This window comes from Musca vetustissima, unplaced genomic scaffold, assembly GCF_032173495.1.
Source record: "Musca vetustissima isolate MV318-11 ecotype Yass unplaced genomic scaffold, APGP_CSIRO_Mvet_v1 utg11608, whole genome shotgun sequence".
In the NCBI taxonomy this organism is placed as follows: Eukaryota; Metazoa; Arthropoda; class Insecta; order Diptera; family Muscidae; genus Musca; species Musca vetustissima.
This window is the reverse complement of record NW_026876103.1, coordinates 111586-183674: the sequence shown is the minus strand read 5'-3', so window position 1 is coordinate 183674 and position 72089 is coordinate 111586. Positions and strand designations below refer to the sequence as shown.

The following is a 72089-nucleotide window of genomic DNA, read 5'->3' as shown; positions in this document are numbered from 1 at the left end:
AAAAATTTAAATATATTTTTTCAAAGTCGAAATCGACGAGGATTTTTAAAAATATTTTTGAGTTCCTTATATAGGTGTGGATTTTTCAAAAATATCTCTTAAAATTGTTAAAATACACTTTTATATATTTCTCTGTTCTTTTACATATCCGCATCTCATTAAAATTGTTTAATTAATAAAATTTTAATTACTTCTACGAAACCCATATACTTTCTCTAAATTCTAAAAAGTGTTCAAAAGAAATTTCTCAGCATATTTGTTTTCCGATTAAATTAGTTATTTCCCCGGTTTATCCAAATGTTTAAACAGTTGTTGTTCTTTTTTATATAAACACATTCTATTTCGCACTTTTTATTATAACAACACAAAAACAATGACTCATAACATTTTTATAAATTATTCAAAAGTAAATGTGCAAAATAAAATTAAAACAGAAACACAACAACCGATTACGATGCAGAGATGAATTTTGAGGAAGACAACAATTTGTTGTGGGGGCTGGAAACACATGACTCATCCCAGAAATAATTTGTATTGAAATCAATAATTTATGAAATGGCATGCTTTGAGGGAGATGAGAGCAGGGTCAGGAAATAGTGCAAACTTTAAAAAAATATTGACTTTTTAAAATTATTTTTAAAAAATCCAAGCCTCTATTATTACAAGAATTTAGAAATTTCTAGAAAAATTCCCTAACTAAAAATGGCGAAAAACTCTGGCATTAGAAGCAGCTTATAGAAATTAAAACAAAAATATTACAAAAAACCCACGCCTATACATGGAAGTCGAAAAATATTTTTAAAATATCCACGCCTATATATGGAAGTCAAACAATATTTTTAAAAATCCACGCCTATATATGGAAATCGAAAAATATTTTTAAAAAATTCACGCCTATATATGGAAGTCGAAAAAATATTTTTAAAAAAATTCACGCCAATATATGGAAGTCGAAAAAATATTTAAAAAATCAAAGCCTATATATGAACTTTAAGAAAATATTCTTAAAAAAATCAACGCCTCTATATGAACCTTAAGAAAATATTCTTAAAAAATCCACACCTGTTTATGAGCCGTAAGAAAATATTTTTTGAAAATAAAAAAAATCCATTTTTATTTTTTTCTTAATTGTCGGTTACTTATGGATTTTATAAATACATTTCTATAGATGGACCTGGAATAATTATATTTTAAAAACTTATGTGTAAACACTAGGACAACTATTTTTTTAATCGGAACTTATATCTGGACCTTACGAAAATTTTAAAAATCGCAATATGTGGACCTTAACAAAATATTTTTTTAATTCAATCATATATATATATATATATATATTTTTTTTTTTTTAAATTCTGTCTTTAAATATTTTATCTAATACATTGCGTTCCCTCATAATTTCTATTTTATTCCAACATTCTAATCTAATCAGATTCACATTAAACTTCTTTCTCTAGAAATAACAACAACACCAAATGATAATGATGATTACAATGAGTTGCAATGATGATGACATCTAATTTGTCATCTTTTTAATAGACATTGAATTGGATTTGGTTTGGACAAAGTCTCCTGTAAGTGTCAATTATCATCACAATGTAAAACTCGAAAAGAGAATTTAACAACATGAACACAGCAACACCATGTACGTATGATGGCTTGTTTGATGTATGGTTGGAGCTTGTGTAAATCTTCCACAACAAAAACAACAACATCACAGTCCATGCAACATAGCAAATTATGCGTAATCTATCATATTTAGTGTAGAACTCCGTAGAAAGACGATGAACCGAAAAAATTGTTGTTGATGACATTTGACAAGTCATGTGTGAAACGCCCCATCCAACTTCATCAAGACATCAACAGGAGGATGATACAACACATATGCCATTAAAGCAAACTCCAGGTTCCAATATTCCACGCCATTGTGTGATAAATTGCTGATAAAACATTCCTTAAGGGCTCCATTTTGGGCAGTCATTCCCCCCACATCAGAAAACATCAATGTGACACATTGTGGATTGAAGGGGAATGGAGGAGGGTGGGAGGTTGGTTTGGATTAACCTCAATGCAGCACCTGCTTTTCAGGAACAAGTGATGTCGGCGATGATGATGAAGAAAATTTCCTTTCTTTTCCTCATCACTTTTGATTCTAGTTAGTTAAGAGTAATGCTGGTTTGCTGACTGCTTGGTAACATGATAAAGATGTGGTTATTGTGGTTTTGTTCATCTCAACCTTATCGGCTTATGACACACACACACCAATCATAAAATGGATCTTTATCTCTCCAAACTACTTGCTTTAATACAGCCATTGAACTTTTGCAACAGCTTTATATTTGGAAATGTGTATGATGGACCTGTGAGATGTTCATGTTGTGGCCTAAGCTGACTCAAAAAACTTTGTGGTATAAAAAGGGGTGACGATTTAAATTGACTTTTGATGTTCGTCATGTGGTTACGGATGGGAGACAAGGGCCACATAACTGTTAAGGATACCTGATTGAAATTGTGTTCTAGTATATATTTATAAAGAAAATCCACCAAAAAATATTGTTTAATGAAACCATGAACCATGTAATTTGAATAAAAGAAAATCCACTTAAAAATAATTTTAAAAATCCACTCAAAACAATCCTTAAAAAAAATCACGCCTTATGTGTGGCTTGAAAAAATATTTTTTAAAAATCACGCCTTATGTGTGGCTTGAAAAAATATTTTTTAAAAATCACGCCCTATGTGTGGCTTGAAATTTTTTTTTTTTTAAATCCACGCCTTATAAGTGGCATAAAAATCCATTTTGTGTGGTTTAACAATTTTGTTTAAACGCAAGGCTTATGTGTGGAATGAAATAGAAATCTACGCTTTATATGTGGCTTAAAAATATAATTTTTAGAAATAATTGCTTGAATAAATACTTTTTTAAAAATCCACGCCTTATGTGTGGCTTAAAATATACTTTTTTAAAAATCCACGCCTTATGTGTGGCTTAAAATATACTTTTTTAAAAATCCACGCCTTATGTGTGGCTTAAAATATACTTTTTTAAAAATCCACGCCTTATGTGTGGCTTAAAATATACTTTTTTAAAAATCCACGCCTTATGTGTGGCTTAAAATATACTTTTTTAAAAATCCACGCCTTATGTGTGGCTTAAAATATACTTTTTTAAAAATCCACGCCTTATGTGTGGCTTAAAATATACTTTTTTAAAAATCCACGCCTTATGTGTGGCTTAAAATATACTTTTTTAAAAATCCACGCCTTATGTGTGGCTTAAAATATACTTTTTTAAAAATCCACGCCTTATGTGTGGCTTAAAATATACTTTTTTAAAAATCCACGCCTTATGTGTGGCTTAAAATATACTTTTTTAAAAATCCACGCCTTATGTGTGGCTTAAAATATACTTTTTTAAAAATCCACGCCTTATGTGTGGCTTAAAATATACTTTTTTAAAAATCCACGCCTTATGTGTGGCTTAAAATATACTTTTTTAAAAATCCACGCCTTATGTGTGGCTTAAAATATACTTTTTTAAAAATCCACGCCTTATGTGTGGCTTAAAATATACTTTTTTAAAAATCCACGCCTTATGTGTGGCTTAAAATATACTTTTTTAAAAATCCACGCCTTATGTGTGGCTTAAAATATACTTTTTTAAAAATCCACGCCTTATGTGTGGCTTAAAATATACTTTTTTAAAAATCCACGCCTTATGTGTGGCTTAAAATATACTTTTTTTAAAAATCCACGCCTTATGTGTGGCTTAAAAAATTCTTTTTTAAAAATCCACGCCTTATGTGTGGCTAAAAAAATACTTTTTTAAAAATCCACGCCTTATGTGTGGCTAAAAAAATACTTTTTTAAAAATCCACGCCTTATGTGTGGCTTAAAAAATACCTTTTTAAAAATCCACGCCTTATGTGTGGCTTAAAATATACTTTTTTAAAAATCCACGCCTTATGTGTGGCTTAAAATATACTTTTTTAAAAATCCACGCCTTATGTGTGGCTTAAAATATACTTTTTTTAAAAATCCACGCCTTATGTGTGGCTTAAAAAATACTTTTTTAAAAATCCACGCCTTATGTGTGGCTAAAAAAATACTTTTTTAAAAATCCACGCCTTATGTGTGGCTAAAAAAATACTTTTTTAAAAATCCACGCCTTATGTGTGGCTTAAAAAATACCTTTTTAAAAATCCACGCCTTATGTGTGGCTTAAAAAATCCACGCCTTTTGTGTGGCTTAAAAAATCCACGCCTTTTGTGTGGCTTAAAAAATACTTTTTTAAAAATCCACGCCTTATGTGTGGCTTAAAATATACTTTTTTAAAAATCCACGCCATATGTGTGGCTTAAAAAATATTTTTTTAAAAATCCACGCCTTATGTGTGGCTTAAAAAATACTTTTTTAAAAATCCACGCCTTATGTGTGGCTTAAAATATACTTTTTTAAAAATCCACGCCATATGTGTGGCTTAAAAAATATTTTTTTAAAAATCCACGCCTTATGTGTGGCTTAAAAAATACTTTTTTAAAAATCCACGCCATATGTGTGGCTTAAAAAATACTTTTTTTAAAAATCCACGCTTTATGTGTGGCTTAAAAAATACTTTTTTAAAAATCCACGCCTTATGTGTGGCTTAAAAAATCTACGCCTTTTGTGTGGCTTAAAAAATCCACGCCTTATGTGTGGCTTAAAAAATCCACGCCTTTTGTGTGGCTCAAAAAAAATACGCCTTTTGTGTGGCTTAAAAAATACTTTTTTAAAAATCCACGCCTTATGTGTGGCTTAAAAATCCACGCCTTTTGTGTGGCTTAAAAAATACTTTTTTAAAAATCCACGCCTTTTGTGTGGCTTAAAAAATACTTTTTTAAAAATCCACGCCTTTTGTGTGGCTTAAAAAATACTTTTTTAAAAATCCACGCCTTTTGTGTGGCTTAAAAAATACTTTTTTAAAAATCCACGCCTTTTGTGTGGCTTAAAAAATACTTTTTTAAAAATCCACGCCTTATGTGTGGCTTAAAAAATGCTTTTTTAAAAACCCACGCCTTATGTGTGGCTTAAAAAATACTTTTTTTAAAAATCCACGCCTTATGTGTGGCTTTAAAAAAATACTTTTTTAAAAATCCACGCCTTTTGTGTGGCTTAAAAAATACTTTTTTAAAAATCCACGCCTTATGTGTGGCTTAAAAAATGCTTTTTTAAAAACCCACGCCTTATGTGTGGCTTAAAAAATACTTTTTTTAAAAATCCACGCCTTATGTGTGGCTTTAAAAAAATACTTTTTTAAAAATCCACGCCTTATGTGTGGCTTTAAAAAAATACTTTTTTAAAAAGCCACGCCTTATGTGTGGCTTTAAAAAAATACTTTTTTAAAAATCCACGCCTTATGTGTGGCTTAAAAAATACTTTTTTAAAAATCCACGCCTTATGTGTGGCTTAAAAAATACTTTTTTAAAAATCCACGCCTTATGTGTGGCTTTAAAAAAATACTTTTTTAAAAATCCACGCCTTATGTGTGGCTTTAAAAAAATACTTTTTTAAAAATCCACGCCTTATGTGTGGCTTTAAAAAATACTTTTTTAAAAATCCACGCCTTATGTGTGGCTTTAAAAAATACTTTTTTAAAAATCCACGCCTTATGTGTGGCTTGAAAAAATAATTTTTAAAAGGCCACGCCTTCTGTGTGGCTTCAATAATGTTGCTTAAAAAATATTTAAAAATAAATTAAGAAACAAATTTTCTTCAAGAAGCCCATAATCTTAATCCGAAAAGGTTTAATTAATCTAAAATATTATGCCCCCATTTTAATTATTCCATTATTACAATTGCAACAACTTCATATTTCTGTTAAATGAACAAAAGTTCATTGTTTTCAATTACCTAATCAAGTTGTGTCAATACAATGTGGTCATATGAAATCTTTGTTGAAATTCTAATGAGAACTACCCGCATATGTTGGATTATGAATTTCAAATTAACTTCAATTTGGATTAAGTGAAGAACACAATTATTGTGGGTGGATGGGTGGTTGGTTGGGCGTAGGGGTAATAAACCCTATCGAGGCATAAAAGGCAAATAACATTTGCCAGTTAATTTGGTCAACAGAATAATGAATTCCATGTTGAGTTAGCTTTGTAGAAGACTCAACTCGTTGTTGATGTTTAGTTGTTTACCCAACTACTTTACACATCCACATCACGAACATCATCATTACCTCAACCACCAGCACTTCCATCATCGTTAACATCAATGTTTGATTGTTGGTTTTGCTGTTCGCTCGTACAATACACCAGCTTCCAGCTTTTAACCACACATAATAGTAAAACTTGCCGCTACCATTAACTATTGCCAATAAGAGTGGTAATATTTGCACTCAATATTTGTGATTTGCCAGCAAATATACTTCAAGTAACCCCAGGTTTTCAAATATCATCGTCGCACTCATTGAGCCATTGTAGGCAAACACAATTGATGGCAAAAAAAATTACGCAAAGTACATCATGAAGTTACAGAATGGCACAATACAATGCTCATTATTATTGGTTGATTGCAGAGATGGGAAATTGGATTTGATGATTGTGCTTAAAATGTCTTCAAAAATTCAAAAAATAACTTTTATAAAAGTGTAGTCCTTAAAAAAGATTTACACAAAATTTGTCCTTCAAAAAAATCCACGCGATGAATAGTTCTTCAAAAAAATATTCTTAAAAAGTCAACGCTTTGTATTAACTTAAAAAAAAATTAAAAAGTCCACGCTTTGAATTAACATTAAGTAAATATTTTATAAGAAAACCCCCTTTGTATTCCCATTTAAAATTTTTACAAAATCCAAGATCTTCTGTGGCCTCTAAAAATATTTTTTTTTAATCTAAACTTTGTACTGGCCACAAAAAATAATTTTTAAAAAATCCGAGCTCTTTTGTGGCCTCAAAAAATTTTTTTAAACTGTGAGCTCTGTTGTAATCTCAAAAAATATATTTAAAAATCCACGCTATGTGTTGGCTATTAAAAAATCCACGCTTTGAAAAGTGTTGCAGCCCCTCAAAATCATATAACGCTTTCAAAAAATTCTCACTTGGGATAATTCTGCACGCATATAAGCCCCTTTGATTTTTTAATCCACAGTTTTAGATGTCTTTAAAATATATTTTTAAAAAAATTATCGCTTCGGAATTTTTCCAGCACAATATGGGTTCATTATCCGTCCTTTCGAAGAATTACCGAGTAGCTTGAAAATAATTTCATTATGAAGTTTTATTTTGCATTGCTAACCATCATCACGCGTTACTTTCCTATCAATATTATTTTCGTTTCTAGTGGGTAATTCCACAATCCGCAGATGTTTTTTTTTATTTTAATTTATTTATACAAATGACAGAAAAGTTCAACGTCTTGTTGTTCGATACTTGGCTGTCATAAATTAAATACATTTGTCATGTTGTAGTCGTCGGGTTTGTTGCTGCTGTTTTATTTTTACATTACACCTTTCTGAATTTCTTTCTTTTTTGTAATTTTTCTTGTTGTTGTTTTCGCATTGTTTAACAAGTCAAGACCTCAATTGAATGACAAACCGACACAATCACAAAGCCGGCATTTTTTTCGCAAAAAAAAGTTTACTAACCATTACTGACACCGCTACTTAGGTTTTACCGGTTCTCTTCTCTTTTTCTTTATTCGTCATACAATTTCCACGTTACATTATTGGTGATGATGATGACGTTGATGACATACATACATACATATGGTCATATGGGAATACGCCCTTTTTCGTTATGTGACAATACCTGACGACTTCGCTGGAAGTCGAAAAGGCGCTTCTTATACTTCAGCGTTTGTCTTTAGAATGTCATAGTTTCAAATTACACAAAGTTTTGCATTTTAAATGCAAATCACACATCAAGAAGAAGAAGGTAACAAATACATACATACACAGATATTTAGTAATTTTGAATTTATATTGCATATGAATGATTCGAATTGAATTTTGTCATACAATGGGCATAGTTACGAATGCAACTTTGATTTGTCGGCTACCGGCCAGGGATGGAAAGTAAGAATACAAGGCACGGATTAAAAAAAAAACAGTAAGGAAAGTAGTAAAGTCGGACGGGGCCGACTATATGATACCCTTCACCACTATGGGTATATTAAACAAGACTATTAACATGAAATTGGATGAAATGAAATATGTGATATTTATCTAAATGTGAATCTACCTAGATCTATCCATAAAGTATGTAAATCGACTTCAAACAAATATAAATAGGTCATCCGTTGGGCTATGCCTGTACTTCTGGAAAACACAACTACGTAATTCTATGCTCAATTTTGTTGTGCAAAATTTGATGTCAATCTGACTAACATGAGGAGTATGATGCCCAATTTACTTGAAATCGGGCGAAAATATTAAGCGATTTCAAACAAACTTGTCACTGGTTAGGTTATAATAATTTCAGAACGTTTTGTTGCTATTGGTTCCTTGCTGCGTCAATTACTTAAAATCAATCTATAATAAAAGGGAGCTATATCTAAATCTGGACCGATTTTCACGAAACAAGGCAGACATCACTCTTGGCTCAATTCAATACGTTATGCCAAATTTCATGCAAAGCGAAAGATACATAGCGACTTTGGTGCACCATTTACATGAAATCGGGCGAAATTATATGTGGAAGCTATATAGAAATCTGGACCGATTTTCTCGAAACTTGGCAGATATCACTCTAGGCTCAATTCAGTACGTTATGCCAAATTTCGTGCAAATCGAAGGATATATAGGGACTTGGGGCACCATTTACATGAAATCAGACGAAACTATATATGGGGGCTATATCTAAATCTGGACTGATTTTCACGAAACTTGGCAGACATCGTTCTAGACCTAAATGATTAGGCTGCACCAAATTTAGTGCTAATCGAAAGATATATAGGGACTTTGGGGCACCATTTACATGAAATCGGACGAAACTATATATGAGAGCTATATCTAAATCAGGACCGATTTTCATGAAACTTGGCTGACATCATTCTAGACTCAATTCAGTACGTTATGCCAAATTTCGTGCAAATCGAAGGATATATAGGGACTTGGGGCACCATTTACATGAAATCAGACGAAACTATATATGGGAGCTATATCTAAATCTGGACTGATTTTCACGAAACTTGGCAGACATCGTTCTAGACCTAAATGACTAGGCTGCACAAAATTTCGTGCTAATCGAAAGATATATATGGACTTTGGGGCACCATTTACATGAAATCGGACGAAACTATATATGAGAGCTATATCTAAATCAGGACCGATTTTCATGAAACTTGGCTGACATCATTCTAGGCCCAATTAAGTACGTTATGCCAAATTTCGTGCAAATCGAAGGATATATACGGACTTTGGTGCACCATTTACATGAAATCGGACGAAACTATATATGGGAGCTATATCTAAATCTGGACCGATTTTCTCGAAACTGGGCAGACATCATTCTAGGCTCAATTCAGTACGTTATGCCAAATTTCGTGCAAATCGAAGGATATATAGGGACTTTGGGGCACCATTTACATGAAATCGGACGAAACTATATATGGGGGCTATATCTAAATCTAGACCGATTTTCACGAAACTTGGCAGACATCGTTCTAGACCTAAATGACTAGGCTGCACAAAATTTCGTGCTAATCGAAAGATATATATGGACTTTGGGGCACCATTTACATGAAATCGGACGAAACTATATATGAGAGCTATATCTAAATCAGGACCGATTTTCATGAAACTTGGCTGACATCATTCTAGACTCAATTCAGTACGTTATGCCAAATTTCGTGCAAATCGAAGGATATATAGGGACTTGGGGCACCATTTACATGAAATCAGACGAAACTATATATGGGAGCTATATCTAAATCTGGACTGATTTTCACGAAACTTGGCAGACATCGTTCTAGACCTAAATGACTAGGCTGCACAAAATTTCGTGCTAATCGAAAGATATATATGGACTTTGGGGCACCATTTACATGAAATCGGAAGAAACTATATATGAGAGCTATATCTAAATCAGGACCGATTTTCATGAAACTTGGCTGACATCATTCTAGGCCCAATTAAGTACGTTATGCCAAATTTCGTGCAAATCGAAGGATATATACGGACTTTGGTGCACCATTTACATGAAATCGGACGAAACTATATATGGGAGCTATATCTAAATCTGGACCGATTTTCTCGAAACTGGGCAGACATCATTCTAGGCTCAATTCAGTACGTTATGCCAAATTTCGTGCAAATCGAAGGATATATAGGGACTTTGGGGCACCATTTACATGAAATCGGACGAAACTATATATGGGGGCTATATCTAAATCTGGACCGATTTTCACGAAACTTGGCAGACATCATTCTAGACCTAAATGATTAGGCTGTACCAAATTTCGTGCAAATCGAAAGTTATATAGGGACCGTTTACATTAAATCGGTTAAATATATATATGGGAGCTATATCTAAATCTGAACCGATTTTTCCCAATTTCAATAGGGTTCGTCCTTGGGCCGAATAAGTGACCTATGCCTAATTTCATCCAATTCGGATCATAAATGCGACCTGTACATTGTTAACAAAAATACATGGACGGACGGACAGACGGACGGACAGACGGACATGCGTAAATCGACTCAGAAAGTGATTCTATGCATATTCTCAAAAGGAACCATGGGTCTATCTCGATGCCTTTTGCCTGTTACAAACATATGCACAAAGACATAATACCCTGTACCACAGTGTGGTGAAGGGTATAAATAGAAAAATATTTTGTCAAACCACACATAAGGCGTGGATTTTTTAAAAATTATTATTTCAAACCACAAATAAAAAATATTTTTTTCAAACCTCACATAAGGCTTGGATTTAAAAAAAAATACTTTTTCAAACTACACATAAGTTTCTAAATTTTCTTAAGAAATTTACTCACCCACCTATTCTACTTCTTTGGAAATTATGATTAATTATTTTATGTTTTTGTTTCATTGTCAAAAAACTCACCTGCAATGATAAAAAAGTAAGAAAACATAATTCAAAATTTAATTTCATATTATGGTTGCACAAAAAAAATATATAAAATTACTTCATATTTTGGTATTTCTTTGATAAGATTATGGCTAATATGTTAGTGATAAAAATTACGAACAAAATTCTACACAAGTAAACATATGTACATATATAGGTATGTGTGAATGTTTTTTTCCAAAATGTTGTAATGTGTGCTAATAAAAGGAAATGACATAGAGGTTTGGTCTTCATTACTTCAGTTTTTTTATGTAGGTTGGATAATTTGCCTTGGGTATGTTTGATATCTTAATACCCTCTCACCAAAAAAGCTGATGACACCCATGAACATAAGTCGCCGCAATGCTGTTTTTTTTTTTTTTTCAAAAAAAAAAAAAAAAACTTTACATTTCAATGTCAAGCCCCACAAAACAACAACATTAAACAAAATGACAAGAAGACCATCAACAACAGCAACAACTAAAAAGTATTAAATTAATTAAATGAAATCCATCATTCATTTTCCATGGTACCATGATGACACCATCACTATTCATGGTACTGCGAATGATGATCATCATCGTAGACATGGTGTCATGGCGTTGGTGTTTTGGCCAGACCCAGCAAAAATGTTTTGTAAACACTAAAAGCAATTTTTTTTCATTTCATATTTTACGATTTATTATTTTTTTCGGACGAGCTTGGCCCAAAACCGTCCAGCACACTTGGTGTGCTGTTTATTACCGGCGTTATTTATGTTTACGCTATTTAATTTGTTTACAAAAATGATAAACACACCTAAATTTACAAAAAACAATAATTTTAAAATGCTTTTACTGCCACACATGCATGCCATATTCAAACTTTTCATATAAACTAAACAATTATTTATTATTACTATTTTTTTTCAAAAATTTTATTATTATTTAGATTTACGTGATCTCATGTGAGTGTTCTTGAACCATATTTACATGGGCGTTGTTGCGGTATTTATTAATTAAATTAGAGAGGGGGTTTTAGTAGAGAGATAAAAACTACTTAATAATTCAATTTCAACAAATCAAAAAAAAAAAAAAAACAGTAAGGAAAGTAGTAAAATCGGACGGGGCCGACTATATATTAAACAGATGCATCCTAACAGAAGGGTCATTAACATGACCTTTATCTAAATGTGAATCGACATAGATCATTCCATAAACATGTCATTCGTTTGTTACAATGGGACAAAGTATGCAAATCGATTTCAAATACAATATCAATCGGGCACCCGTTGAATATTTGGATCGCAATTAACACGAACTCGGTCGGAAAAGTATATGGACTATATCTGAACTCCTACAGAACGCAATTACGTCATCCTATGCTAAATTTTATACGTTGTTAAAAATTTCATGTCAATATTACAAACATGAGGAGTTTGGTGCACCATTTACATAAAATCAGGTGAAAATAAATATGGAAGCTATATCTAAATCTGAACCGATTTTGAAGAAATTTTACACACATCATTCCAGCTTCAATTCAGTACGATATGCCAAATTTCGTGCAAATCGAAAGATATATAGGGACTCTGGTGAACCATTTAAATTAAATCGGACGAAAATATATATGGAAGCTATATCTTAATCTGCACCTATCTTTTCCAATTTCAATAGAGCCATATAAATGAGCTGTGTCAAATGTCATCTAATTCGGATAATGAATGTGACCTGTACTTTGTTTACAATTTAACATGGACAGACATGCATAAATCGACTTAGAAGCTATATCTAAATCTGAACCGATTTTCAGGAAACTTAACACACATAATTCTAGACCTAATCTATTTCGCTGTGCCAAATTTCGGGCAAATCAAAAAAATATAGGGACTTTGGTACACCATTTACCTTAAATCGGATTTCCCGATTTTCGGGAAACTTCTCACATATCATTCTAGACCTAATTCATTACGCTATGCCAAATTTCGTGCAAATCAAAAGATATATAGGGACTTTGGTTCAACATTTGTTTTAAATTGGACGTAAATATATATGGGAGCTACATATATCTAAATCTGAACCGATTTGTCCCAATTTCAATAGGGTTCGTCCTTGGTCCAATTAAGTGACCTGTGCCAAATTTCATCCAAATCGGACAACAAAAATACATGGATGGACGGACATGCATAAATCGACTCAGAAAGTGATTCTATGCATATTCTCAAAAAGAACCATGAGTCTATCTCGATTATTTTTGCCTGTTACAAACATATGCAGAAAGACATAATACCCTGTACCACAGTGTGGTTAAGGGTATAAAAAAATTAAAAAAATATAATTTTTTTAGAAACGGGACTTTGAATTTTTAAAATATCTTCTTCGAGCCACTTATACATAAAATCAACGCTTTATATGAGCTTTGTTGATTAAAATATGTATTTAAAATGTTCATAAAAGGCGTGGATTTCAAAAAATCAAGGTTCATATAAGGCGTGGGTTTAAAAAAAATATTTTTAGGACTATCATAATAAGGCTTGGGTTTTAAAAAATGTTTTTAGGACTCACATAAGGCGTGGGTTTTTAAAAAAGATATTGTTCAAGGTTCATATAAGTCGTGGATTTAAAAAAAAAAAAATATATTTGTTCAAGGTTCATATAAGGCGTGGATTTAAAAAAAAATTATGGTTCATATAAGGCGTGGATGTATAAAACAACATTTTTTTTAAAGATTCACATAAGGCGTGGATGTATAAAACAATATTTTTTCATTGGAGACATAGGGCGCAGATTCTTAAAAAAAGTTTTTAATGGAAACATAAGGCCTGGATTAAAAAATTGAGGCATAAATTTTCGGAAAATATTGGTAAAAAGTTAGCATAGAATGTTGGTAAAGATTTTAAAAGCTGATCAAAGCCATAAGCTTGTTTTTTAATAACATTTCAGAAAATTTTGGTAAAAAATTTCCAAGCCGAATTTTTCAAATAAAATATCAGAACATTTTGGTAGAAATCATCAGAGCTGTAAGGCGTGGATTTTTTAAATTAAAATTTTCGAAAATTGTCCAAGTCTATAAGAGTTCGGAGGCGTGGATTTTTTTAAAATTAAATTTCAGAAAATTGTTTGTCCAATTCTATCAGAACATTATGGCGTGGATTTTTCTTAATAAGGCATTTCACAAGATTTACGAAAAAAGACTATCGGAGCCCGTGGCATGGATTTTTTTAAATTCAAGACTATCGGAGCCCGTGGCATGGATTTTTTTAAATTCAAGTTCAGACATAAGCTCAAAGCTCCAAATCATGGATTTTCAGAAGTTTTTAAAAACATTTATTCGCGGACGATCAGACCTCTAAGGCGTGGGGTTTCAGGAAATTGTATGACTTTTTCTCCATTTTCATTAATTTTAAATTATTTCTTGTATTTTTGTTGTTTATTTTCAATATTTCGTTTTCTAGAAATTAATAAATTATTACTTTTGATTTTCTTCTTCATTTCTGCTCCATATCTAATGTGGAGATTGCATGACAAAATGTTATTATATTCCAAAAAGGAAAGAAATGCATTTGAAATAAATTAAATTAGCAACTGATAGAATTTCAAGTGGATTTTTTCGTTTTTATTTATCAAAAAATTACATTTAATTGTGATAGAAAGCCAATTATAAAAATGATTTTTGATAATTGGGGTCCGCAAGAAAAGAAAAAAAAATGGATTTTCAGATCATTCAATGATGATGGTATCGGCGTCAGTGACGATTTTCAATGACCCTCAACTTTATCAGCTACTGCATGATATGATGAAATTTTCTTCGCACAACATGCCTCCCTCCCCCTCCACGATCACATAATGTCAGCAGACATACATACAATTTTGTATGCCTTTTTGATATCATGCGTTTAATTATAAATCAAAGCCTTTGTTGTCCGGGGTGGTTAAAAATCTTTTCATTCTTTCTTTCATTGGATTTTAATTTGTATTTTGTTGTTTGTGTTTCTTTTCTTTATAAAATCATTTGTTTATAGAAAAGATTGAGAAAACAAAGCATCGTTTTTTTGAAATATTTTTTTTATTTATGATATGTGGCGGAAGAAATGGCTGATATTCTTTAGAATTACAAGATTATGAAGGCCGGTCATCGAATGGCTAGAGACTTTTCTTTCTTTTTGAATGATGGACCATCATCATCATCATTTGGTGGCGAGGGGTTTAATAAATTACTCATAGCAGTAACCAATGTTTTTTTCTGTGGGGGTTAATTAACACTTCATAAAATTACTGGGATTTCCTGTGGGGATCATTTTTATTATTTATTTGAAAAGTAATCTTATAATAGTAATCCATTGTATTGAATATGTAGAAAAATAGTATTTATAATCTATATCATGCTGTGACTTTCCTTCAATTACAGTTTGTTGTTCCCAGACTATATTGGTATTACCATTCCACCAACCAATCACTGTCAATCAATAAAAAATTATAAAAAATCGGATTTTTCCAACATGTTATGATTTTTCTCAAAATATTTCCGCTTATTTATGTTTCTCTCTTTTGTGTATTTTGAAAATTACATTAATTTCTAATTATTCCTGATAACTAATTCGAAAAAGGCCATTGAACTTTGTATGGCTCCATTATTATACAATTTCATTTAAATGAACATATGAATGATATCACATGCCACCACATACTTCAATGGCAATGGTCAAACACCATCATCATCATCGACGGCGGCACCATTACAATTGCCGTCATGGAATAATGGTTTTGAAGTTTGTTACAAATGCACAATGCGAAATATGAATGAATGGCTGGGAATAAATAATAGTTCCGTTAATTCTGCAGAGTTGCCATTTCAGGTTTGGGGTTTCTACAAATATAGGCGAGAATTAAGAAAAATATACATGTTAAATTTTGTTTCGATCCGGCAACTCCTTCATATAAAAATATGTGTTCAAAAAGACGCATCCGCAATTTCTTTTTTTGAACACCTGTTTCTATATGAAGGAGTATGGAATTTGTAAGGAGACGTGGGTTTTTAAGAAAGACTTTTCAAGGATGTATTTATTTTTTATAAGTAGGCGTAGATATGCCTTTTTATGGAGGTGTTGAAATGACTTTTTAAAATACATAAAAGGCAAAAAGGTTATGTTTTTGATTTTTTTACGCATGTTCATGTAGTATGCGTTTTTCAACCAAATTGGCCTTAATAATAAATTCGGGTGTTAAATCTACCAAAAATGTATATATAAGTATCGACAACCATATAAGGGTTCAGCCCCTTTATAGATAATTTGATGGTCCCAGGCGCATTTTTCCAACAAAGTGTATATTTTCGCATTACGAAGTGGATTTAACAATTTCTTGGTGGGTTAACAATTTTTTCGGCGAAAATTTTCAAAATAAGCTTAGGTTTCTATATAGCCTTCATATAACGGTCTTGAGGCATTTTCGGTAAGTTCTAGGTGTCACATGAATTTTCCAACCTGACCGTCTATAGTTAGATACTTCGTTTTCCTCTTGCAGCAATGTAGAATGACATAGTCTCCATATTACAGTCGCGATCGATTTTTGGTATTTAGAATATTTCTTATGGTGAGGGAAATGGGTCTGACCATGGAATAAGCATGACTGTTTTAATGAAGATCGGTCAATATTTAATGGGTTAAATGGACCCAGACTTTTATGTGAAAAATGAAAAAAAAGTATTTTATGGCGCATATATTTACTCCTGAAGGACATAGACCCGAGAATTTGGTAATATATCCAAGAGGAGTGATTGAACTTTAAATTGATACCAATTATATATTGTCTACAGGTGCCTACATATTCCGATATTGTTAAGTATTACCACTACAACATTTGGGAACATATATTTCTAACTGACCGCTTATTTTGCATAGGTTCCGGTCATGGACGACTCCTATATTTTCTAAGATAATCAGCTGATATTTTGTGGATGAAATGGACCGGAAACGTCTGGTTATCTAATTACTAGAGACGCCCACTAATTTGAATGATAATGAACGGTCCATATTTAGCGTGTAAAATGGACCAAAACTTTTTTATTTTCACTTCGGGAAAACATTATTCGGAAATGATTCCGCAGGGGAGTGGTTGCCATCTAATCGGTCAAAAGAGTGCAAATATTGCGAAATATTATCTAGGCTCGAAATATAGATACGCAGAAACTAAGAGCTTAGTGATGGTTGTGTTCGTTATCATATGGTTGGCCCCGTCCATCGCTCAAAGGTTTAATACTCTATTTAGAATTTTTCAAAATATTTTTGAACGCTGGTCTTTTAATAATATTTTTCTAAAATATTTAAAAATAATTAAATGTATTTAAGATTATTAATGAAGTGACCATATCTATTAAGTATACTTTATTTCGAACATTTTTTCTAACTCTTTAAAAATACGTGAGGTCGGCCCCGTCCGAGTTTTGAACTTTCCTTACAGAAAATAATTGATATAGTCCATAATCGAAAAAAAAACATAATTGGAAACGTCTTTAATATCTTATGCATAGAAAAAGGCAACTGATTTCGGCTAAATATTTTAAAATACCGGATTTGACATAGAACCCGTATGTATGTCAAACATTCGAAGAAAATATGTTGATACCACCTTTATGCTGTATATGTAGAAAAAATTCCTGAAAATTTTGTTTTACACTCCAATATGCCTCAATGTACCGCCATATGAGAGCTATACCCAAAACGCTAAGCGATATTGATAATTTTTGGTAGGAAGATTTGACATCCCATGAGAACCTAAAAAATCAAATTAAAGCCACTTCGTACTTAAAAAGCACCGAAAATATCAAATAATGGGGACTATCTCTCTATGGGGACTACCGGGAAACTTGAGCAAATATTGTTGCTGACAGAGATAATTTTCACTCAATTGGGAAGCGAAATATTAAATTACATATAATTTGGTTAAAACGAGTGTCCACACTCCCCATAATACCAAAATTTAGGATGTAACAATATATGGAGGCTAACCAAACAGCGGTATCAATATTGGTAATATTTATTACGAAGACTAAGCATGAGAACCAAAAACACAATATTAAAGCCCAAAATCCTCAATGTACGGAATATTGCGGGGTACCCCTCTATGGATTATACCCCGAAACAAGAGCGAATATTGATTATTTTTGGTGGTAAGAGTTTCTGCTCAATGAGAATCCCTAATGCCAAATTAGAACCAATTATATTTAACAACATGCCAAAAAGTTTGCAGATATCGGATATTAAGGGTAACCGTCAGATAAGTGCTAGCTTCAAAATATCGAATATTGGAAGTAGCGTTATATGAGGGCTACCCTAAAAAATTGGAACGATATAACAATGTGTGTGGCAAATTTCAAAGATCTATCTTTTATATTAGGAGAAGGACAAGCAGGTTTTAGTCGACATGGAATTTTATTCTGATCAAGAGAGAGTGCATATCGCGTGTCCCCTTCTCCACCCTCAAACCTTTTCCAAACTAGTTTTTATGTTTGCTTTAAATTCAAAATTTCCGCTTCATTTAATTTGAAATTTATCTAAAAACAACAACAACATGAATTGACTAAATTCTCGCTCTGCCTTTCGACTGTTCATGTCGCAGTTGTTGTTACTCGCTATCTTGCGGCTGTGTCGTGAACAAGTTGCATTGCATGTTAATTAATGACACTTTAGCATGTCAGGCCCCAAAAGCGGCAAAAGAACATATGTAAAACCAGGCTTGTTGGCAACAAGGCATTCGTACCTGGTAGATATTTGCATTTGGTGCATATGGTGTATATTATTTCAAGTGTGTGTCTGCTGCCACTTATGTTGCAAGTTGTTGGCAATTATCTCAGGTTTTTGCCTCTATGAAATGAGCAAAAATTTGTTATGTACTGCAAATTAATTACAGAATGTAATTCATTTGGTAGACAGTAAAGAAAAAAAAATTAGCATGAGCAATTGTTGTAGAATCTCTTTGGGAGGAAGGTAACAACCAAGATGCTGTTTCTTCGGAGCGAATTCCTTTGCAATGATAAGTCCATTGAGCGGGAGTTTTGTTTCTTTTTTATTATGGCTTGGAAAACTTGTTTTCATTGCCAGTTTAAATTGAAACTGAGAACAGTTTATTTTTGTTTTTTTTTTCACTTTTCCAGCTTCAAAAAAATACAACTGACTTCAAGTCAAGATAGCTACTCGGTTACTGTTGTTTTTCTTTTAAAAACCGGTTAAAAATGTTGCTGCTTATTTTTCTTGGCCATTGATATATATTTATTTTTGTAAACAACCAAGCACCCAACCACAACGTGTATCAAACTCATACACCTCAACCAAACAAACCTTTAAAGGTTGCTGGCGTGCTGGGTTGATGTTTTTTTGGTAGGCCAAAAAACAAGTTTTTTGGAAAAAAAAATGAAAAAAAAAACTCAATTCTGTGGCCTCTTAAGTCATTATCATTTGTAAATGATGGCCATTGTATTCGTTAATGCTGACATTTTATGTTGTTCTTTTGCTGTTATAACTTCCTCTGATTGTCATTCACCGAAATTCAGAGGAAGACGATTTGTTATGCAAATCAATGGCCGGCAGAATGGATTTTATAGCAAACATTTTTCATCATTAAAAGTTAATCAATGAATCTTAATAAAAAAACGAAAATTAAAATATTGTGGTGAGTAAGATATTGAAGTTCTAGCTATTGATTCGTGGTATCAAAAGGTGTTACACAGGGCATCTCTTTTAGTTTTTCAAGAATGGGAATTTGGGGTTTGTTCTTCTTTTAAATGTCAGTTGCTGACATTTATATCAATGGAACAAACGTTTTTTGGGTATTATATTAATGAAAGCAAAAAACATGGTACAAAATAATTAAAAAATAAAACGAATGCAACAAATTCCACCAAAAATTAATCTTCAGAAAAAAATTTTTGTTTCTATAAAGTATAATTTTTCTTGAGGAGGATTAATTTATTTTCTATATTTTCTATAAAATAATGAAATATATTTCAAAACATTTATTTTTAAAAATTCCCCTTAATAATTTGTTTCAAAAATTACTGAAAAAATTGGGGAGGGTAATTTAAATGGGAGCTATGTATAAAAATGCGTCTAAAATCGCATAACTACGAAAAATGGTATTATGGGGAAAATTTTATTGAAAACAAAAAAATTAAAAAACGCGCCTTCTGCAAAAAATATTTTTAAAAACTCACGCCTTAAAATTTTATAAAAAATATACTTTTAACTACGATATGGGTGAAACTTTAAAAAAATATATTTTTTTAGGAACTGTCTTGGTCGTGAATTTTTTAAAAATTATTTTTCAACCCACCATAAGTCGAGAATTTTTTCACAATATTTTTTAAGCCACCGTAAGACGTGGATTTTTAAAAAATATTTTTCTAAAAAATATTATCGAAGACTGTCAAAGTTGGGGAAAGTATTTTTTCAGAGATAATTAAAGGCGTTGATTTTTTTATTTTTTTTTCGAAAGTATTTTTATCAAAGTGCTGGATTTTTTAAAAAATATTTTTCAGAGACAATCAGAGGCTTGCTTTTTTAAGAAATAAATATATATATATATATATATATATATATAATATATAAAAAAAAAAAATTTTAAAAAATATTTATTCATAAAAAACACGACTTAGAAAATTCTAAAAAAATATTCTTTAAAACAACGACTTAGAAAATTAAAAATATATATATTAGTTAAAAAACCTTGCGGAATTCTAAAAAAAGGTTCTTTAAAAATCACGCTTTGAAAATTGTGAAAAAATATTTGTTTAAAAATGCCTTTAAATAAATAGAAGAAAAATATTTGTTACAGAACCAGGTCTTAAAACACTCCTTAAAAATATTTATTTAAAAAACACGCCTTAAAATTGTAAAAAACGTTTTTTATTATTGAAACAATACCTTAAACATTCTAAAAATATTTATTTATAAAAAAAATCGCCTTAAGAAATTCTAAAAAAATATTCTTTAAAAACATGCCTTGGATAATTATGAAATATATTTTCTTAAAAAAACACACGTCTTAGGAAACATATTTTTTTTAATATCGCCTTAAAATGTATGGAAGAAATATTCTTTAAAAATGTAAAAAAATATTCTCTAAAAATGCACGCCTTAAAATGTATGTAAAACATATTCAATAAATAACCACGCCTTAAAATTATTAAAAAACACATCTTAAAATTTTCAAACAATTTATTTTTAAAAAAAACCACGCTTTTGTAAAAAACGTTGTAGTCAACATCAACATTTTACACCAGAAGCCATTTGGATCTAAAAAAAATATTGGGAAAAATCGGTTCTTAATAAAATGGGAAATCCAATCCTTTTAACCTCTTGAAATAAATATTTTAAAAAATATACATAATATACATAATTTTATTATTTTAAAGAATCCAAGATTCCTATGAAATGTCACTAAATGAGGACAAAATTGGTTGCATGAATACGAATCAGTACTGGGACTAAGTTTTTTTCTCTAGACCTCTGAATTTTAACATCATACAACTTCCCCACCAATTATAGACTATTTATTTTCTATTTATTAATACAAAATTCTGCTGCCGTCATTCACAAATTTAATTTTAACAAAATCTTTCTCCATGTGCAACCATTTAACAATTTTTCTATTGTTTTTAATTGCCAATTTATTTTTAAATAATTTTTTGATGAATATAAAATTTTAACTAATATTGACAGATCTTTAAAAATATTTAAATTCATATTCACAAAAAAAAAACAGCTTTTAGCTGTCACATAAACATCACATCAAAAATGTATTTTAGACACCCCATTCATAGTTGACAGTTTATTAGCATTTGTCAATAATATGTCATTATTACAACATCATCATCGTCATCAGTGATGAACATAAAATTATGGTGAGACACGAGTATGCAAGTCAATAGATAAAATGACAGCCAACAAAAAAGAAATGACAAATTTTCAAAAAAGTGACATATGATAAAATTTGTTTAAAAAAACTCACACATACATATGCAAAATTTATGTTAATATAATTTTGTTTGGGTGAAGTTTAGTTGGAGTTGTAATGAGAAAAGTCAACATTTCAAGGCATCAAGGCATTGTATCGGAAATGGGGATATAGTACAAATTTGTATGTTTTACCCAAAATCGGGAATATAATTAGTGTACTATAATCTCAATATACAGTAGTTCAGAAAATAATTACTAATGTTGCTCTCCATATAGCCAAAAAATGACCACTCTCTACATATCGCTCCTTATGACCCTATTCAAATTTATCTACATAGATATAAATGTTCTAGAAAATAAAGAAACCACATACATACTTAAATATTGTCTGTCTATAACCCTGATCTACATTTTCTCTTCGCATGTTTTTTTCAGCTTAAGAAGAATTTACTGATTTTATTGTTGTTATTGTTTTTATTGTTGTTTTTTTTTCATTAAGCTAAATATTTCAAAGCCCATTAATAATTACTTATATAACATGGTTATTTTACATGCCCATACAAATAATGTATAATAACAAACAAATAAAAACCTACCTGCCTACCTACTCAGGCTCTTGAGAACATTAACATACAAAAGTTGTAGTACGCGAATAGAGTAGAATAGAATATTCACACTTACACACTCGTTGAAAACAAACACTTGACATAGCAAGAAAACAAATTCTGCTCATAAAATAGTTTGCAGAATATAAAGATAGTTGGTTTTTTGTTGTTGTTGTAGTGGTAATCTAGCTAAGATCCGTTTCTTATAGGCTACACCGAGGTATGATTGTTTCATCTTTACCTTGGAAACAGTTTAAAATATTTTTCAAAGAGCCACGGTATGGGGTGGATTTTATAAAAAAAAATATTTTTTAAAGAAGCCATAATACGTGGATTTTTTAAAAAATAATTTTTAATGTAGACAAAAGAAATATATTTTTTAAAGTAGCCATGAGGCGTGGGTTCTTTAAAAAATATTTTTTAAAGTAGCCATAAGACGTGGATTTTTCAAAGTAGCAATAAGATGTGGATTTTTTAAAGTAGCCATAAGACGTGGATTTTTTAAAAATATTTTTTAAAGTAGCCATAAGACGTGGATTTTTTAAAAATATTTTTTAAAGTAGCCATAAGACGTGGATTTTTTAAAAATATTTTTTAAAGTAGCCATAAGCGTGGATTTTTTAAAAATATTTTTTAACGTGGCTGTTTTTTAAAAATATTTTTTAAAGTAGCCATAAGACGTGGATTTTTTAAAAATATTTTTTAAAGTAGCCATAAGACGTGGATTTTTTAAAAAATATTTTTTAAAGTAGCCATAAGACGTGGATTTTTTAAAAATATTTTTTAAAGTAGCCTTAAGACGTTGATTTTTTAAAAATATTTTTTTAAAAACTATTTTTTCGGAGACTATCAAAGGCGTGGATTTTTTAAAAAAATATTTTTTATATACAATCAAAGGCGTGAATAATGAGTGGAATTTTTTAAAAAGTATTTTTTTCAGGGACTATCTTGGTCGTGATTTGTTTTTTCATTATTTATTAACAATATTTTTTCGAGCCACCGAAAGTCGTGGATTTTTAAATAAAAATATTTTTCGAAAAAATTATTGAAGACTGTCAAAGGTGGGGAAAAAGTAGCCAAGCAAAGGCCTGGATTTTTTTAAAATTATTTTTTTCAGAGACAATCAGAGTCTTGGTTCTTTAAGAGATATTTTTTCAAAGATTCTCAAAGACGTACATTTTTTAAAAATTATTTTTTAGTGTCTAATTTGGGATTTATTTATCGTAGGGGTTTTAATGTTCGGAACGATCGTATGAAGTCTTGGTTTTTGTCTCTTCTTAGTTTTTGTTTATTTTTTTGTTCCACTTATTTTCATACTTAGTTGAAGAATCGCATTTGTCTAAATAACAATACGTTTGTTTTGTTTTTGTTATTCTCTGTACTCGTTTCCCCCTGCCCATTTGCTGTTATTTCTCTTGAATATAAATGTAGGTTTTTCTTTTAGCTTATATTTTTTCACTTCTCTTCATTTTCCGTAGATTTGTTTGTTTTCCGAGAATGCATAGATTTTCACTTCAACACAATGTGGGATATATGCCAGGGGAAAATAATAACGTGGACCTTATTTTTTTCGTGTACTTTGGGGTAATACAGAGTATGTGTTCTATAAGCTTCAATATTTTCGAATATTTGAAATGTAGTGTTGGAAGGTCTATGATGTGTTGGGTCCATAACATGAAGGGTAAACTTCGAGGTATAGGTCATCATACCCTACCGAAACTTCTTTGGCGACCACCATATTGTGCGGATCCACTTGACAAATATTATGTTTCCATACCTCGTACTTACCATCCTTAGTACCAAAGCATCTGCCCCATCTGTCATCCACGTGTGGATCCCTTGCTTAAAAAAACTATTTGTTGTTCCCCCACCCTAATGTTTATTTAGAATACAACAAACATATTTTTTTTATTATTATTAAGCTATTTGATAATTACCGCTTAGGTTTCTTTTCTGTTAGTTTTTGTTCTTCCTACATTAAAGCTTAATTCGCTATCTTGACACTAACACATTAGCTAAGCTTCGTTGCCACTGCTGCCAAACAATGGCTAAATCTTTTGCCATAGTTTTCTCTTTTTTGTTGTAGTTCTTAGCTAGCATTTTTAATTGTATTTTAGAAAACAAACATTGTAATTTGTTGTTGTTGGTTTGCTTTAAATGTAAAAGAAAAACAATGGAAATGGAACATTTGTGTTAACGGTTCCAAGGGAGTCATTAAATAATTTTTTGTTCGGAACTTAACAGTAAGCATGGGAACTTTACCGTTTGCTGGAAAAGTAATAGTCGGATAGATTAGTATAACGAGAGGCAATTTTGAAGTTTTTTTATTTTTAAAAAATCCACACCTTATGGAGAGTTTTTTAAAGAATATTTTTAACAAAATCCACGCCTTAAGGAGGATCTTTGAAAAAGTATTTCCTTACAAAAAATATCCATAAATTAAAGTTCTATTGGTGCTTGAGAAAAAAATTTTAACTGTAACCAATTTGTGGGCATTCCAATAAGAAAACCATTCTAAAAACCTTGAATAAAATATAAAATAAATTAAATCAAAAACCAAAACCCCAAGAAAATAAAATTAAGCCATTACCATAACTATTCTACAAAAAAAAAAATACAAATACAAATTTCCAATTCGATAATCAAGAAAGGCAATTTAAAGCAAAGAAGAAGAAGCATTCTATTACTACAAATGATAATAACCAATAACCATTTCAATTTAAATTCTAGAGTAAAAACCCAAAATATCCAATTTTCCACAAGACCAACAAAAGAAAACAATGAAATGAAAAGCGAACAAAAACCATACAAGAAAATTAGAATAGTAGTTGTGTTTGTTGTGCCTACCATATCTGGCCTTGAAAACACCTGCTGCGCACACAACGAATCTTTGAGGGAGGCTGTTCTATCGGGAAATATTATGGATTTGCCCGTCGTCGTGAGATCGGTTTTCTGGGCACATAACGTTGTCGTCGAATTCACTTTGGAGGCGTGAGACAAACGTTTCATATGTGTCCATACCTGATGCCAGGGTACATCTTTTTGCTGGACATGATGAACGACGGAGAACGTTGTGAAGTCGAGTTGGTAGGTTGATTTTGGGGGATATATAGAAAAGGAGAGAAAAAATAAGAAAAATAATAAAAATGATTTATTTTTATTAAAAAAAATTGAAAACAATTTAATAATAAACGCCAATTTATTTAATTTTTTGGTGGTAGATATTTTTTTTAACTTAAAAATTACTCAAAATAATTTCTTAAGATAAGGGTGTGTTGTCGCCGTGTGTTGTCCATTCACTTTGTGGTTCTTATCGCTATAAAAATTTCAATTTGGAAGACAAGGTATGAAATACCCATTCCATGGTATTTTAATGATGTCATTAACCCAATTATTTGTGTTTAGAAACCAATTCATCAAGTAGTTCGTTGTACTCATACTTTCACGTGTTGTAGTTGTTGTTATTGTGGTTAAATGCTCTCAATTTATTACTTTTGGCTTGACAATTAAGTAATTAAATTATTTTTGGAACATTACGTACATGAAACATTTTAGTAAATTGTTTGGAAAACTTTCAATTTTTTTGAGATAAGAGAAGAATTTTCTAAATTACTCAAATACTGGCACTAAATATCGTACCACTGAAGTTGGAAAAAGGTAGAATAAAAGATATTTTTTTATACAAATGTAATAAAATTGTACTATTTTTGGTGTCAAAGGGAAAATATAACATACCCATAATTTTAAACCAACAACTTATAAAAAATATTTCCAAAAATTTAATATAAAAATATTAGTTGCATTTTCGATAATCTGTATCGCGGAGAGGATATTTAATATATTTTATTATTTTCCGTACTTGTTAAAGCTAGCCGAATTCTACAGTAACTTTATGTGGGAGCTATGCCAAAGCTTGGGCATATATTGAATATTTTCTGCAAAGTATATTTTCTCCCATCAAGAACTCCGAATGCAATTTACAGCCACTTCGATGGGAAAATGCAGCTGAAACCTTCAAAGTATTGAAATTGGATCGAAATCCATATGTTGGGGCTATGAAAACGCTAGGCCCTATGTTACATATTTTCTGTAAACAATTTTTTCTCCACCAACAATCTGCAATGCTCAATTTCAATCTTTCATATACCCAAAATGATCGGCACCTTTATTGTAACTACAAGTTTCTACCAGTTGCTGGGATATGCTCGCTCGCGGGGTAGGATTTATCACACAAAATTTATACTGAAGTAACCGAGAGTGAAAATATGTAGTTTTAGTTTTCAAACTAAACTGATTCACAAATGTCAGATTCTTATATTACGTTGATTGAAGTCCGCAACGTCCGGCTCTGTTCTGCTGCTGCTCCGGTATGGCTGGCAATATTACAAATTGCTGGAGACGCAAGTTAGAGGATTTGCTCGTTGTGACGATCCTGCTTCGGTCCCTGCTGCGGTTTTCGATATAGGCCTCGACGGCTTTTCCCGATTAAACACTTTGCTACATAGGTCCCCGACAGCCCACGAAGGCTCTTTAGTACGGTTTGGTTAACATCACTTTTTCTTCAATAAAGCCACATGACGGCTCCTTATTTCGATTTGGTTAAAATCACGTTGCTATCTTCACTTACTTACGCTATCTTCTGAAGGAATTGAGATAGGCTACTGAAATTTTGCAAAGCTTGTCTTTTGCCTGCAGGCATGTCAAGTTCGAAGATAGGTCCATGTTTAGGCATATCTCCCATATAACAGTATCCCCCAATTTTCGGTATATTGGGGTTCTTGGGCTCGTTTTTCAACCGAATACGCTGAAATTTAGTACATTGGGTTCTTCTTGGGTATCAAATGTCTCCAAAAAAATTATAAATATAGGTCCACTTTTTCTGGTAGCCCCTATATAACGATACCTCCTAATTTTCAGTATTCCCCATGTTCGAACTTGAACTAATTTTGGAAGAAATAATAAGATGGGATGAAATCAAAATTTTTGAAACAAATTTGGTCCAAAGAAATATGGGGTCTAGGACCAATATTTAGAACCATAATCGGTTTGTAGAAATGTCGGTATAGGTACACTTTTTGGTATGTTCCCTATATTTTTATTTCAAGTACCTGTAATTCAAACTTAACGCCCGGTCAAACTTAACGCTTTTCCACTTATTCTACTTAGCCTCGAGAACTTCCCAATAGGCTCTTAACTTCGGTTTGGTTAAACTCACTTTTGTGTAAATAAATAAAGGCCCACGACGGATCTACTAAATCACTTTCTTTACAAATTGTACACACACAGCTATGTACTACCTTTTTCTGTGCTTCTCTACTTAGCCTCGGTAAATTCCTGATAGATTGGCCGCTCTGCACTGACTTATCCCGAGCCCGGCATGCCTCTCCCTTTTATACACTCGGTCACAAATTCCAGGATGCTTCCAGTTGAATTCCTCACGTCGAAACTCTGCTGCCGCGCCGGCCACGTGTCTTCTTTGCTAACGGGAACTTGTTTTAACGGGAACTATGTTTACATCATCATTAGAATTTACATCTCATTTTGATATCAACTATTCTACTCTATTTTGTTCAATTCATCAATTAGTTACATTGGTTATCAATACTATATTTAACTATTTAGATTGTTACTATTATTGGAAATTGAAACTAAAACAACATTTAACCTTCTTTAGAGTACTATTTAACCTTCTTTAGAGTAATTTAAAAAAAAATTTAAAAATTATTAACTTAATTTTTAAAAATTACTTAATAAAAACATACTACTATGGACAAAATGAGGGACGTTATATGGCCCTCATTTGTATGTATGTATTTTTAAAAATTAAAATGTATTTTTAAAAATTATTCATTTAATTTTTAAAAATTACTTATTAAAAAATAATCTGTGTTGTGTGGCATGGACAAAATGAGAGACGATTTACGTCCTTACGTTATATGATGAGGACCAATATTGAGTATTTTCTACAAAGATTTTTTTCACCCTCCAACAACCCGGAATGCCAAATTACAATCACTGCGCGAGCATTTATATTGGGGCTATAACAAATAATGATTTTTTTTTTTGCAAATGATAAATTATAATGACTTCGTATGCGCTATCAAATGGGCACTATGTAAAAACATGGACCTATATCACTCTCTAAGAACGCACCCAAAATATCGAAAGGGGAACCTAAAATATTGATTTATATTTTAGGTTTTGTCAAACCTGTTAAAAATCTATTTTCTATTTCGACTAAATAAAATTTGATTAAAAATTTGACGTATGAGTTGTGGTCCACAGATAGAATAAAGTTTTTGGGTAATTTAGGCTTTGAGATAATAAACCAAATATTTATGAAGAAAATCGAAAGTCTACTTAGCAATTTCCACAAAGAGAAAAATCGACTTTTCAATTGGTTGGAAATCAATGTACGTATCCCTAATATCATTATACCGTTTGAAAAACGTGCCAAAAATACAAAAAACCAGTGAGCGGAGCAGTATAGTCGGACGGGGCCGACCATATGATACCCTACACAACTACCACGGAACTCAAATTTTCTGCGGATGTTTATTCCGAGCTTAGGCAATATTTCGCGATATTTGCATCCTCTTGCCCGATTAGAGGTAAACAGAATCACTTCTTTACACTAAGTATTCAGTACAGCTATTGTCCAGATTCGCTTCACCGTGGGTTGTGTTGTGATGTTCGCTTTCATTTGTGGTCTATAGATCGAATCGAAAATAAGTATTCGATCCACTTCATTCCAAAATTATTATCTGATCATCACCGAAAATTATAGGCGTTGTCCTCTTGCCCGATTAGAGGTAAACAGAATCACTTCTTTACACTGAGTATTCAGTACAGCTATTGTCCAGATTCGCTTCAAGAGGACAACGCCGAAAATTATAGGCGTTGTCCTCTTGCCCGATTAGAGGTAAACAGAATCACTTCTTTACACTGAGTATTCAGTACAGCTATTGTCCAGATTCGCTTCACCGTGGGTTGTGTTGTGATGTTCGCTTTCATTTGTGGTCTATAGATCGAATCGAAAATAAGTATTCGATCCACTTCATTCCAAAATTATTATCTGATCATCACCGAAAATTATAGGCGTTGTCCTCTTGCCCGATTAGAGGTAAACAGAATCACTTCTTTACACTGAGTATTCAGTACAGCTATTGTCCAGATTCGTTTCACGGTGGGTTGTGTTGTGATGTTCGCTTTCATTTGTGGTCTATAGATCGAATCGAAAATAAGTATTCGATCCACTTTATTCCAAAATTATTATCTGATCATCACCGAAAATTATAGGCGTTGTCCTTTACCATAACTGGAACCTCATGGAACATTTCAAAGTGATCAGCGCTATAGTTCCGCTCTCTAGAGTGATAATGGGTTACTAAATAATATACGAATATGGAGACACCGGTAAATATTTAGGTGTAACTTCCACATCCGAGCACATACGACGATATAATTGGTATTAATTTAAAGGTAAACCACTCTTCTTGGATACGTTGTCAACTTCTTGGGTCTATATCCTTCAGGAGTAAATATATACACCATAGAATACAAATTTTGTAATTTTTCACACAAAAGTCAAGGTCCATTTGACCCGCTAAATATTGACCGATCTGTATCAAAACAGACATGCTTATTCTTTGACCCGATCCCCTTCTCAATGCAAAGTTTCACGATGTTCGGGCCATTATTGCGGCCTCTGGAGCGACCAGAAAAACCGACAAAAATTAAGTATTTGGTCCATTTCATCCCTTAAATATTAAACGATCTTTCCCAAAAACAATAGGGGTCTTCATTGGCCAGAACCCATCCTACATGCAAAATTTCGTGAAGATTGGACCATAACTGTGGCCTGTAGCGTGTTTACAAATTATAATGGACAGACGGACGGACGGACACACATGTCTAGATCAACTCAGCTAGTCGAGATATGACGATCGGTATACTTAAAGGTGGGTCTAGGACCAATATTTCGCGGCGTTACAAACTTTTGGGGCTGCACAAAGCTATAATACCCTGACAACATAGTTGTGTAGGGTTTAAAAACCGAAATTTGATGGATGAGCAAAATGTATACGCTCCGACAATTTACCTTATCGATATATTGGTGTTAAAACCCATACTTCTTTAGAGCAAATCCGTTTCAGATAATTCGGAGTCGATTTACAAATGTCCATCGTTCAGTCTGGCTAGCTGGCGAGCACGATAACTATTGAAAGGAGTAGCCGATTTCATCCCACCTTTGCCCATCCTAATATTTCTTTAAAACTTAAATCAAGTTCGATGTTGGGAAATATTGGTCCACTCCTTCCCACTATTGTTCAAGATTTTACTAATTTTTTTTCAAAACATCATGTATGCGTTTTGATTCAAACTTTTTGCACAAAGTATTTCATATTTTATTTTACTTTAAACATTACACGTCATAATATTTTTACGAAATAATGTACGTGGGGATGGGTCCCAAAGTGGGACCCATCTATATATTACTTTGTAATATTTTTATCAAACCTATATGAAATCCGAAGATGTAGTCCTCCCGACAAATTGTCAATTCTTTAACAAAAATGGATACATTATGTGGGACGCGAATTACCTGAGTGGCATAGTGCGATGGAAAATGTGCAAGACTACAAGTCGCTGATTCTCGGGAAAAAGGAGAAAACATGTTAGATATTGATTCTTTATGGAAACCCTATGAAGCGTTGTTTCTAGGCAACGATAGATTGCAGACTACAACGAAACTAACGTAAGGACTTATCGAGTAAGACGGTGATGATAATCCTATGCTCCCAGTAGAAAAACAAAAAGACAGGGTCTCAGACAAATATTCCGATTTCTTATACCCTTGTAAGTAATGCCTTTGGTTTCACTGTCAAAATTAAAATGGGAATGCCAGGTGATAGCACCATGCAGAGGTAATTGACAAATATAAATAATGAAGGATCCCAACCACTGCATAAAATTCAAAGAGCAGTTGTTTCTAGGCAACACTAGGTGACACCCAAACCACTTAGGACTGGCTATAACAAAACAAGCTCTACTTAGCTATAATAAAGACAATGAAATTAATTATCTAACGCATTAAATATTGGGATGTTATCAAGAAGAGTAATAGTAGAAAAACGCAATGGCGTAACAGTAGAAAAACAAATGGCAATACTTAAAAAGCAGGGAACCCAACCACTAGGATACTTGGAAAAGGCTACAACAGACCTAGCTGAAAAAAAAACAAATTAATTTGAGCAACGAAATTAACACAAAATGGGAATGTCAGGAAATACAGCCATCCAGGGGTAAATGACAACACTAGATAATCAAGAACTTCAACCACTTTACAAAATTCAAGGGGACATTGTGCTAGTCAACTAGAGATGGCATCCCCATCACCTTTCGACTGTATCGAAAATTGTACACCTTGTGAAAACACAATGATGTCAAGAGGAGTAACAGGAGAAAAATCCATAGTCTCAAATTTCTTACACTCTTGTCGAATTTAATATTCATTTGGTTTCACTGCCTTAAAAATATGGATACCACAAAATAGGAATGTAAGGAGATAGCGCAAAATTCAAGTAGTTCTTGTTTTTGGACGCATCGATAGATGGCAGCCCCATCATCTACAACAGCCTACGGCATAGTTGAAATAAAATTAATCAATAAAAAGATTAACGAAACTAACACAAGGACTAATCGAGCAAGATGGTTATGCTTTTTTGAAGCCCTACGATCTACAGATGAGTCATGCTTAAATCCTGCGTGGTCTAGACTTAGTAAATTTATACTAACTATAGATTTAGTGCAATTATCGGCAAAACTTTTTGACTTTTTAATAAAACTGAATAATTTCGTAAATATAATTATGATCGAAGCACCAGCGGCATTCTTCGTACACGTATTCCATTATATTCATATTTTTCATTTGAAATACCATATTTTCTACAAAATAATTATTGAGGTATTTTAATAATACCAACCTGTAATAAACCTAACTACATTCGTAACACTGTATGGCGCCCAATTAAAAATAAAAAATATCGCATTGATAAGAAAAAATCCTAACATTGAAATAGTTTAAAAGTACTTAAATTTCACACGTGAATTTTGCAATAAAACATTTAAATTGTTTCCAATCGGACGAACTGATAAGACTGATATTGGTAAATGCTTATGAATCAAATTTCATGTGAAAGTTTATGACTGAAATACTTTGTCGGCTGGTAACAAACAGTGATTAACAATGAATAATATTCTTAATAAACTAATAGATGATGGTGATGTCAGAGGCAAACTTTAGATTACTCAAAGTTAAGGTTTCTCTTGATTAAAAAATAATGCTTGAAGATTTTATTTTTATTCTAACTGTGTCACTTTTCGAAAATATAAAACTATTAAATATTTTTCCGATTTTGTTTATGTAAAATTGAAATTATATATCTTGTGATATTTTTATTTTGCACCTGTCAACACATGTGTCAAACACACACATTTTCTGCAATTCAGGTCACTGCCGGCTGGCATTCCCTTTTTCCGTTTGGCAAAATCTATAGCAAAACTGCAACAGGAAATTACACAAAAAGGCATACAGACGAAGACGGCGAAGGATAGGCGACGAAAAAAGCAACTATGAAATAGCATCCGTTCGTTATTTGAAATTGGATTTTATGTACCATGCCACATTGTCGCAGCAACAGCACATTGAACACAATTGCACCCTAGCACACACGTGCACACATAGTTTGCTATGTTTTTGTGCATGCTGCATGGTTAGTGCAACAGCCACAGAAGCGTTAAAACGAGGTCATTTATGTGATATCAGTGGTGCATTGTAGTTGCCATTGGATGCTGTTGAATGTAATGTGTTTTTTTATGATAGATATTTCGATTTTTCTTTTCCTCCACTATCTCCCTCTTTCCACTCCATAACATTGGCCAACAATAAACACATTATATACGTACGGGTATATATGTGTAGAGATAAGGACAATACAAAAGAAAATCCATTATGGGATATTTTTTTATCAGACATTACTTTTTTGGGAGGCTAAATAGATGCCACATCTGCTTCGAAGGGGTAGGGGAGTGTTATATGGGGAAAAACATCCATTTTTTATGATGTGTAATATGGGCTTTGGGATTTTTTGCTCATTTGGAAAAGTAAGCAAAGTAAAGGGATGACTGTGAAATTGTTGGAAGCTGAGTTTTCCACATATTTTATGGGTGGACGAATAATAACTGTAATTTTTGATGGTAAATCCAATTATCCGCAATATCTAAGGGAACTATAGAGTATACCTATAGGCGTCGATTCTTAAAACATGTTTATTAGGGTCTTCCAATAGGAGTGGATTTTTTAAATTGTTTCTTAGGGTTTACCAATAGGCGTGGATTTTTTAGGGTCAGATTTAGCTATAGCTCCCATTCATATTTTCGTCCAATTTAATGTAAATGATGCAACAAAGTCTCTATACATCTTTCGATTTGCACGATTTTTGGCACAGCTCACTTAATTAAGTCTAGAATAATGTGTACTAAGTGTCATGAAAATCGGTTCAGATTTGGATATAGCTCCCATATACATTTGCGTCGGATATGTATATGGTGCACCGAAGTTCCTATATATCTTTCCATGTGCACGAAATTTGGCACAGCGCACTTAATTGAGTCTAGAATGATGCGCGTTAAGTTTCGTGAAAATCGGATCAGATTTAGATATAGCTCACATATAAATAAATCGTCCGATTTGATATAAATTATACACCAAATTTCTTATATATCTTTCGATTTGCAATTCCAAAAGGCGTAGATTTTTTAAAATTCTTTTTTAAGGTCTTCCAAAAGGCATATGAAAGGCCCAAAAAGTCTAATCATAGGCGTGAATTTTTTTAAAATATTTTTAGGGTCTATTTACAGACCTGGATTTTCTGAAAATATTTTTAGGGTCAATGTACAGGCCTAGATTTTTTGAAAAAAAAAATTGCGATCTATCTACAGGCCTGGATTCTATAAAATATTTTTTACGATCTATCTACAGGCATGGATTTTTTTTAAATATTTTTAGTGTCTATCTACAGGCCTGGATTTTCTGAAAACAGTTTTTAGTGTCTATCTACAGTCCGGGATTTTTAAAAATATTTTTTGGGTTCCACATATAGGCGTGGATTTTTAAGAAATATTTGTTGACCTCTGATTATAGATAATGTTACGTATATTATGTGGTTATATTTTCAAACCTCTTTTTATTTTTTGGTTAACCCCATTAAATAACAACAAAATCCGACAGAATTAGGCAAATATCCTCTCCGTCGCCTGTGTGTGTTACTTCTATTTATATTTGCCTAAATATTACTACGAATATCTGTAATATTATGCACTTCCGTTCGTTCCGACGCCATCACCACTCTAGCCACTGCTAGCTGCAGACCGTTGCTATCCACAGCACTGACGCCCGCCGTCTACTCCATTTCCCGCTGCCTCCAAAAATGCCTACATGAAAGAAAAACCTTTGAATTGCATGCACTTGGTAAGGGGACACTCACTGGCTGTGAGCCACATAATGATTGTGTTTGTATTAAAATTATGTCTGCCCCAGTGTGTGTGTGCATGTGTTTTTTATGCATTTTGGTTGTTTTGATTACTTTTTATAGTTGCTGTTTTTTATTATTTATCTGTTTTGGTTTTTTGTTTATTTGAACTCTCTGTATGGGGTGTGAGTCAAGTGTTGTTCTTGTTGTCGTTGCCGAGAGTGAGTATTCCATGTGCCGTTCTTTTGAAAATCAAAGAGAGTGAGTTAGAGGGTTTTGTTTTGTTTGGGGGAGAAAATATGCCTTTTATGTTGCCACACTCAATTTGCATTCAGAAAAAAAAAACACAAACAAATAGGCACACACATGTGTGCGTGTGTGTGTGTGCGCACAAAAACAAACCACATATTCTCTGTAGCCATTGGGAAAAAATTGAATGAGTTGCGGCACAAGTGTATAACGGATTTGCATAACTTCACGTGTTCGTATGATTGTCTGTCTGCCTAGCTGCCCGTCTGTCATATTGTTGCTTTTTTCGGTGGTTTACTTAATTAATGAATGAAAAGACCATTTAATTTGTCCATACTTCCTTCCGTTGCCCCAACCAATCACAGCGGTAGTCAATGAATGCATTCATTATTGGAGTTGATTCAGAAAAAAGGGGAAATCTACGGGGTGACCACGACCCACCACCACGAATCTGTCCTTCCATCATAAACATATATTTCAGGGTTATTGCCAATGATAATTGCGGTTAACTGGAGAATATTTTTAATGCAGTGTTATATGAAGGTATGAATGTGTGTATGTTTGTACGTACAACGGAAGAGACGAGATTATTGACCTTTATGTATATTTGCCCTTTCCCCCTAAAAAGTTCTATGCAAAACAAGTGGTTGAAATAACAAAACATCAACGAATTTTTGCCACACACAGACAGTGTAGACTGTGTGGGATTTGTGCAAGGGTAAGAAATAATAAGGAAATAAGAAAGGGGTTTCGTATAGAATTTTGATTTTGTAAATAGGAAATATTTTCTTTAACAATTTTTCCACATTTTCTATGATGGAAATATTGGAAAAATAAAAATAAATTAAAAAAGAAACCAAAAATCTTCTTAATTTTCTATGAGAATAAATAATAAACGAAAATTGTCAATATATTTTTTTTGATACAGGATCATGGCAAAGCTCCCTGAGAACGGTACAACCCCATTTGTATACCCTTTACCACACTGTGGTACAGGATATTGTGGCTTTGAACATATGTTTGTAACAGGCAAAAGTAAACGAGATATAGTACGATTTGAGAATATGCATAGAATCTTATTCTGAGTCCAATTATGCATGTCAGTCCATGTATCCTTGTGAACAATGTACAGGTCGCATTTTGATCTAAATTGGATGAAATTTGGCACAGTCCACCTATTTGGCCCAAGAACGAAGCCAATTGAAATTGAAGAAAATCGGTTTATATTTAGATATAGCTCCCATTTATACTTTAGTCCGATTTGATTTATATGGTGCTCCAAACTACCAAGGTTTGTCCGAGAGGTTTGAGACAAGATTTTGCACAGCGTACTGAATTGGGTAATGTTTGATATCTGTGAAGTTTTGTTGAAATTGGCTCAGACCTAGTTACTAGACTTATATAGTTATATAAATTTTTGTTCGATTTCATGCTATTGATGCACCGAGGAGCCTAAGTTTAATCGCTTTACATGAAATATGGCAGAGGATATTGGATTGAAATCGAAATTTTTTGAAATCGGTTCAAGATTAGAAATTGTTTCCATATATATGATACGATTTCACCTAAATGGTATACCAAATAAAAATTTTTTTCCGATTGAAAAGAATTTGTGTACTACATACCAAATTGGACCTATAATAACGTGTTTTGGATTTTCTAAAATATATTCCGATGTAGATATAACTCCGATGCAATTTGTGCACCAAATAGTAATGGTTTCTCATAGCGAGATAAAATTGTGGACAGCGCATTGTGATGCAGAATACCAAATGGCGTATGCCACGGTTGGTCAAATACTTCCAGATTCCATACATAATTTTTCTCGATTTATACAAATGGCACACTAAAGAACTCTTCTGGACATATAATATTTATACGATATTATTTTACGTATGTCCCATTAAAAATGTATCCCCCCTTGGAGAACATAACATATTCGGCAATCTGGTCCTCTCACCACATACTCTCCTCCAATTTAGATCTGCTGTTTCTGTATCTTTATTCTAGTAGTGTAGCTTATCATAATGACCATAAAGCCTTGAGCTGCTTGCAACAGTTCCACAGCTTGAATTAAAATACAAAACGACATTTATTTTGCAGTGTTCATCTGAAAGAGCATGGGCGTAGCCTCTTTAGGTCTACTACAATAGATAGTTGATAACATATGATACCACACATACTCTTAGAGATGCTAAAAGCTTATTTTGAAGTACATTATGCGAAGAGTTTGCACGGAAATATTGGTCCTAGACTCTTTTTGGTTGATATAGATGTCACAAACATGATTCGAGCATTACGAAATTTGACACCGGGAAGGGAACCGATCAGCGAATTTTTGCCCAGGCTCTAAATTTAGTGTATTTGACGGCCCTTCCGACAATACCCTCACCAAATTTCCTACAAATGATAGACTAAAGAACACTAGGCTGTCCGATTGACATGCAAATTTGTCATAGATTTCAGAATGGAATATGTATGGGTTGTTTTTAATTAATTAAAATATATACATAGTTTACCCATTCTACCTAGTTTACACATTTCGTCCGATTCCATGTCAATAGCTCTCCAAAGACGCTATATCTGTTTTATTGAGAGGATATTGTAGGAAGGAGCATCTCTGTTTGCACCGAAATTGGTGATGGGTATCATATAGTCGGCACCGTTCGACTTTTGAACTTTTCTTACTGGTTTAATTTTAATTTTCTGGGGGGGAATTACCATCAGATTTTTTTATAAATAAAGTACCAAAAGTTGATTCTCAAACTTTTATAATGGGAAAAATAATGTGCGCAATTTTAAACTAAATACAAAATAACAAATATTTACCACGATTTGTATTTTAATATGCACTTATTTTCCTACTGAAAATATATAAAAGTCGATTTTTTCACTTCAAAAAAAGTGTAATATATATAAAAGTATACTTGATTTTCCAATTTTTAGTAATTTGCCTTTTCTGTCACCTTCTCTATTAATAAACAACAAAAATATTTGTTGTTGCTATTGCTAAAAACTGTAACGGCGACAAACGAAAAAGGTTTAAGTTGTGTGTTTGGTTACTGTTGTTTTGTTTTTGCGCCACTGTTATAGTTGTAATATTTTCTTAGCTGGTGCTCTTGTGGTTTGCTGTTGTCGTTGTTATGACAATTGTCTGCACCCGAACAAACCCACAATGTATAACAACAAAAAGAAAATAACAACAACAACAAAACTCTATTCAAACTAAAATGATGGATTTGTTGTAAGTAAAAACCAAATATCGTCACATTTACCCCTCTGCGAATGTACGATTGAGCGAACGAACGACCGACCGACCAACAAACACTTGCTGCACACATGAAAAGAGCAGCAGCAGACGAATAACACTACCGCTAGCAACCAATAACAACAACAACAACTGCAGTTACCCACCATCATTCTGCAGCCATTGAAATGAGCACACAAAAGAATTGTAAAAAAATGAAAAAATTCACATAAAAACAACAACAATGCAAGAAAAAAATCATAAAAAATATTGTTGAAGTTTTTATTTTGTTGTTGTTTTTTATTTTTTTATTCAACAATAATCCAACTGTAAATACAACTCATTAAACGGAAATAACAATTAAACACTGTTGAATTTGTATATCGAAAGTGTGTGTTGAGTGAGAGAGAGGTGGAGAGTGTGAGAGGGAGTACCGTAGCAATTGTAGAAAATAATCCATCACATTACAAACAATGGTGAATGGTGGCGTATGCTACACCCGTAAAATGTAAATAAATAGTTGTTGTTTTTGAAAAACCGGTTAATGATTCATGGAATTAAATGTTGGATGCCAATGGAATGGGAAGGCGATAGGAGTTTGAAATGGAAATAAAGGAATTCGGGGATCAAATGGGTCAAAGTGTTTCGAATAACGCACAGAAAAATGAGACTCTTTAGCAGTGTTGCCAATTTGGTCATGACTGGCCAAATTTGAACCGAAAAAAATAAACAAGGTTATAATTTGGTCCCATCGTTGCCTATTTCGATCCATTTACTACTAATAACAATATTACTTATATAAATATGAGGACTATTTTTGTCTAATATGTTAATCCACAGTAGACTCTCTGAAAGGGTCTTTTCGGTCCCCCTTTACAGAAATGATTGAAAATTCATTTAAAACGGGGTAATAGCAGTTCAGAATATTCCAGAAAAATGTTCACCATAAAATTTACTATTAGTCTCCGAAAATCAGGGTTAAAACCGATCTTATTCCGAGTTTGTACCAATTTTTCCCACTAGATGCCGTTTTAGACGGATGGCGTGAAGGACAAAAATATTCCCCATCAAATTTTAGTATAAGTCACTGAACAGCATAGATATATATCGAATATATATAGATGTCACTTTAGGACAAAAAATTCAAAAAGTATTAGCATTTTTTAACAGAACTGCATGAATTATTTAGTTCCTGTTGTGGAGTGAAACGAAATATATAGAATCTCCAAAGGTGGACTAAATGTTTAAGTAGTTTGGTGTTTGAGCAATTTGATGGAAAGCAATTCTCCTTTAAAAATTATTGATATTTTATTGAAATATTTACTTACTTAGAAACATTGCAGAATCTCCATTGATTAAATTTTATATCACACATACCTAAAAGAGAAGTAGAAGATACATTTATTAGTAAAGAATAGATATAAAATAAATAGTAATATTAAGGTTTTTTAATAATTTTTAAAAGATCTAACATTTTTTTATTTTGAAATTTTCAAGGACCTCAAAAAGTCCTTTTTTGTAGGGTCAATAAGGCCCAAAGCGTGGATTTTTTTATATATAGCTATAGTATATTAGGCGTGGATTTTTTAAAAAATGTTTTCCAGGAAGTATAGTTGGCGTTTTTTGCAGGGTCAACAAGGTCCAAAGCGTGGATTTTTTTTATATAGCTTAGTATATTAGGGGTTGATTTTTTAAATAATTTTTTCATGTAGTACAATAGGCGTGGATTTTTTAAAAAATGTTTTCCAGGAAGTGTGGTAGGCGTGGATTTTTAAAATATTTGTTTGTACATGTAATATACTAGGTGTGGATTTTTTAAATAATTTTTTAAAATAGTATATTAAGCGTGGCTTTTTTAAATAATTTTTTAAAGTAGTATATTAAGCGTGGATTTTTTAAATATGTTTTTCTTCTAGTAATATATTAGGCGTGGATTTCTTAAATCATTTTTTTCAAGTAGTATAGTAGATTTTTAATTATTAATAAATAATAATTTTAATTATTAAATTTTTTAAATCATTTTTTTCAAATATTATATTAGATTTTTAATTATTAATAAATAATTATTTTAATTATTAGATTTTTTAAATACTTTTTTCAAATAGCATTAGGAGTGGATTTTGTATTTTTTTTATTTTTTGTTTGTGTTAAAAAATTTTTTTATGTAGCATATTACGCATGGATTTTTTAAAAAATTTTTTCCAACTAGCATATGAGGCGAAGATTTTTTTCAAGTTGTATTTTAGGCGCGGATTTTTTAAATAATTTTTTTTTCGAATAGTATATTAGGCGTAAATATTTTAAATATTTTTTTTTCAAGTATTATAATAGGCGTAGATTTTTTAAATATTTTTTGTAAGTAGTATATTAAAAAAAAACAATTTTTCTCTCCCATGACAAAATATTGTCCAGCTACGCTCATGTCTAAGTATTAATAGTATATATTAGTATATTAGGCGTAGATATTTTAAATATTTATTTTTAAGTATTATAATAGGCGCAGATTTTTTAAATATTTTTTGTAAGTAGTATATTAAAAAAAACATTTTTCTCTCCCATGACAAAATATTGTCCAGCTACGCTCATGTCTAAGTATTAATAGTATATACATATATATTCATAGAAAGAAGAGCCAGTCAAAAGCAACTTAAAAGCATATCATGAACTTAACATAAATCTCCAGCAGACTGCAGATGATGGGATATCATGCAAAAACAGCAACAACAACAAAAACATACTAAACTACTATAGCAACTATAATAAGAATAACAACAACAATTTATTTATGCTAAAAGAACAACAAATACATTTGTTGTTGTTTAGCTAGCTTGTAGTTAGTTCGGTTGTCTGTCTGTCCCTCTTCATGACGTTGTTGTTTGGTTTTTGCTCTGTTCACTTACAACAAAAAAGGGCATTGAGCCATAAGATATTCATATTCATAAGATTTCCAAACAGTCTGATGCAGAGGGAGCAGATGAAAATGCAATGAAAAAAACTGCAGATAGTAGCTGTACTGTAAGCGGCCGTTGAAACTACTGGCTTGTAACAGTTATAAACTGTTTTTCGTTTAGTTTTTTTTCAACTTTTCTTTAATACATTATTACCGGAATATGTATATAAATATTTGTAGCACTTCTTAGCCGCTTGAGTGGTAAAATACAAACAAAAATATTTTGTTTGTGTGTAAGAAAAATGACTGAAAAAAATTTACTGAAAGAAAGCAAGTGAGGTTGTGGAAGAATTCCAAATAATTCTGTGTGTGTGTGTTTTTGCAAACATATCTACACACAGTACCTAGGCACACAGAGGGAGAAAAATGTTGAAAACTATGTTGGGAATGTAACTGACCCTAGACAAAATGTTGCAACATAATTTGGGAATGTGGGAATTTCAAAAAACTAATGATGATTATTCGGAAAAATGTTTTTGTGGAAAAAACATAAATATGCGAAGGAAGGGGTGGAGAGAGATGTGTTTAATATTTTACACAGCTATTTTGGACCTACTAAGGGATCCTTCAAAAAATAGTTTGTGAAAATAAAAACAAAGAAAAATATATACAGACGGTTGTATGCCACTCAGAATTCACAGTCTAGTGTCGAGTGGAACCTTTCTTAACTTAATTAATAATTTAAAAAAAAATGTGAGGGTTTGTGGGTGATGTACCAGAGCTGGTGGACGTATATGACTAGTCGCACTAAATGAATTATTTGTTTGAATATTAAGATCTACCAAGTTTAGACAACTAAGGAGTTCCCACACCCCTAATGTATTTATCAACAAGTTAACCGTATATAAGAAGTTACCGGGAGAAATTGACCTATAAGCCCCATCTTCCAATTTATTACAGTTTTTACATTAATGTAACGATGTGCAATTTTCAAAATGTTGACACTTCTTTGTTCGGGAGTTATAAGAAGGTGTGGACCGATGCTTCCCATTTTCGTTTTGGATTAAATCGGAAACCTCCAAATGCGCGATATTGGTTTTACATATTTAAAAAAAAAATTGTACACTTTGTGGACCTATGGGTCTTAACTTCTAGCTAAATTTCAATTGGGTATAAATATTACGATGGGAAAAGTTTCGAGACTATGGATATTCCGTTCGCTTTATATGAGATTTACTAATTTTCAAAATATTGACACTTTGTGAGGGTGAACCGATAACCTCTAATTTAAAAATTAATTTTCAGCAACATTTTGAAGATTTTGAATATGTTATCTTCTGTATTATTACCTAAGTATTATTTCCGATCTTAGACACATTTTCCAAACGAAATGATGCTAATTTAACACTTCGTGTTATTGAAGGGGAAAAAGCTTATTCGGACACAAATTGTTCATCATAGGTCCATGTTACACAATAGTCTCTACATAAAGGTCATGCCCAGAAGTGGTTGTATGTCTGGATTTTGCGGAGATATACATAATACAGGTCAGAATAGAATAGCTTCAATATGAAGTCTCCGCCACATCTTAGATGTTTTGATTGTAATTTGACACTTCTGTTTCTTGGAGGGTAATAATTGGCAAAAATTTGAAGTCCATCTTTTAACATAACCTTCATATAAAGGCACTTCCATATTATACCCTACACAGTTAGTTTGTAAAGGTATTTTGTAATAATGCGAATGGATATCTTAAAATTTAGATTCAATTTTTACTCCGGAAACTATTACTCGGAAAATGTGCTGCAGTGGAGCTGCTGACCTCTAATCAACCAAGATAGTGCAAATATCGCGTAACTTAGAGATCAGTTGAAGTTGTGTAGGCTATCATATGGTCGGCGCCGTCCGACAACACTGCTCAGATCACTGGTTTGAAATATAAATTTATGTTATGAACTGGAGCCATAAAAAAGTTTCAACTCATTTGGGGCATTTAGTTGATAATTTGGCATTCAGGGTTCGTGGAGGGTAAAAATGTGTTGAGAGAAAATTCATAACATGAGACTATGTTACCGAAATACCTGTTATGTCCAGTTCTGAACCTTTCCGAATAATACAATATAGTTCTTTTTGCACAGACTCTACATTTTAAGGCAGTGTTCGCAAAAAAACGGTACACTATCGTAGTGTACCGTACCAGGAACACAAACACTAAAAAAAATTTAGCGTTAGTGTTCCGGTACACAAACATTAAAATTTATTTTAGTGTTACTGTTCCGGAGCACAACGAAATTCGTAGTGTACCGCAGTCGGAGCACTAAAAATCGTAGTGTACCGCGGTCGGAACACTAAAAAATCGTAGCGTACCGCGGTCGGAACACTAAAAATCGTAGTGTTCCACTTGCCGGAGCACTAAAAATCGTAGTGTTCCACTGACCGGAACACTAAAAATCGTAGTGTTCCATTTGACGGAACACTAAAAATCCTAGTGTTCCACTTGGCGGAACACTTAAAATCGTAGTGTTCCATTTGTCGGAACACAAAAAGATGTATTTATTATATTTTATTATTTGTATGAATAAAATTTATATTTTTTCAATAGATTTAATAAATAGAAAACTTTTTAAATTTGTATTTGTTTATATTTTATTAAAAACTAGCGGGCCCGGCAAACGTTGTCTTGCCTAGCAATATAGTTGACGTATAATTTTCGTCATTTTAGGTTGGTTCTTATACCCTCCACAGATTTTTGTAATACCTTGGTATTTGTCCGAACACACAGAAAATAACATTACTGTACTGAATATTTAAAATGTTTTGTTTATGAGCTATTTGCTATTTTTGTCTTCTAAAGTTTTTGTTGAAATTGAATTCGTGGAAAATCAATTTAAATTAAAAACATTTAAATGCGGATTTAATTATATTTTCCCCAATATATTTATTAGACTTCCATATAACGGTAGCGTAATATTAAATTAGCTTTTTATACCCTTTACGATATTATATAGAACTTTGAAATTTGCACATTTCTACTACTCATAAGATATTTGGTATTGGTTCACTTTACCAAATTCAACAGAATTACTTCTAATTTAATAATAGGGATACTACTACTAATACTGCCTAATTGAGATGATCAATTGGGCCAAGAATTCGAATATCCCCCATATAACGAATATCCCCCATATACCTAAAATTCGGTATTTGGCTGTAATTTTATATTCGCCCAAGCCTCCAAATATCGCCTATATAATAGTACTCCACATTTTCGATGCTATGGGGGATTTGGGCACATTTTTAAATATAATCGGCTGTAATTTGGCATATATCCATTTCCATTGTAGTAGCTGTAATATAAGATTCCGGGATGGTAGAACACATTTTTGCGGAAACAATTCTATTTAGGACCAAGATTTCGTATTGTAAAGACGTTGAGCGAATTGCGTTGGCCTAACGTATTAAAAAGGTGCCATAAATATTTCCCGTTTAATTATCGGTATGTCTGTAGTTTTGAACATTATTTTTTCAGAGCATGGACAACTTACTACCGCATACTGAAACATTGTCCCCACCGATTTAGGGAATCTACAAAGTGCGAAGTGTTGTTTTTATAAGTTCAAAGACATTAACCAACGATTAGGAGAAGATTTGATATTTCTCGTGACATTGCAACATTTTAGGTACATTAATGATCAGCACGTCCCTATTATTTTTATTTTCAAGAAAATAATCTAGGGCATGAATCTTAGAATCAGAACACTATTCTGACTGTCTTCTGATGTTCATCCTTGCATTTGTCCCAAAATTTTCGTGGATTTTATAGAAAACCGTGTACATACAATGATCGCGTGTACATTCAATGATATACTTCTCAATTATTTTTTGTATTCTCACTAAAAAAGGTTTAAATACAATGTCAATCCAGTTGAAATTGAAAATTTTCAATAATTGAAAAATGAAGGCTTATAGGATTGGTCGCTACCAATTCTAGCCCAAAATATCTCAAAAAGCAACTACGACATGGTGCAATCAAATAGCTTGATACAAAATTCGTGGAAATGCAAATATGCTTCATAGTAATGTTTTTGCAAATTTTCCGCGGTTTTCAAGACTAAGATCAGATAAATCCGTTCAGCCGTTCTTGAGTTTTAGCGAGACTAATGAACAGCAATTCATTTTTATATATGCATATATACAATAGTTTTTCCAAGGCAATGGCAATCCAATTGATTGTAGAAAATTAACATATTTTGAGAATTTTCCATAAATGACAATTACTTAAAGATATTATACGCTGCCAATTTTCGCGCAAAATATGTCCAAGAAGAACTACGAAGAGATGAGATCATAAGGGTTCCATATAAAATGTGTGGACATTCTAATATCTTTCAAAATATATTTTGCAACATTTTCGCCGATTTGTCTCAAAATGTTATTTTATTAAAACCTCTCCACTTCAATTACAGACAACTAACAGAAATTTTAAGTCAAATCGGTCCAGCCATTTTTTTAAAATAATTTTGCAAGATTTTCGCGGATTTTTCTTAAAATTTTCTTTCATAAAAACCTTCCCTCTGTAATTACGGACAACTGAAAGAAACTTTGAGTCAAATCGGTCCAGCCGTTCTCAATTGATGAGTTAGTATACATTTTTATGGCTCCATTTTTATATATATAGATTAGTAATATTTTATTAGCATCAACAGTTTAAAATAATAAATATTTTATAACTAAAAAAGGTCGTCTAGTGAAAATTCAATCTGATGCCAACTCGCAACTGAAAATTCCATTGAATTACATTTTGGCTGATAATCGATTGCGCTGATCGGAAAAATGTATTTCATAAGACTACCTGTGCAAAAATCATAAAGAATATGTGGTTTTGTAATATTTATCCCAAAATCATAAAAATATGTTTTTCATACCCGCGTAATTTGTACACTTCTTTTAATGAATAAGCAGGTAATAATTATGTTGATTGTGTGACAATCACCAAATTTTGAATATTTTTGCTAAAATTTCCTAAAAGTATGAATCATAGATGGATGCTGGTATAATTGTTTTAAGAAAAAAAAATTTCGTACTAACATTTTACAAAAACTGGCCAAAAAACCTATTTCCAATGGACATTTTCACTTTTGTAATTGCAAATAAACATATATTCAGTTTATTTTTTTTATTTTAATATAATTTTACTTCAAAAAAAGACGTGTATGGTACACTACCAGTACAGTTCAAATAAGTGGAACGCTACGATTTGTATTGTTCCGACCAGTGGAACACTACGACTTTTGGTGTACCACTGCCGGAACACTACGATTTTTAGTGTTCCGACCAGTGGAACACTAACATTTTTAGTGTTCCGGCAAGTGGAACACTAACATTTTTAGTGTTCCGTCCAGTGGAACACAACGATTTTTAGTGTACCACTGCCGGTATACTACGATTTTTAGTGTACCGCTGTCGGTACACTACCATTTTTAGTGTACCGCAGCAGGTACGCTAAGATTTTCGTTGTGCTCCGGAACAGTAACGCTAAAAATATTTTTAGTGTTTGTGTACCGGTACAGTACGTTATTTTAGTGTACCTATCCACCTTGGTACGGTACAGAACACTATGGAACGGTACCATAATGTTTATTTTCGAACGATGTTTTAAGGGTAAGTTCCATTTTTTTGGTGTTTGAAGGTCTAAGGAAGAAGTACATGTAACTTGGGACTTCGGATATTCCGAGGATTATATATACCTCCTTTCAGTAAATGTTTAATAAATGTTCATAATTTTTATTTAAGGGTCTTATAAAGCATTTTCGAAGAAAAATGGAAGTAACTGAAAAAATTACTGCAAAACTGAAAGAAAATGTTACAAGAGAGTAAGTGGGGTTGTGGAAAAATACCAAATATGTGTGTGTGCTTTTTGAAAACATATCTGCACACAGCAGATAGGCACATAGCGAGAGAAAAATGTTGAAAATTATGTTGGGAATGTTTACTAAATGTTCATAAGTTTTATTTAAGGGTCTTATAAAGCATTTTCGAAGCAAAACGGAAATAACTGAAGATACCTGCAATTTGTGATTTTGGGGTTCCATAAGAATAACCTATTCTTGTAGGGAACTTAGTTGGTAAACTTCCTCCTCACAAGTACAAATTTTAATATCGTTAGCTAAAATGCAAAAAGGCGTAACTAACAAAAGCATAATTGTGTAGGATAAGCAAAAAACTGTTTTGAATGAAAACTATAAACATGTCAAAAAAGTATGCCCGGCAGGGTGATATTGCATATGTCGAATAATAGACTATAATTTTTTTAACAAATTTAGTTATTTAGTTTAGTGGCAGTCATAACAATTAAGTAAAAATTTGAATTTTTGTTAGTTACGCATTGTTAAGTTTAGTTTTTTTGTTAATAGAAGCTTCTTTTTTCACCGCAGACGTGTAAAACTTTATCAACACATGTAGTTTATTGACATTCACAATATTCATTCAACAAGTCAATTTTCAATTTTTTGTTAGTTACGCCTTTTTGAATTTTAGCTAACGATATATGCCTATATTTTGACAAAGCCGACTGGGACCATTTCATGACAAGTATGCTAATGGTTTTAAAATTATTTTTTTCAACGAATGTGGTCGATTGGGGATAAAGTGCAAATGGCCTTCTCGCATTCATTTTTTAAATTAGCCACCGATGTGGCTATAATATTGTACTTTGTTTCCTGGGAGGATAAACATCTAAACGCAATTTCCATATCATTACAGGCCCCTGGTAGGTATAAATACAAATAAAAAGGTGTCGACACATTTTATATAATTTTAAGGTTGTATAAAGCATTTTCCAAACGAATTGACTGTATTTCCTCCTTACTGGAAATGATCAGTATTTGACTTTTATTTGTATACCCTCCCATTTAAGGCTAAAAACCCTCCCGAAATTAACGTTTATTAAAGCCTACATCACACGGTGGTACGTGACATTAATGTATTTAGGCATTTGTAAGTAACACAAGGATGTTAAGAGTGCAGTCCCATAGTTATTTTTGAGGAATCAATATATTAGTCGATTTATGCAATGAAACATCACCAAAATTATTCTATTAGGCCAAGGAGTAAACCCACAATAATTGATGACAATCACTTCATATTGGACATATTTTCCAAAAAATTGTCAGAACTTCTGCCCGACTGAACTTCTTGCATCACGATTAATGATGTGCTTTCGCTCTTTATTTTTTGGTATATTTGACAGTTGGAAGGATGTATACAAAATATTCTTCTAATATATTATCGTGTTACCTAAATAAATTATTCCTCAAAAATGTTGTTTACTGAAAATTACTCCGATTGGATTTATGATCTCATTTTATTCCAAACTATGAATATATTACAAATTTTATATGATATCTATAACAAAAAATTAAAGCTCATGTGGTCTCATAGAAGACCAAAAATCTCCTCCACCTCTCTTCAACTTCTTAACATTTAGAACATATGACATTTATGTTCACACATGTATTTTTACCAAACATATATACATACATTCATATCAAACTCCGGCGAAAGAATAGGGAGTTGTTGGTCGGTCGGTCTCCACAATCGATTTGTCTTAATGCTTTTTAATAAGACACACACAAGCATAAGAATAGAGTGCGACTGGATTGCAAGACTACAATCCAGTCGGTGGGGCCTGTCCAGTATAGCACGATATCTTATCAAACATGTGAGTGCGTGCGTGCATGTATCTCCACCTCCATCTCATAGCCATGTCTTAGGCGTAAACGACCACCAGCTAAAAAATGAAATCTAAACGAATGGATATGACCCGTTTAATGCGTTTTGTTCTTGCTGGATGGTTTTGCTGGGTTTTGTGGGGGACCTTAATGGTTTGTTGTTCCACATTTATCCATGTGTGTGTGCGTACGAGTAAGGTTAGTTGTGTGGGCTTTTTCTTTTTTTGTAACATTCCCCCTCTTTAAGTAGCCAGTCGCACAGTCACACTTTTATTTTTAGCAAAAAATACAATAGCATTTTTTGTTCATTTGTTTGGTGGATATTTATGTGTTCCCTGGAAAACTATTGACTGTCAAGTGTCACTCGCACCACAAGAAGGCATGAATATGACCTTTTATCACGCACAAAAGACGTTATGTCTGTCATGTTATCCATGGCATGATTAGGTATATTTTGGTTGTCGATTTCTTTTCGTTTTTTATTTAATTTTTGTGTTGATGATGATGATAATCCTAATGGCATATATTTAGGATTATACCCTCGTCGTTAATGTTTGTGGTTGATAGCACAATAGAAAGGTGGTTAGAAGGCATGAAATATAACTAAAAGTTTCTGGCTATATCCCGTCCCAAATATAAATTTAAGATAAAGTAACACAAAAATAGGTCAGAATAAATCGGGGTAAGAAAGAAGGAATTTAAGGTAAAATCAAGGAAAAAACGATCAATAATAATAACAAATATAATATTCTTAACAAATCTGCACTTCTAGATGTGTGAAAAAAATATTTTAGGTATTATCATTTAAAGTAAATATTATTTGAAATATACTCTATAAGAATATACAGTTTTAAGTACTTGGAACAAGTACTTAATCAAGCTTCAAGATATTTGTGAGAAAATTTTCTCAAATACAAGATTTATATTTTATTGAAAACCAAACTTATTGGCCTTAGCTTCAGGTCTTCAAGAAAAAAAGTAAAAATATATAATATTACTTTGAAATGATACATTTTTCAAAAATCTAACGCTTTACAATTTTTTTAACAAAAATTTTTTTATGCCCTCCACCACTCTGTGGTACAGGGTATACAATGGAAAATATATTTTTTACAATAACCCAATAACAAATAATTGTTTATTACCTTCACCACTCTGTTGTACAGGGTATTATGTTTTTTTTTGTGCATATGTTTGTAACAGGCAAGAGGAATCGAGATAGACACATGGTTCCTTTTGAGGATATGCACAGAATCACTTTATGAGTCGATTTATGTATGTCCGTCCGTCTGTCCGTGTATTCTTGTGAGCAAAGTACTCGTCGCATTTATGTTCCGAATTGTATGAAATTTGGCACAGGTTACTTATTTGGCCCAAGGACGAACCCTATTGGAATTGGTGAAGACCGGTGCATTTTGGGATTTGTCCGATTAAGAGACAGTTTTGCACAGCACACTGAATTCAAAAATATTGTACTATGATATATTTCGTCCAATTTTAGATAAATGGTGCACAAAACTCCCAAGGTGAGTTCGATTGAGGCAAAATTTCGCACAACGTACTGAATTAGGGATAAATTGCCGTATTTGAAATTTTGTTGAAATCGATTCAGGTTTAGATATAGATCTTATATATATTTCCTTCCGATTGTAAATCGTGCACTAAACTCCCAAGGTGGTTACGATTGAGACATGTTGTTTATTTTATTTTTTTAAATTCTCATTTTTTAGAAACACAAAATTATTAAAATGAAAACAAACAAAAAATCATTAAAAAACAATTCCTTTAGAAAATATTCGTCAAAATTACTTCGATATTCTATCGAAAATATTCATAAAAAATCTTGGATACTCCTTCAAAAATATACTTCAAGACTGTGGAGTATTTCTACAGAAAATATTTAAAAAATTATCATCAATATTTCTTCAATATAAAAATATTATAATCCACGATTATTATTCTTATTATCTTCCAAAATAGTCTTTAAAAAATCAAAAATTTGAGATTATTTCTATAGAAAAAACCAAAAATGTTTCTTCAGTAAAATGGCTTTAAATATTCAGCATTGTCCTTCAGAACAAAGTCAGTAATATTTCTTCAGAAAAAAATCATTTAAATAGCCAGGATATTCTTTAAAAAAATTATCGGTAAAACTGCATTATTTTTCTTTTTTTGAAAGAATATTCAATAAAAAAATTAAAAAAATTTCTTTGAAGAAATCTAGGACACTCCTTCCGAAAATATTCTTTAAACTTTCAGGGTATAAATTCAACAAAATTTATTAAGAAAAAATCTTTAAAATATTCCGGATCTTCCATCCATTCTTCCTTTCAGAAAGTAACCCATAATACTCACTTAAACACAGAATATATGTATATAAATATATATATATATATATATATATATAATTTGTAAACGCTCATTTTAGAATATTTCTTTATAATTTAATCTTTAGATAATTTATCTTTAGAAAAAAATTATTAGAATGATTGTTCCTTGTTAAGGATGCTTCATTCTAACTGAACATCCATTATTTTCTACATTTCCTCCTTGGCGAAAATTCTTCTCATCTCCCCTGAAAAATATTTACATTCTTGTCTAACTGTCAATAAACTTTACATTAGTGCCAAGATTTCTATGGATTTGTTTTTGTTGTTCATGTTGCCTTTTGTTTAATCCTTGTCATGTTTATCAGAAGATTTTGGAAGCCAAAATAGAAAATATTTCGTTATTATTTTATATTGCATTTGTCAAATATCCAAAAACTAAAACTTGATAGATGTATGGAAAAAAGCAAGAATAAAAAGAGACCTATGGGAATTGCAGGAACAAATGATCCTTCATATATGTGGATTTTCTATCGATCCTTCTGTGTCGGAATTAACATATATGCCATCGAATCTAGGTTCAAAATAAACTCAATACGAGACCCAATGAAAATATACTCGTTTTTTAATAAGATTATATTTTAAAATATTATCTAATTTAAGGAAACGCGACTTTTTAACCGTGCACATGGAAATTTCCCATAGTAAAATTAAACATTTTTTTCCAAGTAACATGAACAAGTCCTCCGTTTACAATACTTTTCATACCTCCCCACAAGCCTTCTCAAAGCCTTGTTATCCCAAAAACTGTTCCTTGCAAAAGTAAAAATGACAGCAAATACTTTTTCAAAAATAAAAGAATATATAAGAGTAAAACAGAAACAACAGCAACAAACAAAAATGTATATGAAAATGTCTGGCAACAAGGACATTCCATGTCTGGAATTGTTTGCAAAATGTCGTTGTCTATCTCAGTGTCTTCCTTTTTCTCAATGATTCTACGAAGCTTGTATGCATCCTTGTTATCCTGTTATATATAGAATATGTTTGTTCACAGATTTGTCTTACTTTGCAAATAATTTTCCCAAACTCTTTGGATTTTTCTTGTATTTTGGACAAAAAATTGCAACTGAGTTGGTGAAGGGGGGAACCAATACGACAGGTGATGGAGTCGGTGTTAATGTAGTTATAGTCTGCGCCTGGGAAATAGACAAATTGTCTACGACTGCAATACGACAGACGACAGGAAATCGATAGAATTTAAATTATATAAACAACAACCGTGAATGGTGAAATGATAAGTAAAAAGGAAGGGAGGGGATAGAATTTTTGCACGTGGCAGTGGTTTTCTTTGGGGAGAGGGGTATTGTTGAAAACTTTGAAAAAATCACAGGTTTTGCTATTGAAGACAATGTATCTAAAAATGACGAAATGTTTGCATCTGAACAGATTTTTTTAATAAAAAATGTTCATGAAAAACGCACCTTGATTTCTTTAGTTCTCTTTTTAATAGGTTTCGAATAGGTTTTAATATGATATTTTGAATTCACATTTGCTAAAAATCGTCAATATTGGCCCTATATCCCCCGATTTCAGTCATTTTGAAAACTATCTACACATATTCGAAATGATTTCTTAAAAAAGTGATTGTAAATTCTCTTCTTTTCAACAGAAAATAACATTGTGTGTGACCCCAAAAACAAATTAAAAACGAAAGCTTAATTACAACACTCAAATTTAGACATTATAAACAACCCATGCATTTACCCATACCCAATGCGTGTGGTGGAATGCTCATGAACAAAAAACCTCCATTGGCGACAACCTCCACATAAAATTACAACAACAATAAAACTAACTAATCTAAGCCACTTGGATGCTGGCTGGAACTGACTTTGCTTAATTCGATGCCATTCAGCCACACACAATGTTGATGGCGATGACGAAGATGTGATGATGGAACTTCCAATGAAATAGGTCAAAGTGTCATTTGGTTAATGAAGATATCACATATTCCGCAAAACAGATCAAATGCACGTTCATGTTGCACACATGTCTGTCCAGTGAATGTAATAAAAATACACCATCTACATCGTCATCATCATCAGTTGGACCGCCACTAGTGTGTGTGTGTGTGGCACAGCCATACATAATAAGAGTAACCAACCCCAGCTATATAACTATGCTCCATGTGTCGCAAAAATTACAAAGCAAAATAAACATGGATACTCCCTCCAAAAGCAAACACTTTTTACACCCACAAGGTAACTCCGTATCTCCCTCACCACCTCTCAGCAAAACAATGCAACTTCCCACAGATGAACACACAAGAAAACTAAAGCAACAAAAATGAAATGCTGTAACATGAAACCTCTTTACATTTAGTGCTTGCCACAAAAAAAAATTATTGCACTTTACAAAGTAGCAAAAACAGCGAAAACAACAACAAAAATTGCAAAGCAAAAAAATCGAAAATTGTGTCATATCTCCTTTTGGCATGTTCAAAGTTCACCACAATATTTCGGTAGCCAGGCAGGCCTTAATGGTATCATCCATCCACCCTCAACGATGATGGTAACCCAGCACCAGCTGGCACAACAGAATATGATTGTGTTTCGGTATTTTACGTTTTCGTACCATATATAAAAGGGTAAATTGCTAAGGGGCATGATAAATGTTTACAAAACGGAAGTCAATTTGCCACAGAGGTGAGATTGAGGGAAAAAGCAAAACAGTTCATATTTCACAGTGGTTTGAATGGAAATTAAAAGGCAGTCCGCAAGACGGGGGAGTTTCCTCAACAGACATGTTTTTTAAATTTGGAAAAAATATTTTTTAATAAATCCACTCCTTATAAAATTTGGAAAAAATATTTTTTAATAAATCCACTCCTTATAAAATTTGGAAAAAATATTTTTTAATAAATCCACGCCTTATAAAATTTGGAAAAAAATATTTTTTAATAAATCCACGCCTTATAAAATTTGGAAAAATATTTTTTAATAAATCTACGCCTTATAAAATTTGGAAAAAATATTACAAAAGCCACGTCTTAGAGCCGAGTGGATTTTTTTTAAATTGGAAAAATATTTGTTTGATAAATCTACGCTTTATAAAATTTGAAAAAAGAAATATTTTTATAACCAGTGAACGAGCAGTATAGTCGGACGGGACCGACCATACGATACCCTATACAATTACCACGGAACCTTGACTTTCTGCGGATGTTTATTCGGAGCCTGGACAATATTTCGTGATATTTGCACACTCTTGCATAATTAGATGTCAACTAATATTCAGCACAGCCCTTCTAATTACTTGTTCCAATTCCCTTTACCGCAAGTGTTTTGATGTATAGGTCGACTCGAAAAAAAAACACAAAAATTAAGTTTTCGGTCCATTTCATCCCAAAATTCTTACCAGATCATCACCGAAAATTATGGGCGTTGTTCTTGATCATAACATGAACTTCGTGGACATTTTCAAAGCGATCAGCGATTTATTTTCGTCCTCTAGTGTGGTAATGGGTTACTAAATAATATATGAATACGTAAGCACATGTAAATATTTCCGAGTACATATGACAATGGTATGGTATCAATTTAAAGGTCAACAACTCCTCTTGGATATACTATCAACATCTCGGCTCTATGTCCTTTAGGGGTAAATATATACGCTATAGAATACAAATATTGTTATATTTCACACAAAAGTAAGGCCCATTTGACCCACAAAATATTGGCCGATCTTTATCAATACAGCCACGCTTATTCTTTAACCCGATCCTCTTTTCCATGTAGAAAATTGCGATGTTTGGGCCATAATTATGGCCTCTGGAGCGACCAGAAAACAAAAATAAAGTTCTTGGTCCATTTAATCCCCTAAATATTAACCGATCTTTACCAAACACAATAGGGGTCTTCATTGGCCAGAACCCATCCTATATGAAGATTGGTCCATAACTGTGGCCTGTATCGTGTTTACAAATTATAATGAACAGGCGGACGGACACACATGTCTAGATCGACTCAGCTAGTCGAGATATGACGATCGGTATACTTAAAGATGGGGCTAGGACCAATATTTCGCGGCGTTACAATCTGTTGGGGCAGCACAAAGCTATAATACCCTGACAACATAGTTGTGTAGGGTATAATAAATCCGTGCCTCAAAAAGTTGGAAAATATTTCTTCTTATATTCCTCCTTTTATAATAGTTGGAAAAATTTGTGTAAAAAATTGAAGCTTTTAAAATTTTGAAAAATTATTTTTAAAAATTTCACGTTTATAAAATTTAGAAACATATTTTTTTAAAAATTAATTTAAAAGGGTTATTAATTCGTCCATCTCTCGCAATTATTCAGTGTTATGGTCATTTTTCTGTTGCTACCATAAATTTGTTTTTTTTTAATTCTTTTGTAATGTAAAAGTTCAAATTTTACGACAGCATTTGTACGATAATGTGTCATTATCACATTAATCAATGTACAGCAACACCTGCCAGCAAGTGGGTGGGAGTGTGTGTAGTTGCATACGATGTTGAACATGTAATGGGGCGTAAAACACATTTTTTTTCGAATTTTATTTTCGAATGAAATTTTAAAATCGTGGAAAACTTGCTAAATTATTCAACAATCGGAAAAGAAAAAAATTGAGGAAAATTTTTGATATCGTCGAAGCTATTAATTTCGAAAAAACGATTCATTTCAAAAGTCAAAAAGAAACGTTCTTGATATATCCTTAAACATATGAAAGGAAATAAAGTATATATCTTTAAATTTCCCTTTCTCATTGCATTGGATCTGGGATTCCATCCAATCTTTTTTCAATAAAGTGCCCTGTGTATGTTTCTATTTCATAGAATTTTATAAACATAATTTAGTTATAACTGTTATAAGGTAAAAATCCCATAGAAGTTTATTTCGAAGAATTTTATAAAACATAATTTAATTATAACTGATATAGGGTAAAGAGTCCAATATACATCTTGCATTAGCTATTTTTCACTAAGAAGAAAATATATTATATTAAAAATTGTTCTTTTAGAAAATATATACATATATACTTTTTTTAAATCAAAGACCATGAATTTCGCATTTCTTCGGAATATATTTTTCAGAAAAAAATCCACAATATAAAAAGGTTTTTTTAACATCCACAACTAAGAGCCAACAAAAATAAATACTTAAAAAATGATCCACAATTTTTTTTATATTTTCTTTGCTAAAATATTCAACAATTTGAACAGACAAAATCTGAGGAAGCTATAGTAGAAACTATTAATTTCGAAAAATCTATTTATTTCAAAAGTCAAATATAAAGGTTCTTGATTTATCCTTAAACATATGAAAGGAAAAAAAGATATATATATACTTTTCTCTTTTCTTTAAATTCCTCTTCTCATTGCATTGGATGTGGGATTCCATCCAAACGTTTTTCAATAAAGACTTTTATAAAGCATTATTTAGTTATAACTATTTTAAGGTAAAGAGTCCAATGATAAGGTGCAAAAGTTGAAAATAATTTAATATTTTCTATCATAATTTTTCATGTTCCATAGACTTTGCATTGGCTATTAATTTTTTTTCGAAATATATTCTTCAGAAAAAAATCCACAACATAAAAGTATTTTTTAACATCCACAACTAAGAGCCAACAAAAATAACTACTTAAAACCATGCCCAATAAGATCTGGCACAAAAAAAAAAAATAGATAATGCTCCATATTTTTTTTATTATTTTCTCTACGGTACTTCGGTCTAGAGCAGTTACTGGTCGAGGTGACATAGTCAACAACATCGAAATGCTCGTTTCTTAGTATGATTGTTATTACTATTATTTTTGTTGTTGTAATTGTAGTTGTTATTATTGCTAGTAAGCTGCCTATCTCTTGTCTGGTATCTTTGGCGGTATCATTTCTTTTCCACTGCTATGGTTTAAACTCTATTTAACCCATAAACAATTTGTAACAATGTGAGTGGTTTTTTAGGGCTTATAATGTTGTAGTTTTTGTTGTTGTTGTTTCAGTTGGTATGCTGTTCACCGGTTACAAACAAATATTTTGTTGTTGTTTCATTTTCACGTCTTGTTTTAATTTAATGAGGCAAATGCGGTACTTTTTCCGAAATGAAACAGAACAGTGGGTCGGGAGAAATTTTGGAAATATTTGTTCAAATTCAAGGTTTTAAAGCAACTTTGAAAAGTATACAAATCTAGTTTTTATATGGAAATTTAAACACTAGATAAATATTTATATTTTTAAACGCACGCCTTCAAAATATTTATATATTCTTTTTAGAATCTACTCCTTGGAATTTAAAACAAGTGAAAGTGTTTCAAAAATTTTTGATTTCATCCAAACTTGCCCAAATTAGTTCAAGTTCGAACATGGGAAATATCGGTCCACTCCTTCTGCTACCTCCCACACAGGGGCTAGGCCTAAATGCGGGTTACAGTTCATATATATGAATATATATATATATATATATATATAAGGTTAATTAGCGAACCTTATGTTCAAGTTTTTTCGTATCTTCCGCAGATGAAATGATTACAACAGAGTCTTAGAAACAACCCCAAACACGGAACAAATCATATAACTAGTTTAATATAAAAAGGGGGCTTATATGGGGACGACCCCAAAAAGGGGGCGAATATTAAAAATTTCTGGTAGGGAGATTTGTTACCATATACGACTACAAAATACCAAATTGCAGCGAATTCGCGCTCAAGAACCCCAAATTAAAAAAAATATTTTTTTAAATGCATGTACGCCCTATAAAAGTTGGAAACCTATTTTTTTTACAAAATCCACACCTTATAAAAAGTTGTAAAATATTTTTTTTTAAATTATAAAATTTTGAAAAGCATTATAAAATGTTGAAACATATTTCTAAAGTTGGATTTTTTTAATCCACGACTTACAAAAGTTGGGAAAATGTTTTTTTTTAAATCCATGCCTTATAAAAAATTGGAAAAATCTTTTTTAAAACATCCACGCCCTATAAAATTTGAAATACATTTTTAAACATCCACGTCTTATAAAAGTGAAAAAAATATATATTTTTACAACACCCACGTCTAATAAAAGTGAAAAAATATATATTTTTACAACACAAATTACAAAATTGAAAAATGTTTTTTAAAAAATCCACGCCTTATAATATTTTAAAAATATATATATTTGAAAAATATTATTAAAAAGTCCACGCCTTACAAAATTTGGAAAAGTATTTTTTCTAAAATCCACGATTCCTTAAATTTTAAAAAATAGTTTTTTTTTTAAATCCAGCATTAAAAAATTTAGATAAACATTGTTTAAAAATCTAAGCCTTATATTAGAGTTGAAAAATATTTTTGTAAAAAACCCACGCTTAATATTCGAGTTAAAAAATTAATCCACGCCTTATATTCGAGTTGATAAATATTTTTTAAAAATATACGCTTAGTATAAGGCTTAAAAATTAAGCCTTATAACCGATTTGAAAAATATTTTTGTGCTACAAACCGAGTTGGACCTTTTTAAATCCATTATTTTTAGTCCACACTTCCATTGAATATATATTTGGATATGTCTTCTTCATACCTAGGATTATTTGGTCCCACTGTCCATCCACTAGTCCACTGCAGTGTTGTTACAATTTGCTAAGCTTGGTTGCATATTTTAGGCACACAAACAAACAACTCCCTCCCTCTCTTTCCAAAGCAATCCAAACCCATCACAGCCATGCGAGGAAGCTTTGAAACATTTCATTCTGGTACTTTGAAAAATTCGTCAAAGAAGAAGACACAAAATTCCGAAAGTACAGAAACAAAAAATCGGGCCGGCAAAAGAAATGCTCTACAGAAAATTTTTATGAAGCCCAGTAAGAAATTTCACAATAAAACTATGACACCATAAAGGAAGACAAGAAGCAGAAGAAAAAACTAAACAGAAATAAAACGCCGAAGAAATACTAAAACAAATAACAACAACCACAAGAAAAAAGTGAATGCACGTTTCTAGAAAACAACAATAAAGTGAGATATATTGCGGCATTTTTATGGCAAATATTTGGAGCAGAAATACCAACCATCACCAGCAGCTAAGCTATGGTGAAGAAAACTAAAAACGCTAAATGAAGTCATATTAAAGTAAAGTAAAATGTGTGTGGAGGGTTTCTGGTGTCCTATAGAAAAAAGCTAACAATAACAACAACAGACATATATCATTTCCGCTTTCCCTAAAAACCTGAATGACCAATCTACTGGTGGCCCAAACAAGCAGACCACAACCAACCGACCAACCACAGAGGACAACTCAAGTAAGTCAAGGCAAAAAAATCCATTTCAACAACTCTTTTGCTGTATTGTTGCAAAATGTGTTGTCCAGATGTCTGTGGGCCACCAAGTCAACACTAAAAACAATTTATGGCCACCCTCCCTATGCCAGAACTTAAATGCCACATTTGAATGTTGAAAGTTTTTTAAGAATTTTTTTCAATGTCATTTCCGCAATAGATATATTGCCACATGTACATATGTATATGCGGATGATATAGGGCGCAATAAAATTTAGAATGTCAGGCTTTTTATATTAGAAAATATTTTTTATAGATATTAAACATTTGTATTTTTCATTAAACAGAAACATTTCTAAATGTTCCAATATTTTTTCCCTGAAAGTTTCTTTAATAACTGCAGCTAAATTCGTGGCTAAAAGTTGAATGTGCATGGAAATAGTTGTGGGTGGTTCGGAATTTGGTTTTTCAAGGTTTACAGTGGCCACAGAAAATTTAGGAGAACAAATATTTTTTTAATTCTGAAAGGTCTCGAATATATCTCCATAAATGTGATCAGTAATGTAACTATTTCGAAAATACTCTTTAAAAATACACAATTGTAGCTCTAATACTCAAGATATGCATCAGGATTTTCATCAGAACATATTTTTGAATTGTTATTACCTTTTTGGTAATTTTCTTTTAAAATATTTACGATTCGATACCATAAGAAAATAAGGTTTAATTTCTTCAAAAAATCTGCTATGTTTCCTTCAGATAATTTATTTCAAAAATATGGACCAGCTTATTCTGCAAAAATTATTCTTCAAAGAATTAAAAACTGGTAAGTCAATTTCACTGCATCCAAGTTTTTCATCGAAATATATTTAAAATAAAATTCTAAATGTAAACCAAATTTTCATTTTTCCAATAATTCTTTAGGAAATTCATCGAGAATCCCTCAGAAAATATTTTAAATTTAAATACAGAATTCAGGTCTTGTGAAAATTAAAATAGTGTATCCCCGATAATTATTTATAAAATATCAATTTTTGTTTAATATTGGAAAAATAAAAAAATAAGCTTTGGACACATCTTAATATATTTCACCAGTCAGCATGATGGTACTGTCGAACGGGGCTAACCGTATGATACCCGAAACAAGAACCACTTCACTTTAACTTTTTGCGGAGCTAATGGGCAAAAATTCGAAATATTTTTTATATCAGATTAATGGTCAACCATCCATCTGTCATAAACTGGCAACTCTTCAAGATCCTGAAACATTTTATGACAATTGTTCCATAATTGCGACCTGTTCTTTTAATACAAATTATAATGCACAGACCGATGACTGGGCGGATGGATTGTCTAGCCCACAAAACTTATAACATCCTAATAACATAGTTGTGTGGTGTAAAAATTCAGAATTAAAAGCCTGGTAATCAAACAGAATATAGTATAGGAATTTCACGAATCAGTTTTTGGTATTCCCACACAAAATATTCTTCAGAAAATCCGCGATTCTAACCAATATTCTTCTCAACCATTCTACCAAAAAATATTTTTAAGATGTTTCCAAATTTTGGCAACGATTTTTGTTATCTCCCAATAGCACCTTTGATATGGTTCTTTTAGAAAATATTCATTAAAAATCCACGATAATCCACGAGTTGAAAACTAGCATATCAATTGAGTTCGAGACCAACGCGTAATCAATCAGCTCAGTACCAATACCTGCCCACAATTTTTATTCCTTACCCAGAATATGACAATGGCTGGCCCGTTAACAGAGAGTCAAAGGGTGCAGATGTTCCTGCAACAAGTCTATCAATGGTTGAGAATGATGGCAATCCGAGGATGTGCTTGGACAATGATGGGACCAAAGTTCGTACTAGTCATAATCTGATCGATATGGTCATTGTTATGGCAGACCCTTCGGCCATTGTCAAACTACTTTAAAATTTGCTGCAAAATTAACTCAATAAACATCTTTCCTATGACCTTTCCTTCTGTAATAGAAAGACTTCGGCTGATAGAACCACACGTTAGGCTGGGTTGAAGTTAGGTCCGAGCAGAAGTCGATGAAGCGGGCTTCAGTGTTTTTTTTTTCAGTTAAACCAGGCCCCCGAGAGACCAATACCCATATCTAACGAAGATTAACACTTAATGTAATGTGCGTCTAATGATTGAGAGATTGTCGAACTACGAAGGAATTGACCGGTGAAGTATATTGCTCCCAGTTTATTATAACACCCACATCGTATGTCTGTAATTTAATTTTAACCACAAAACAAATTTTTAGTTATTTTGGGTTTCTGGTTCTTAGGAATGGAAAATTTTCGGTAGTTTTTTAATATTTGGTAGAGTCCTTAGATGTGGGAACATTCTGATTATTGGCATTTGTAAGGACTTGGTGAAACTTCAAAACCCAATTCTACTGTTATTTCACTTTTAAGTTTCCTCTTGAAGTTTACCTTGTTAAAAATTGTCAGTATAGGTGCAATATTTCATATATCCGATATATTTCGGTAACATCGCACAGAGGACCCATAAGGACCCCATAAGAAAATATGTACAGTCGAATTTGGATAAGCAAACGCCGGTTTATCGAAGAAATCGGTTAATTGAAACTAAAAATGTTAAACTAATATTTCTGATGAATTTTCAAACACTTTACTTCGCTTAAAACAAAAACCGGTTAATTGAAAATCTGTATAAGAGAAAGACTTTTTTATTGCAAAAACACAAAAATATATGAAACGAGCACCGTTTAAGAGAAAAAAAAAATAAAATTTTTGTAAGGGCGACGAAATTCATTAAAATTTTTATGTCAAACCCTAAAATTATGTTTCACATTTTCCAACCATCCATTCAAATGTCTACGAAAAAAACAAATCCTTACTCAATTCAATTTATTATATGATTTATAAATTTCACGATTTTATGTATAATTTGGTATATCGATCACAACATTTGAGAGGCTGCAATTTGTTATAAGAGAGCAGCGATGATAAGGGCCCCATAAGAAAATATGTGTTGGTTGGTACTGGTTCACGACTTCACATAGCCATCATTCAAAAGTGGCGCCCGACGTTAAAACAAAATTTCAAGATCCCATACCGAGATATTTTATGTCGGTTTTATTCTTCTACATATAATCGGTATGTTCTGTATATTGGTTTACGACCAATATTAAAAAGTGGAGCCCAATTAAAAAAAATTAAATCCCATCCAATAATGGTTGCAAATGAATATTTCCAACCTCCATGTAGATAAGGTCGTTTCGCTAAAATTATTTAAAGTTCTCATTTTGAATCGTTCGACCCGAACTCCAATTGGTCCCCAATTTCGTATAGAACTTATTTGAATTTGGTTTCGGTGCCATATATTGGTTTACGAAGATGTGGTACCCGATGTTAAAAAAGTTCAAGATCCCATTCAAAAAATGGTTGTAAATTAATATTTCCAACCTTCATATAGAGATGGCCGCTCGGCAAAAATTATAATTTAAAGTTCTCATTTTGAATCGAGACATCAAGTTCGAACCAAACCAAACACCGTCTTTTTAGACGTTTGTGGTTTCATCATTTCTAGTACATTTATAATGAAAATTATTTGAATTCGGATTCGGTGGATTGCTTAACGTTGGTATTATGTTTCTTAATATAATCGACTAATATTCAAAAGTAGCGCCCAATGTTAAAAAATTCAAGATAGCATCTAATAATAAATATTTTCAACCTCCACGTAGAGAAGACCATTAAAAGTTCTCATTTTGAATCGTGATATCATGTTCGACCCGAACTTCAATTCATCTTAAATTGTTATATATATATCTTTTACTTTTGGTGTGACGAATTTAATTTTTGTTGTAACACTTTTATGATTCATGATCATTTGATTCAACACTTTTCACGATTTTTTGACACATTTTTATCAAAATGTATTTCAACACTTTTCACAATTTTTGACACATTTTTATCCAAATTTACTTTATACAAAATTTCCCCCATTTTAAAAAAATCGATTCCATATATCCCCATAAAAAACCCTTACCTTTGGATCCAATATTGAACGCTCCAAACTATCCTCGCGATTCAGTGTGTTTATGTTACTGCCACAACTGCCATTTAAATTTCCTGATTGCTGGTGCTGCTGCTGAGCGGATGCTTCCAAACGGAGACGGGCACGTTCTACACGTGCCAATGTTGGACTATCCAAAATTGAAGGAGCACGTGAGGGTGGACGTGAATTTAAATTAGCGGACAAATATTGCTGTTGATGAACCTGCGTATAGGATTGTGCCGATGAGGAAGCCGAAACCGACGAAGAGGATGCATGACTTTCACGTTGATGTTGTTGTTGGTGTTGTTGATGTTGTTGCAAATGTTGATGCAATTGTGATGATGAGGAATTGGTTGATATGGTGTGGGGTGGTTCCAAAGTGTTGCTGGTCGAGGAGCTCGAACCGGGTGTGGGGGTTGAGGCGGTTGTGGAATTCACTAACATTTTGTTAGAATTGAAAGGGAGTTATTTTTAAATTTTATTTTAATTTTTTATTAAAAAAGGTTTTGGGTTTTTGATTTTGTTGTTCTTTTTTTGCCTATAATAAATCAATCTTCTTCTGGGCCCTTAATTTCCAATACCACCAAATTTGTTTTGGCATTTAAGGCCTTATAATTTTTGCTCTCAACACACACTTTGGTATTTTGGCTTCCAAAAAACCGGTTTCTGTTGTTGTTGATTTTTTTTGGTTCCTTATATTTTGTTGTTGTTTTTCTTGTATTTAAAATTATAGTTCGCCGGCTTGAGAAGCAATGCAATTTTGAATTAAATTTCCAGAAATTTTATTTTAACAACTGGTCTCGCTTGGGCTTCCACTTCTTTGAGACCTTTCCTTAGAATTATTTTGTTGTTTTTGTTGTTATATTTGTTCAATTCTATTTTCTTATCTCTTTCGTAGTAGGCACGACAAAAAAGAGAAGGTAATGCTCGAGATGATTTGTGATGAATACCAACTCAAAATTGGGCAGTAAAATTTTTGAAAAGTCAGTTAGAAAATAAAGACACTTTGGTTCTGGTTTAACACAAAATTATAATATGTTTTTAATTTTTAGTTATTTTTTCAGAAGTTATTTTTTAAATTATAAATAAACTTTTAACACTGAACACTTCTTGATTAATGGTGTATTATTTAATTATTTTTTTATTTTTTGTATAATTTTTTTAAATTTATTTTCAATATTTTTAAAAATAGAATTTTCTAATAAGATTTTTTTAATATTCACAATAATTCAGATTCGATATGAATATTTATTTACACATATTTTCACTGATTAGATTTGTTTTGATTATTATTTTTTAAATATTCACAGTAATTCAAATTATTTATCAATATTTTTACAAATTAGATTTTCTTAAAAGATTTTTGTTTTATTTTCTTTTAATTAAAATATTTTATTTTTTGTATAAATATTCACAATAATCCAAAATTCGGTTTCGGTATTTCGAAAAATAAAATCGAATATATTTCCAATCTGCTGCTGTTGTTGTTTGCCGCCACCGCTTACGCATTTACGCGTCAAAACGTGCTCTCGCATTCAATTAGATTTTCCGATTGAGGAAAATTCCAAAGTCCGTTAATGGATTTTTCACCAGTTTTTCATTCACATTGTATGATGATTATTGCAGAAGAACATGTTTGAAAGACGTACACACACTCAAACGCCCGTATAAGAGGCAAATAAACTTTTTTTGGTTTGTTGTTGCTGTTTTGTTTTCTTATTGAAACAATAAAAAAACGTATCTGTAAAATTCAAGTGGGTAGCAGATACATTTTAATGGTTACAGTGGACTGAATTTTTAAAAGAAGCAAAATAATTGTAATATTTTTGAAATCTGTTGGACCTTTTTAAATTTCTGATACGTCCCAATATTTGGTATTTTATATTCATACAAAAAACTTTGAAACATTGGTCCACTTTTAAGAATGACCTCCATAGAGCGGCAAGATTTCGAGGGTTTTGCCGAATTTTCCACTAATGTTGTGGTAATTAAGCAATGCTAAATCTTGGAGAATGAAAAGAAATATATTTTTTTATAATTCTAGTCGAATTTTCTCTTCGAATTGTCAATAATTCGCCATGTGTGAATACGGTGAATAAAAAATTAATTTTTCTTCTTAATTTAATATAGGTTTTTATTAATATCAATTTTCGGTATCTTGAAGTTCCTAGTTTCCAACCTGTTATTTAGAATATTTTTTTCTGAGCATGAAAAACTTGAACCTTTATATGTGTAACATGTTTTTACACATATAAAGGTCCCGAACGATTTAAGGCATTTCGAATGCAACCACGTGGTGGAGTATATACGAAGTTTAGGCCGCCCGAACATAATGTCGATTGAACATGTTTTTTGTAATGTTCGATTAATAGTTATAAAAAATATGTTATATAAAAACTGGGTGAAATTTTCAACCTGTAAATAAATGTCCGGAAAAATTTTGTTCTTTTACCTATAACTCACTTTTACCCAAACTTTTCTGCATAGATGTATATCAGTCTTCAAAAATCTGGAATGTCAACTAACAACTACTTTTGAAGATACGTCAAAAAGGTCCACTTACATCAAAAGATTTCTGCAAAACATCCATCTAATTAATTAAATAAATTAATTCTGCAACCTTCTAGCTCATCCTCCAATGACTCGGTAATAGTTGGCCAAAAACCGTAAAAATACCGAACATAATCAAGAATATATGTACATATCGCCAACTTCCTACAATACCGTGATGCTGAATTTTTTTTCTATATTAGACTTCATGTTGTGTGAAAAAATCAGATGAATATAAACTGGTGGCCAAAACTAAAGCAACTGAAATTGCAAACAGAATAAATTACCTGTATTTTTTTAAATAAACTAGTGAATTTTTTTCTGAATAAATAGGTAATTTGCTCACTTTAAAAAAAGCATATAATCTTAAAATTTATTTTGAAATAAAAAAGTAATCTTTCCATAATAAAATTGACCCAAGTTATGCCTGGTCTAAACTTAAGCATCTTTTAAAATATAGCTCCATTTGTTCTGTAGTCCCCATATATGGTAACAAATATCCCTTTCAAAAATTATTAATATTCGTTCCTCCATATAACTCCATATAAAAAGGGGGACTACTATAGTACCACTATAGTATGTAGAGAGAGTATATAAAGTTTGTTTTCCCGTTTGTACTTATCGGAATTATAATTTTCTCTAAACGAGTCGAGATAGGTCGCCAAAATTTTGAATATAGTTGCTTTTTGTCCGCAGGTAGGTCAAGTTCGGAGATGGACTCTATCGGTCCACGTTTAGAAACGGTTCCCATATAAGGGTACTCCCAATTTTCGGGTTCTTGAGCGCTTTTCAACCGAATTCGCTGAAATTTGATACATTGAAGTCTTATTGGGTACCAAATTTCTCCAAATAAATATTATAAACATAGGCACACTTTTTTTGTAACCCACACATAACGGTACCCCGCAATTTTCAATATTTTTGTGGTTTTGAGCATAATTTTCGACCGAATTGACAGTAATTTAATACTGGGTAATAAACCTATCCACTAAAAATTATACATATAGGTGCATTTTTCGGGTAGCCCCCATAACCGAATTCGCTGTTATTTAGTACTTTATTAGTCGTATAACGTAACAAATCTCCCTCACAAAAATTACACTGTGCAACAAATTAATTTTTATTTTTTGAAGGAGGGGCTAAAAAAGAAGACAAGTGTATCAGCGTTTTGAAAGTTTACTTCGGGAGGTAACTTAAAAAGGTGTGGCAATTCGAACTATGATTTCTTGAAATAATTGCATTTTAGGTATATAGTGTCTTCGGCAATATAACTGATAAAATATTTTGGTATACAACTTTTTGGGGGTTGTACAAAAATTGGTTTACAACAATAGATTGATAGAATTGTCGTTACAGGTCCACTTTATGGTATGTTCCATATAATTTCAATTCAAGTTACTATTGGTATTCTTTTGGTGGTTGGTATCAAAAGTTTGGCCCTGCCGTACTTAACGTTTTTCCACTTGTTATATTTTGTTTATGTATTGCCCTACATATGCCTAATCAGCATATTCCGTGAGATTTTCGATCACATACAATACATTAAACCTCAGAAATACAGATTTTAAATGTTTTGAATGTAAGTTTGGTCATATCAAATTTCAACCTTTTCTACTTATAGGGGTTACCTTCTCCAGCCCATAGAAGATATCTACAAATTAAATTTCATGTATAGAAAATCTGTCAAAGCCGGTGGCATTTGTTCTGTTAAAAAATAATATTTTATTTGAATTTTGCCTGTAAGGGTGATAATCGTTTGTATCAGTTTTTAAGTAACTTTGTTGAGCTTATTGATCGAAGTTTTTGCAATGAAAAGAAAAAGAACCTAAGCATACAGCATTATGCGGTGTCCTCTAATGCGATCAAAAAAATTTAAAATTTTCATCCTCTAAATATTAACCGATCATTACAAAAACAATAAGGGTCTCCTACATTCAAACTTTCGTACCGATTGGTCCATAACTGTCCGACACACATGTCTAGATTGACTCAGCTACAACGATCGTTATACTAAAAGGTGGGTTTAGCATCAATATTTCGCCAAGTTACAAACTATTGTGACCGCACAAAGATATAATACCCTTACATTACGACATTCCCTAACTTTGAATTCGATTTAAGTTTAGAAGAAATGCAATTTCGTTGAAATCTAATACTCGTTTTGAGAGTTATCGTGCGTACCAACCAACCCCTACAACATTGTGGTGTGGACCGAATCCAATTTAAGTTTTCAAAAATAAAGTTTCGATGAATTCGGATACTCTCTTTGAGAGTTATCCTGCGTACCAACCAGAAAATGCAAAATTGTCTGAAGCGGTTTTTATACCCTTCACCACACTGTGGTACAGGATATTATGTCTTTGTGCATATGTTTGTAACAGGCAAAAGGAATCGAGATAGACCCATGGTTCCTTTTGAGAATATGCATAGAATCACTTTCTGAGTCGATTTATACATGCCCGTCGGTCCGTCCGTTCATGTATTTTTGTGAACATGTACAGCTCACATTTATGATACGATTTGGATGAAATTTGGCACAGGTCACTTAATTGGCCCAAGGACGAACCCTACTGAAATTGGAGAAAATCGGTTCAGAATTAGATATAGCTCCCATATATATTTAAGTCCGATGTTACCTTATTGATGTACCAAACTGCCAATAGTGATCCGATTGAGACACAATTTTGCACAACGTACTGAAATTACAGGTTGAAATTGGTTAGGTTTTGTTGACAACGCATGAGATTTAGATATAGTTCCCATATATATAGATATAGCTTCCATATATATTCGTTCGATTTTAAGTAAATGGTGCACCAAAGACCCACCACTTGGCCGATTGGCACAACATTTTGCAAAACGTACTGATGTTAGTATAACCTAACGTGTATCAATTATTGTGGAAATCGGTTCAGATTTAAATATAGCTCCCGATTTTAAGTAAATGGTGAACCAAATACCCAAAATTTGTCTGATTTGCAAATCGTACTGAAGTTGGTATGACCAAACGAGTATGAAGTTTTGTGGAAATCGGTTCAGATTTAGATATATCTCCCACATATATTTTCGTCCGACTTAAAGTAAATGGATCACCAAACTCGCAATATTTGTCCGATTGAGGCAAAATTTTGCACAACATACTGAAATTTCTAGAGGTTGAAATTCGTGAAGATTTGTTGACATCGTTTGGGATTTAGATATAGCTCCCATATATATTTTCGTCCGATTTTAAGTAAATGGATCACCAAACTCGTAATATTTGTCCGATTGAGACAAAATTTTGCACCACATGCTGAAATTACTAGAGGTTGAAATTCGTGAAGATTTGTTGACATCGGTTGGGATTTAGATATAGCTCCCATATATATTTTCGTCCGATGTTAAGTAAATGGAGCATCAAACTCCCTATATTGGTCCGATTGGGACACAATTTTGCACAGTACACTGAATTAGGTCCTGATTGATTTGGATAAAGATCACATATTTTAGTTCATCTAATTCCATGCTAATGGTACTTCAAAAATGAGACGACTCCTAGGATGCATCTATTTAATAACCACAGTGAAACACTTTATCAGAACCATATCCAACAATCCGTGATTTTCCTCTCGATAAGAATTCAGTCTTAATTAATGTCCAACGAGCCGGCAATTTCGCATGCCCATACTCATGTTTGTAGATGCCATTACATCAATTGTTGTTGTTGTAGGCACCGGTTAGTGTTGAGAGGTGCTACAATTCTTGTTCTTATTTGAGAGTACACAAAGATGGTATGTATTTCAAAGATATGTATTTATCTTGTGTTCAACACACATACACTCCCAAGCTTGCTGATAACGTATTTCGTCTGTCGAGATTTATTTTGTTGCAAGTACATACAATGTTCTTGTTATTGTTGTTACTCTTGTTTTCTTATGAATGTTATGAAATTTCGATAAACTGCCGGTAGGCAGGCCAGGCTTCCAACAACAAATCAACTATACATATGGTGTTTCGATAGTGAACATACCGGCCTATAGTCAAGGTTAATGTCCTCAGGTAAAATTTTGGGTTTTTTGGTAATGATCCACATATTTTTGTTTGTTTAGTTTGGATGGTAGTGAATGTACATGTGTGTGTGTGTATGTTCGAAGTGTAGCAGAGGCTGCAATTAATAATAATTACTTTATCCAAAAAAAAAACATATACAGCTAAAGTTTTTTGTAGGAAAGTTTAATGGTTTTCTACAAAATTTCAACAAAAAAGTTTATTTTCTTTTCTAAAATTTTGGATAAGTCAATTTCTTTTTAATTGCTTAATAAGAAACTCCACTGAAATTTTTGTTATTTGTTATTTTTTTCTTTACTCAAATCTACGCAATTAGTAATCTTTGTTTTTTCCTGCCGGTCAGTTACCCATCTGATTGTCTGTTGGAAACCCCGACAGTCTTTTTGTCTTATCTAAGCATTAAACTTCCGCTCCCATTTATTCAAATACTGATGTTGTTTTTGTTGTTGTTGCTGCAAAAAACAGAAATTAAATAAATCTACTCACAGCTTTTGTTGATTGATAATAGCAACACTTGTTGTTGTAGATGGTGCTGTTTGTTTTTTTGCATTTAATATCAGCATTTAAATAACCGACCAAGTCGCATTAGTCGCACAATGACGAATCCAGAAATGATCGCAATAGCCATCACAGGCTATTGTTTGCCTAGACTAAGTGGCGGCTACTTGGGAAACTATTTGAACGGCTGACATGCGGCTGATGATAACCGATCATTAGAGCAATATGGGGAAGTCAACATTTAAGAAAAGAGCGATAAGTTTGCAGCACAGTACAATAATAATTGAAGACGAAATGTGAATTAGTCAACCTGTTATTCGGTGAAAATGTGTGAAGTGTTTGAAATCGTAGTACGGTGTGTAAAACACCTATGAATCGGGAAAGATGCAGGACGTTTATATTATTTATTTGAATTTGATGTGAGAAGTATATGTTTACATTTTATAGAAAAAAGTGAACGGAGCTGTATAGCCGGATGGGGCCGTCCATATTATACCCTATACAACTGCCACCGAACTCTAATTTCCTGAATTTCGAGCCTGTGCGATACTTCATAATATTTTCACCCTATTATTCGATTAAAGGTCAACAGCTCCTTTTTCTTACCTTGGCACATTTTCCAAATCATGTTTTCCTCAGCGAACATGTACGCCGATTCAAATTTTGTTATTTTATACACAAAAGTCTCGGTTCATTGGACCCTAAACAAATAGTTGGCCAGATCCTTTCCCTGTGTAAAATTTGTGATGTTTGGCCTTTAGTTCGTTTTGTATGGGGGATGCATTAAAACTTCCCAACCAAGCTCCCGAAGTTTCTGGCGAGTCACTGTAGATGTGTGTGTCCTTGTGGAACACGACACCTCTCCTGTTGGCCAATTATGGTCGCTTCTGGTCAATTGTAAATGGTTTAAAACAGTTTTATGGTATATTTTTAGTTCCTGGGTTATGTTATTCCTGTTAACATGCTGATCCACTTCGATCATTTCTCCCATTTTGTCGACATTTTTCCTGTACGAGGTGCATCTTTAACATCAACAATTCCTGAAAGGGATCTACGAAACCAAAATTGCACATAATTGGCTGTTACAGTATCAGAACCATAAAC

General features: G+C 32.2%; 1 protein-coding gene across 1 annotated transcript; it reads right to left on the bottom strand.

The window, feature by feature from the left end:
* Nucleotides 1–25390: 25390 nt before the first annotated feature.
* Nucleotides 25391–64334, bottom strand: LOC133338610 (uncharacterized; the record flags this gene model as incomplete). The annotated part of the gene is made up of 2 exons (XM_061546775.1): nucleotides 63882–64334; nucleotides 25391–25631 (listed from the first exon to the last, which is right to left on the bottom strand). Coding segments are annotated over exons 1-2 (694 nt in total), but the record flags the coding sequence as incomplete, so codon positions are not given.
* Nucleotides 64335–72089: the final 7755 nt, after the last annotated feature.